The 72,089-nt window shown below is 38.9% G+C and overlaps 1 protein-coding gene across 1 annotated transcript; it reads right to left on the bottom strand.

The window, feature by feature from the left end:
- Window positions 1-38,085: 38,085 nt before the first annotated feature.
- On the bottom strand, window positions 38,086-71,855 carry CA13 (carbonic anhydrase 13). The gene is made up of 7 exons (XM_019453383.2): window positions 71,650-71,855; window positions 66,972-67,169; window positions 58,385-58,503; window positions 51,184-51,279; window positions 49,828-49,890; window positions 49,175-49,330; window positions 38,086-38,689 (listed from the first exon to the last, which is right to left on the bottom strand). Exons 1-7 carry the CDS (start codon window positions 71,684-71,686, stop codon window positions 38,570-38,572), a joined length of 789 nt encoding a protein of 262 aa, XP_019308928.1. The 5' UTR covers window positions 71,687-71,855; the 3' UTR covers window positions 38,086-38,569.
- Between the last annotated feature and the right edge of the window lie 234 nt (window positions 71,856-72,089).

Genomic DNA, 72,089 nt, shown 5'->3' with positions numbered 1-72,089 from the left:
TCAAGCCCAGTGTGGTGCTCTGTGCCGACAGTGTGGAGCCTCCTTGGGTTTCTCTCTCTCCCTCTCTCTCTTTCCCTCTCCCCCTGTCTCAAAATAAATAAATATTTCTTACAACAAGAAAAGAGAAGAGAAGAGAAGAGAAGAGAAGAGAAGAGAAGAGAAGAACAGAACGAGGTGCAGAGTCCATATTCAATAACAACTTCACAATTCTGTTCACGAAGGGGCATGATTCTCCTGAATATTCTCAGCATCGTACTTCCCCGTCTCCACACATTCAGAAGAGTAGCATGGCATTCTGGGTCTCCTTAAAAAGAAAAAAGAGAGTTCTAAATTCTTCTTAGAGAAGACCAGCAAGATACGATTCTACAAGGTACAAATGCTGTTGGGAAGAGTAGAAGTGGAGATGGTTCAGCAATGACAAATATTGTGAGATTTATAGGAAAAAAAAGTTGCCTCCAGTTTAGATAATAAACAAGAGCAGAAAAAACGTAAAGCGCCCATTTAAAAGCAGTCCCCAAAGCACTTTACCTGAAAAAAGCTCTTCAATCATTTTCCAGTTTAGTGGGATGAAGATATTCTTTTCTTGCACACTTTCAACTTGAATAAAGAACCTAACTTCTGTCTGTGTGTAGTTTTAATTTTTTTTAATGCTTATTTATTTTTGAGAGACAGAGAGAGACAGAGCTTGGGTGGGGGAGGGGCAGAGAGCAAGGGAGACACAGAATCTGAAGCAGGCTCCAGGCTCTGAGCTGTCAGCACAGAGCCTGACTCGGGGCTGGAACTCAGAAACCTCAAGATCACGACCTGAGCTGACGTCAGATGCTTCACTGACTGAGCCATCCAGGCGCCCCTGTAGTTTCAATTTTTAAACACCTTTCCCAATCTGTGACCTGATGTTTTTAGATCTGTTATAATTCCCTTCAGGACCTTGTTAGTGGAAGCCTCTGGAAAAACAGACTTAGAGACCAAACACCTGCTCAACCCAATATTTTTCAAGAGACATTTCAGAAGTAACTTCAAAAATCAATTTCAAAAACTTACATTTCACTCTATGGTGTAACATTTTGAAAATTCAGTTTTAACATTTTATTTAGATCTTAAAAATGAACATATAGATGAACTAAGAGATATTGGGCTCAGGCCTTGCGGCTCTTCATTATTGACAGCATAAATGGTATAATTAGATCATCTGGTCCTGCCAGTCTCCGTGACGCCTATAGACTGTGCAAGCCAAGTATGTGAAGTGTCAGTGTGGAAAGAGGCGATTTGGACATTTTATGAACAAAGCAACTGAAAGATTATACTCTGCTGAAATTAACTCTGAGTGAATGCCTTTGTGGTGCATTAATGTCACCACAGCATTGTTTGCTCACTTCCTGAACAAATAAGCCATCCATATGAAAAGATTTTGTCGGCAAGAGCTAAATTCTTATCTAGCAAAGTTTTTAAAAGCTGATAGTAATCACACTGAGCTCTGAATTTGGGTGGGCAAGCCTTATTGAATGCTCTGGCGTGGAAACCCTGCCCTGATAATCCCTGAGCTAAAAAAAAGATGCAGAACACAAAAGGCATCCCGACAGCGGGAACTGGCAACACTCTCCTTTTCTGTGACCAAACCAGGAAGATTCGTCATTGCTGAACCATCTCCACTTTTACTCTCCCCATCAGCATTTGCTGCCTTGTAGAATCGCATCTTGCTGGTCTTCTCTAAGAATTTAGAACTCTTTTTTTTTTTTTTTTGAAGGAGACCCAGAATGCCATGCTACTCTTCTGAATATGTGGAGACGGGGAGGTATGATGCTGTGGATGGTGCAGGAGAATCATGCCCCTTCGTGAACAGAATTGTGAATTTGCCACCCTCTGGCATTTTCCAGAATGTGTGGGTGGGGGGTGGGGGGTTGTAACACAGGTTTATTGAATAAAACCTGTAAAATACAAACAATCCTAATGAATGAACAAAACTTATCTGTAATCTTACTACCCAAAGACCACTATTGTGGCATGAATCTTCCAGATAGATAAACCTAGGAGGGGGGGATCGATAGATGATACTACAAATTGAGACTTTATTATTTTGTGATTTGCTTGTTTTGACTGTCAATAATTTATGAACATTCTTTCATGTCAATTAATACATTTCTACAATATTTAATAGCAAAATAGTAAGTGGGTGAGCCAAATTTATTTAATAAAGCCCTCACACTTAAATATTTGTTGTCAATACATTTTTGACAGGCAAAACTTGTGGTGATCATTTGGCACAAAATGTACAATGGGTATTTGTACACTGCTTTGATTTTTTTTCTTGGTATAAATTTACAGATTATGGAAGGGTATGCATATCTTCAAGCTTCTGGTATAGAACTTCCTCTAAAGGCAGACCTGGTGTCACAGGCACGATGAAGAGTGCCCTTGCTCATCCATATGGGATCACCTTTACCATTGTTCGGGGATAATCAACCAAATGGCGGGTCTAATATTTTGATAAATATGGGACCTAATAGTTTAATAAAAAGAGTTTCCAGGGGCACCTGGATGGCTTAGTCAGTTAAGTGTCTGACTTCAGCTCAGGTCATGTCTCACAGTTCGTGGATTTAAGCCCTGCATCAGGCTCTGTGCTGACAGCTCAGAGCCTGGAGCCTGCTTAGGATTCTGTATCTCCCTCTCTCTCTCTCTGCCCTCCCCCATTCATGCACTCTCTCTCTCTCTCTCTCTCATAAATAAATAAACATTAAAAATTTTTTTTAAAAAAAGAGAGTCTCCTTAGAAAAAAATAACACAAGGCTTTTGCTTTCTTTTGAGGGAAATTTTGGCTTTCCCAAATCCCACAGACTAACCCTACCAAACACAGCAGCCACTGGGCCACTGGGCCAATGTACTTGTGTCTGATCACCTTTTGGCAGTTGAAGGAGGCTTGAGGAAATGGGTTCCCTGTCTTTAACAGGTTTCAAGAGCTACCTCCCTGTCCTAGGGGGAACCGGGGTAGCGTGATCATCCTTCCTCAAGTGGGATGTAAGGAACCCAGTCCATCCTCTCTCTTTCTACAGTGAAGCATCAAGTCCACAGACATGACAACTTTGAAACCTGGACCTTCCAGTTATGGCTTCTATTCACAGAGTGTACCTAGTTTGCTTGCCATTTCCTTTAGCACCTTTCCCTGAATTCACCCTTGTTATCTCTCTCCCACATAATTTTTATAATCCTTTATAAACTCTATGTTTCCTCTGTGTACTCCTTTCTTGCGCTCTTTTACATCCCACACTTACTTCCCTATTGCACTAAATTCCTCCATCTATTGTTTATTCTCTGTCCAAGCCTCCTCTGAGATGACCTGGCTCCTTTTTCTTTCTTTTCTTTTTCCTTTATGTTCATTTTTATTAATTTAATTGACAGAGAGAGAGAGAGCATAAGCAAGGGAGGGGCAGAGAGAGAGTGAGGGAGAGAGAATCTCAAGCAGGCTTCGCGCTGTCAACACCAAGCCCAAAATGGGGCTCGAACTCACAAACTGTGAGATCATGACCTGTGCTGAAGTCAAGAGTCGGTCACTTAACCAACTAAGCCACCCAGGCACCCTTGACCTGGTTCTTTCTAAGAAAGGGCAAGAGCTAGAACACTCGTGTTCTAGCTTGGAGTAACTTGAAGAGCGGTAGTAAACACCTAAAAATGATTTAATACATACAAAACGGAGGGAAATTAAAACTAAGGGCTAGAAAGGATTCAACTTTTAATCCTTTTAAGTTTATTTATCTTTTTGTTTGTTTTGTGTTTTTGTTGCTGTTGTTTTTTTAAGTAGGCTCCACACTCAGGACCCTGAGATCAAGACCCAAGCTGAGATCAAGAGTCAGGCACTCAACCGACCAAGCTACTCAGGTGCCCCAAGTCTAAAAGTTTATTTATAGAAACCACAAAGAGATTACACATCCCATCTCCCAGGATGATATTGGTGAGGAATGGAGAAATTGGAACTACTGAACGTTGCCAGTGGGAACGTAACATGCTGTAGCCACTATGGAAACCAGTTTGTCATCCCTCAAAAAGTTAAACCTAAAACTACCATAGATTCCAACAACTCCACCACTAGGTAATATACCCAGAAAACTGAAAGAAGAGACTCAGCAGATAACTGCATGCCAATGTTTATTGCAACATTAGTCACAACAACCAAAAGGTGGGGATAACCCAAGTATCCATCAACAAATAGGTAGGTAAGCAAAATGTGGTATATGCATGTAGTGAAATACTGTTCAGCCATACCAGGGAATGAAGTTCTGATGCAGGCTGCAAGGTGGATAAACCTTGAGAACATTATGCCAAGTACACAAATCAGACACAAAAGGAAACATATTGTATGACTTCACTATAGGAAATATCTAAATTAGACAAATTCTTAAAAACAGAAAGTAGATTAGAGGTTACCAGCCAGTGAGAGGAGGGAGGAATGGGGAGTTATTGCTTAATGGTTGCAGAGTTTCTATTTGGGGTGATGAAAATGTTTTGGAAATAGACAGTGGTGATGGTTGCATAACATTGTAAATGCAATTAATGCCACTGAATTGTACACTTAAAGATGGTTTGAAATTTTATCACAATTTTTTAAAAAGCAATAATGTAATATGCCCAAAGCCATTGCATTGTACACTTTAAATGGGTGAATTGTATGGTATGTGAATTATGTCTCAATAAAACTGTTCTTTTAACTTCTTTTATAAAAATTCTCCCTCTCTGCATCTGAATTACTTTAGTTTAAGAAGTCACAAGTAGGCGCCTGGGTGGCTCAGTTGGTTGAGTGACAGACTTCAGCTCAGGTCATGATCTCAAGGTTTGTGAGTTCGAACCCTGCGTCGGGCTCTGTGCTGAGCCTGGAGCCTGCTTCAGATTCTGTGTCTCCCTCTCTCTCTTCCCTTCCCCCACTCATTGTCTGTCTCAGAAATAAATAAGCATTTAAAAAAATTTTAAAAAAATCCTTTGAAGAGGAAGTCACAAGTAAATTTGAAACATATTAGATATTTTTTGGAATTACGTTTCAGGGGTTTCTTTTCCTTTGTCCGAGGTGCAGTTCCTGGTAGTATAGAAAAATGCCTTACCTGCACTGTGCTATATATATGTTGACTATATTTATTTACAAGAGTCCACATTCCTGTATGTAGCTGCTAAACTTACGTGATTTGAATAAAACAATAGTTGATTCTAATGGTCTCCATCAGAGCTGGGCTTTCTGCTGTGAAAAGGGTAAAAGCCACTATCAATGAAGCCAAGTGGAAATCAGCTATGTAGCAGCCAAGATAACAGCGGATCTTTCCTTTTTAAAATATATTCAGAAACAGTTTAGAAAAAATAATATATATCCAGTGTTGCTCTATTAGCAGAAAACAAAACCCTACTTTTGGAGAAAATCTTTATTGTGTTTCAATACTCAAGCATATGGCATAAGACCAGGAAAGAGCATGACTCTGTCTTACAGTACAAAACCTCTGTTTTGAGGATGAGTGAGAAGCTACAAGCTACAAGGAGGTCCTTCTTCCTTCATCTATTGGATGGATCATTTAACGTCTGACTTCTAGTTTCTCTTAACTTCCTACCCACGGTTTTTCTTAGGTAAAATAGGAATAAAGAAACCAGGATAGTTGTGAAGATCAAATGAAATGTTTTCTAAAGTGTTCCATAAATCTTAGTTCTCAGCAACGAACTAGGAACATCACATGAGATTCAGCTCATGAGAATTTGTATGATCTTTTCCAGATTTCCTAGGCAGGAGCTTAAGATTTTATTTTCTCTTTATTCCAACAAAACCATTAATTCCCTCCAACTGAGCCACCCCACTGAATGGGAACTACGTGCCAGAAGGTGGCTGCCATAGAGAGCTGCAACGAGCTGTTCACTGCATCCTTCTATGAGTCAGACTCGACTCTTCTTGTCAGACATTCATAATTATTGTCACAATGCATTCCTGTATTAGTTTCCTATTGCTTCCGTAACAAACTACCACACACTTAGTGGCTTAACACAACTCAAATGTATTGTCTTACAGTTCTCCAGGTCAGAAACTCTACGTGGTTCTCATGGGCTAAAATCAAATTAGAAGCAGGGTGAGTTCCTTTTTTGGCAGTTCTAGGAGTGAATCTGTTTCTTTAACTTTTCCAGCTTCCAGAGGCCACCTGCATTCCTTGGCTCATGGCCCCTTTTCTCCATCTTTACAGCTCACAGACATAAAAGTGGCCAACAGGTATATGAAAAGGTGTTAATCTTTAGGGAAACGCAAGTCAAAACTGCAATGAGATAACACCTCGCATGTGTTAGGATGACTATTATAAAAAAGGCAAGAAGTAAGCAACTGTTGATGAGGGTACAGAGAAAAGGGCATTTTCATGCACTGTTGATGGGAATGTATATTGGTGCAGCTAATAGAACTTTCCTCCCAAAAATTAAAAATAGAACTACCATATGATTCAGCAATCCCACTCCTAGGTATATATATCCAAAGGAAATTAAATCAGTGTCTCAGACATCATATTTTTTAAGAAGTTGTGTTAAACTTTGGGAAAGCTGGTAAGGGAGAGAAAAAAAAGACAATGCATTAAAGTAGTTGAAAATAATGCCATAGAAGGATTGTTAATTGATAAATATTATTACACTGCAAAGAGCTTATCATTGCTTTGCCAAATAAAATCTTCTTTTTTAGAATTATTTTTTCAGAGATAGGGAGAGAGAGCACAAGCAAGGGAGAAGAGCAGAGGGACAGAGAATCTTAAGCAGGCTCTATGCTCAGTGCGGATCCCGACATGGGGCTCCAACTCAGAACTGTGAGATCATGACCTGAGCCAAAATTAAGAGTCAGACACTCAACTGACTGAGCCACCCAGGTGCCCCAATAAAATCCTCTTAATAAATTCTGTCATTGCTTTGCTAAAAATCTTAACAAACTCTTCTCTTTTTTTTTTTAATTTTTTTTAATGTTTATTTATTTTTGAGACAGAGACAGACAGAGCATGAGCAGGGGAGGGGCAGAGAGAGAGGGAGACACAGAATCTGAAGCAGGCTCCAGGCTCTGAGCTGTCAGCACAGAGCCCGATGCGGGGCTTGAACTCACGAACTGCGAGATCATGACCTGAGCTGAAGTCGGACACTTAACCGACTGAGCCTCCCAGGCACCCCAACAAACTCCTCTTAATAAACATCCTATATCTAGAAGTTGTACATTTCCACAACTGGAGCTCATACTCACTCCCATGCCCCATGGGAAGCACACCTCCTCCTCCAGTAAAACTGACACTAATTTCCATGGTAACTTCAGGAGCACACACCTTACAGGCTATATCATGATATGATAAATCCACTACTGTATTATCTTCCATAATCTTCAAAAAGACTCATTTCTAAGAGATAAGTAAATAAAACTAATAAAACAGGTAAGAAAATTATAAAATGTCTTTAGGATCCCTTACTATTCTAGAACATCAGCTCAGATGCCATGCCGGTATTAACTGAGCCATTTGCTGGAAAGATAGGCTTCCAAAATAGGATCTGGTTGATAGGGCCCATTCTAGTTTCACTTTTTTAAAAAGTTTATTTACTTATTTTGAAAAAGAGTGAGAGAGTGTGTGAACAGGGGAGAGGCAGAGAGAGAGGGAGAGAGAATCCCAAGCAGCCTCCCACTGTCAGTGTGGAGCCCCACCCAGAGCTCTATCCCATGATCCATGAGATCACGACCTGAGCTGAAATCAAGAGCCAGACGCTTAACTGATCAAGCCACCCAGGAGCCCCTATTTTCATTTGGTTTTTTGAATGATTAGATGTCCTCCTGTTTGGAGGCAAGGGCTGAATGACTTTACCTCTTGGTGTCCCTGTCAGTCCTGTGATCCTACGCGGCTGGATTTTCCTCCTTGTCTAGTGGAAGAACAATCGTTGTCTCTGCACAAGTCCTTTTATAGTAACCCCTGACCTTTACAAATGCCAGTTCACTATCTCAGGTTGTCCCCTTTATATGTCATGGTTCATTAATAACTGGGACTCCTTGTCTCACTTGGCCAGACGAGAGGAAGACTACATAGCAAATCCTCACTCCAAGTTTGTGTCACAGGCTTACACTGAAATTAAAGATTGATGCAAGACTCTCTTCTGGTTATGTTATTAAACTCTTTATCTTCTCACTTTCTAGAAGGCTGAGGGTATTTGTGGAGACACCATTGCTCTGCTGCTTGTGCTATGGATTCCGGGAAGGGCAGAGTCCCAGCAGGTTCTGGTGGTGAAGGAAGTAGCCTCTCTCTCTGTATTTCTAATGCCACAGCTCGTCTCCCCAGAAGTATGGTCCACCGTGGAGGGGGAGGGGAAGCTGCCTGTGGCAGAAAAGGAAGAATCTAAACTCCCGGTACAGCCAGCAGAAACACCCAGGATTGCACCTTTGCTGGCAAAGATCAGAATTACTCTTAAATATATCTTTTCCGAATAGTACAGACCAGAAATTAGATATAATTATATAGTTTTGCTACTCATACTCTTAAAATGCCACTATCCACTGTAATATCATAGAGGAAAACACATCCATATTAAGAATGTTTTTTATTTTACAAAATAAATAAATGAATATAATTCTTGCTTATTTGCCTATCTCCCTTAGAAGACTGTGGGCCTCTTCAGATCAGAAACAGTGTCTTCTTCAGTGGGTACCATTGCATACCACAATGGCTGGCACATAGTAGGGACTCAGTAAAAGATGGTTGAATAAACAAATAATATATATTGGTAACCAATCATTACTTACTTTTTTATTGATTTACCAGTGACTATAACCTATTTATAAATAGATGAATTTGTTCAGAAATATTAAAAAAGCATCTATTATGTTTCTGACACTCTGTTAGTTCTGGGGATAAAAACATGAAACAGAGGGATGTCTGGGTGACTCAGTCGGTTAAGCATCCAGCTCTTGACTTCAGCTCAGGTCATGATCTCACAGTCTGTGAGTTTGAGCCCCACATCAGGCTCTGCACTGGCAATGCAGAGCCTGCTTGGGATTCTCTCTCTCTCCCTCTCTCTCTGCCCCTCCCCAGCTCATGTGCTCTCTCTCTCTCTCAAATAAATAAAATAAACTTTAAAAAAGACATGAAATAGATACATTAAAAAAGTAAGTCCTAGAGATCCAATGCACAGTATAGTGAGTATAACAAACAATATTGCTTCATAATTATAAAACTTACAAAGAGAGTAGATCTTAATTACCCCCACCATAAAAAAGAAATGACAATTATGTAAAATGATAGATGTGCAAATTATCACTACACTGGCAATCATATCACAATATTTAAAGGTATCAAACTAACATGTTTTACATCCTAAATTTACACAATGTTGTATATCAAATATATTTTAATAAAATTACTTGGAAATTTTTTAAAAACCATGAAATACAGCTGCAGTCTGCTAGTTGTGAAAGAGACAAATACAAAGAACTGTATTATAAGGTGAACAGTATTATGAACAAAGTACATCAGAGCAGAGCTCTACATCGGAACCCAGCAAAGAGAGATTGGTCAAAGAAGGATTCAGAGAGTAGGCTACATTTGTGCTGGCTATTAAAGGACAAAGAAATAGAGCAAGGAATTTAATGGGAAAGAAGAAAGGGTGAACAAGAACAGAGCTTGCTTAGAGGATGGCAAGGATGTCTGGAGAGACGAGAACACAGTGGGGCCAGCCAGTAAATGGCAAGAAGTGGGGCCGGAAAGGGGGTGGAGGCCAAGAGCACAAGTTCTTGAATGCAGGAACTCTTGATTGCCTGGGCTCTACTCTGTCGGCAGTGTAAACCCCATCAAGGTATATGGCCAGAAAAGAACATCACCAGCTCTATCTTGGAGAGATGATTTGTACAGTGGTAAGACAGTTGGACTGAAGGCAGGAAAGCTGGGGGGTATGGCCTGAACTAGGACAGTGGGTATGAGGAAGTGCTCCAGCTTCCAAACACCGTCATACTGCACACACAATTTCTAGGTTCGTGGATTTGAGTGTGAATGTGTGAGGTCCGGTAGTCTGTGGCCTCATTAATCCAATCTGTCCTGTCAAACTTAAAATGAACTTTTCTAAAAGTTGCAAAAAAGCAAACACATGACTTTTAATAGTTAAAGTCCTGGCATCTCTTTGGACACATACTTAAGAAAGTTTTCGTCCTTGTTTGCTCCAACCTTAATGTTGGCATCTGCGTGACACCGTAAACTGAATCTCTCTGCTTTATGAGAAGAGAGATTAGCATCATAGGGCAGAGTGTGACATTCTTCAACCATTTGCCACCACTCTGAAATGAGTAATGTCATGTGGAGGTGAGAACATGGCACCCTTGCTCTTAGTCATCTCTGCTGAGCTTGGAGCAGAAATGCCACTTGGAGTGTTTATGTATTTGACCCAGGAAAATAAATGCGTGCTTAGGATGGAAAGCAAACTTTACCCTTCATATTACAAAATACATTGTAAATTACTGCAAATCTGTGATTTACAAGCATGGAATTACACCCAGTTTATCTGATTCCTTCAATTTTCTGCCACATTATTCAATTTATAAAAAGTAAAACCGATTAGGGGCGCCTGGGTGGCTCAGTCGGCTAAGCGCCTGACTTCGGCTCGGGTCATGATCTCGTGGTTCATGAGTTCGAGCCCCGCGTCTGGCTCTGTGCGGACAGCTCAGAGCCTTGAGCCTGCTTCGGATTCTGTGTCTCCCCCTCTCTTCCCTTCCCTTTCTCTCTCTCTCAAAAATAAATAAGCATTAAAAAATTTTTTTTAAGGTAAAACAAATTATCAAAACTTTATAAGACCCAGATGCACTAAAGATTCTTTTTTTTTAATCCCTAAAAGGCAAAATAGTCAACAGTTGTTATTGGTGTGGAAATGAGAACATGAGTGATTTCTTTTCTTTATTTTCCTTGTCTTTAATAAATGGTATTTCAAAGATACTCTTTGCATGTGTTAAACACATTACATTTTCCCAATAGAGCCTTGTGAATGAGCAGCACCAATTACATTCTGCCCTATCTGACTTTCAGAGGTAAGACTTCTTCCGGGGAAGTCACTTCGCCAAGTCAGGGTCCCTCAAGATTCCAGGAGAACCAAGATCTCCCACCTTTCCTGCGGTCCCTACATAACCCTTTGTAAATGGCACATTCTTCTACTTCAGTAGAAAGGAACTCAGAGAAACACAGTTTCCTCAGGGAGCTGACTTCGGTGCTGCCAATACAGCTCGGCCATATTTAACTTAACTTGCAGTTTGTTTCAGGTTTGGTTTTTGTTGTTGTTGTTTTGTTTTTCCAAAGCTGTTACTTTCGGTTTGTGGGCAAAGGGCAAGGGTGCTCACGCACCCTTGGCACCGCAAAGTGCCTTCCACAGGGCATCTTGGTAATGCTGCGTAAAATGCTTATAAACGTCCATGTGCTTTCAGCCTTCACCAACTCCAGGAAATACAAGAAAACAAAAGAGGGGAAACTACAAAGACGTCTGTTCGTATCAAGAGGAAAATAACAAGTCATGGAGATAACCTAAGTGTTCAACAATAGAGGAATTAAAAACTCTGATGTAGTTTATGATATTTAAACTTTGTTTAGACAAGACAGTGAGACCCTGTCATCGTTGAAACATTACTCATAAGCTATAAATGTGTCAGTGGATTTAAAATATTTTCAAGAGGTTAGAGTGGGAGAGAGCCAAAGCATTAGAGACTGTTAAAAACTGAGAACAAACTGAGGGTTGATGGGGGGTGGGAGGGAGGGCAGGGTGGGTGATGGGTATTGAGGAGGGCACCTTTTGGGATGAGCACTGGGTGTTGTATGGAAACCAATTTGACAGTAAATCTCATATATTAAAATAAATAAATAAATAAATAAATAAATATACAATTCTTTTAAAAAAAAAATAAATAAAATAAAAAAAAATAAAAAAATAAAAAAAAAGGAAAAAAAAAATAAATAAAATATTTTCAAGAGCAACCACTTCAGGTGAGGCGGGAAAAAGGGGTAGGACTGAGTCGTGCTCGTTTGTGCCCTGACCCCCTATACGCTGCAAAGTGGCCCCAAACCACCTCTGAGAAATTCACAGGGCACCGTGAGACAATGTGAAAGCTACTGTGGCATCATTTCTGTTGTCACTAAAAGTAAGAGTGCAGCCATACAAACAAAATGAGACCGTGTGTGTAAGGTGAGGTTAAATGGGAAGAGTGGAACACGGGCATACCACACACACATACATGCACACAACTGTATCAGTGTGTAATTAAGAAGATTGGAAAGATGGTGGAGACATGAACATAATTGGCCTTATCTCTCCAGGCTGTTTTACAAACTTACATCTCTACTTAGTAGAAACGTGTTTTATCAAAGTCATGATTAGCACTAATGCTTTAGGCAATTAACCTGGCCTTTCTCAGCATTCCCATCTGTAAAATGGGAATAATTACAGTATTTGTGCTGTGGGGTTACTGTGAGCCTCAGATGAGTTGTGTACAGGGCTCAGAACAGTGCCTTAACAAATTTTAGCTGTCATTAGGAATATTATCATTCCACACACCCAGTTGTAAACGTTTTTGACGTAAAGAGAGAAAAATTCAGATTTAGCCACCTGCCCATCTCCTTGATCTTTTTCTCAGTCCAGTAAACACCCACTACACTGGCTATAGAGGCTGTCCTGAGCTAAGACTCTCTGCAGCTGTAGAAAAATCCTAGAAAACAGTGGCTAGGAGTGCATGTAGGCCCCCATACCCCTACTTCCTAAATACTTGATAAAAACAGCACTTTGCTTTTCAAACCTGTAATGTGATTAACAAAATCATCACACCAGAAGTGCCATTCTTCTCACATATATACGGAATTCAGAAATTTTTACTTTAGGCTGTATATTTTCATTTAATCTGATGTTCTATATGTGCACAAATCAGAGAAGGTACTTTTAAAAAGGCCCCAAAATTTAAGTTCATTGATCAAATCTTGAATGGGAAGGAAAGATCCATATCTGTCCGGATGTTACCTGTCATCTAAATACAGGGACCATAGGAAGCTGTTTGCTAACATCCCCTCCCCACCTCCTCAACCAAGCCTCCCATTTCTGAGGGAGGTGTTTCAGACTTCCATCAAAGTAGCAACTTCTTAAATACAGAAATAGCATTTAGTTTTGTCTTAACTTCAATCGGTTAATCAGCAAACCCTACTGGGTTCCTTGCTATCTAAACACGTTTATTAAAGCTTTACAAGTTTTCTAAAGCTGACTCACTTTTAACTCGATATTTAAAGAAATGCTTTCAGGCTGATGTTTTCAAGAAGCAATCTCCCAATCCCCCAAGCTTTTTTTTTTTTCCTTTAGAACTTTTTAAAATTTCCATTTGGAAAGTACTATTCGTCAGCGACATCTAGTGTCTGGAGTCTAAAAGGAATTTGGAACTACTAGATTGTTCTTACTTGTATCTCCTTCATTGACAGACCGTGTTCATTCAAATAATACATTTATTGAGTATGCCAAGACCTGTTGTAATTCCTTCAAGTGCCTCATCTCACCTAAGATGCACAAAACATTTTATGTCGATACTAATCTGTGTGTGTGTGTGTGTGTGTGTGTGTGTGTGTGTGTGTGTGTGTGAATTAGAAAAGTAAGACATGGAGAAGTGAAGACACTTCCCCTTACTCACAAGCCATTGCACTTCATCCTCCTTTTTCCTGATCAGAATCAGGACTTCCGGAGGTGCCTGGGTGGCTCAGTTGGTTAAGCATCCGACTTCGGCTCAGGTCATGATCTCACAGTTTGCGGGTTCAAGCCCAGTGTCAGGCTCTGTGCTGACAGCTCAGAGCCTGGAGTCTGCTTCAGAGTCCTCTCTCTGGACTGGAGTCCTCTGGAGTCCTCTCTCTCTGCCCCTCTTCCATTCACATTCTGTCTCTCCCTTTCTCTCAAAAATAAATAAATGTTAAAAACATTTAAAAAAAACCCAGAATCAGTACTTCCTTCAGGGACACTGCCCTTAACCTCTAAAAATATGCCAGAAAAGAGGGCTCAGATTTGGCCTTGATGATTCAGTTGTGAGAGGGTAGGACCAGAAATCCCAAAGGCTTCTCAAAAAGAGAAAGATGTACCTTTGAGAAAAGATAAAGAAAAAAATTACTTTTTTCTTATATGAGAAAGCAGTAACCTGATTTCTCTAGAATCCTAAAGCTAGAAAAATCCCATTCATGCTCTCATAACTTCTTTTTTGAATAAAATATGTTTTTGAATTCCCCTCATTGTAGGAATGGCCTCTGAGGAGGGGAGGTGTGGGGGTGGCAGATGGTCATATAGGGGATCTAAGGGAAGAAAGCCAGACTGAGCAAGTCAGTAGATTGCCCGAAGCCAGAAGCTCAGTCTTCACTCAACAGAAAATGAAGATTGAAGAAAGAATACCAGTGGGTCTCCTAACCCCACCACGAGTCTCAACAAGAATGAGACATGCTGAAGAGGACAGGATGGTGAAAATGACACAGAGATGTTTGTAAGTAAGTCTCTGATAACAAAGCTTTTAATAAATAAGTCCTCGATATCTGCTGATAGATCTTAAGCATTGCTTGAAGACCTCAATCAAGTTCATCCCTTTTGCAAAGAAAGACAACAGTCACAGATGAGACTCAATGGCATTTGAAAACATAGGAAAGGATGGCATATTTATAGAAGTGAAGAGCAACCCAGTATCAAAGCAGCCTTGACTTCAGGAAATTTACATGCAAACTTGCTTCCACCTTGGGCCACTTCCTCTGATTTTGTGCTTAATAGAGGTAGACGGGGCGCCTGGGAGACTTAGTTAAGAGTCCAACTCTTGGTTTCAGCTGAAGTCACGATCTCGTGGTTTGTGAGTTCAAGCCCCACATTGGGCTCCGTGCTGACAGTGCAGAGCCTGCTTGACATTCTCTCTCTCTTCCTCTCTCTCTGAACCTCCCCCGCTCACTGTCTCTGTCTCTTTCTGAAAAATAAATAAACTTAAAAAAAAAAAAAGGTAGGAAACACAGAGTAGGCACAAAAATGTTTACTATTAATGAATACTTCCTGAGCCTTCTCTCCCCTGGCAGGGGCACAAACAGAGCCCAGTGGAATCTGTATGGTGCCCAGAGGATTAAGCAATACCCTGAGCTGGTGTCAAAGATGCTCCCAGAGGGCATGGTGGCTAGGAGATGCACCTGGGGGAGGAGAGAAAAGAGAGGACAGAACACAATAGAAGAAAGGACACTATAAGCTAACCTGACTTATCCATGAACACCAATGAGACACTCCCTGGAAGAACTTAGAAGTAAAGGATAAGTGGGAGCCTTTGGAAGGGACTGGAATCTGGCACCAGCAGAGGAAGTAAAGAATGATAATGTGCTAGAGGCCGATGGTGTCTGGTCTGGCACTGGCCAGTCCACTCCCCAGAAGGCAAATCAGCTTTTCTTTTCCAACAACACCACCTGGTGGTTAACAGAAGGAATAACCCTCTGCTTTTTAACCCCTTCCTTTTTCGCCCTTTAGGGAGATTATGCTCACATAAATTTTTCTTCCTAAAGTTTCTTTAATGCCTATTAAAATAGTCTTTCTTCCTCTACATTTTCTCCCTTTCAAACACCGTTCACTGGGAGAACATCGTTCTCCTCATCATCCTCTCCCGTGCTGCTTTTCTCTTAGTGTGTGTCTCACTCAGCAGTGTTTTGGAAGATAACAGTGTCCAGGGCAAAGTGACGCCTGAGTTGGGAAATATGGCATCTATTAAATTGTGAGTAAGGGTCTTTGAGTCAATCAACTACTAGACAGTAAATTTAAACCTTTGAACACTGCATGAAAACTTTTAGAAGACTTTCAAAGTACTAAAGCACTATCGAAAGAAGTTTTCTTAAGAAACAGTGCACACTGGGGCACCTGGGTGGCTCAGTCGGTTAAGCGTCCAACTTCAGCTCAGGTCACCATCTCGTGGTCTGTGAGTTCGAGCCCCGTGTCGGGCTCTGGGCTGATGGCTCAGAGCCTGGAACCTGCTTCAGATTCTGTGTCTCCCTCTCTCTCTGCCCCTCCCCCATTCCTGTTCTGTCTCTCTCTGTCTCAAAAATAAATAAACGTTAAAAAAAATTTTTTTTAAAAAAAGAAACAGTGCACACTGTATCTAGTACCAAAGCTGACATAGAATTCTAGACCCAATCTTCTATGAAAGCACAAAACTAATCCAGAAAATTAGAGATTATAGTGTGAATCTTTATGTTATCTTATTTCTTTTTCTTAGTGAGGTATAATTGACATAACATTGTGTAAGTTCAAGGTGTGCAAGCATTGATTTGATACATTTATATATTGCAGTATGATTCCCACCTCAGGTTTGCTAGCACCTTCCTCACATTACATAATTATCATTCCTTTTTACTGCGGTAAGAACAGTTAAGGTCTAATTTTTTTAGCAACTTTGAAGTATATAATACAGTATTGTTGACTATAATCACTAAACTGTATTAGATTTCCAGAATTTATTCATCTTCTAGTTGCAAGTTTGTATCAGCTCTGTTATTTTAAATCTGCATGAAAATATATTCATTTGTTCATTGAATAAATATTTATTGATGTCTAGCATGTGCCAATCACTATTTGGATGCCAGAAACACTAGCTAACAAAATAAAAACCCTGCTCTTAGGAAAATTACATTCTAGGAGGAAAGACAGACAGATGACATTAGAAATAAATAGTATTATGTTAGGTTAAGTGCTACGAAAAAAAAACAGTCAAGCAAAGTAAGGAGAAAGAGAGTGTGGTCAGGGAAAGTCTCTTTCAGGAGGTGACATTTGAATGAATAAGGGAGGATCTGTGGGAAGATCCAGGGAAGGGCATTCCAGGTGAAGAGAAGGTCAGATGTAAAGGCTTGAAAAGGCCTGTTGGAAAAGTGAGTGTGTCTGCACCAGAGGGCAGTGGGTGGGATAGTAGGAGAGAATGGGACAAAGGCAGCCAGCACAGATTACACAAAGTCCTGTAAGCCACGTGGCTTTTATCCTGAGTGAGAGGAAGTTCCTGAAGCATGGAGCTCAAGCGAATGAAGCACTTTGACCTACTTTTTTCAAAGATGCACTCTGGCTGCTGTGTGAAGACTGTAGGAAGCAAGACTGGAGCCAGGAGACCAGTTGGGAGCCATAGTTTAAGCACAGAGCCCATAGGACTTGCTGACAGATTCACGTGGTTTAAGATAAAGAGGGGTGAGAGATGAATGTGTTTTAAGTAGCTGGTGGTGCCATTTACTGAGATGAGAGAACTGGGAGGAGGAGGTGTCGCAGGGAAGAAACTGGGATGGCGAGTGGAATCAAGGGACCTGTTTGGACATGTTAGTTGTGAGAGGTCTATCAGGAATCCCATGGAGCTGTCTTCTAGGCAGTTGGATATATGAGTTAGAATTTCAGGGGGAAGGTTGTGGCTGGAGATGCAAATACAGGTATCATCAGTATACCTAAATGTTGGTTAAAATCATGGAACTAGAAAAAAAATCACCCAGAAAAGAGTGAAATAAAGAGAGAACAAACTAGAAAAAAAAAACAAAAAACAAAAAACACCTGGAGAGGACAAAAGAAACCAGGAGATTTGTCTCAGAAGTGAAGAGGGGGCACCTGGGTGGCTCAGTCGGTTAAGTGGCCGACTTGAGCTCATGTCATGATCTCACAGTTTGTGGGTTCAAGTCCCACGTGAGACCCTATGCTGACAGCTCAGAACCTACAGCCTGCTTCAGATTCTGTTTCCCTCTCTCTGTGTCCCTCCCCTGCTCACGATCTGTCTCTCTCTGTCTTTCAAAAAATGAATAAAAAGGCTAAAAAAAAAAAAAAAGTGAAGAGTTAAAAAAAAAGAAAGAAAAAAAGAAAAGTGAAGAGATAGAAATGTACATACACATACATGTATGTATAGTTGTGGGTGTGTATTATAGGTGTGAGTGTGTGTATATATCTATATGTGTATGTACCTATGTGTAGGTGGGTGTATCCAGTGTATTTATGTCTAGTAAATAACTAAACTCATAATTGAGTACTTAGTATTTCTCTCTGATTCCATGCCAAGATTAAAGAAGAGTAAAGGAAGGTGACAGAGAAGAACTTATGACTTAGTTGAATATTCACATGTAAGCTAACCTAAATGAAGTTATTACAGAGCAATAGCATGTGATTAAATTTTGCCAAGCCATTTAAAAGATAGTACCTGACCTGGTTATAAGTTGACACATTTACAATAAACATTAATCAATTATAGAGACTAATTAGAGAATCAATCTGTTGTTGAACATCCACCATTAATAGATGTATTTGAGATAGTTCCTTTATTAAAAATATTTGAATGGAATATGCCCTCATAACATTCTCAATCTTACTGCTTTCTAACAAAGATGCATTTTCATTATATATGACAAGGAGTTTTTGCTTGGATAGGAATGAAGTGTATCCTCATAATAAAGAAAAAAAAAATAGAGCTCTCTGTTTCCTTTCTTCCTTAATATTGGTCAGAAAGCCAGATCTGGCTTTGTGTTTTCTTAATAGACTCCTTTAAGTAAAGGAATAATTGGAGCTCAGATTTCAAACTCCTGTGATGAGTGAGCAAACTCAGCTTCAAGTATGCCTCTGTGTAGCTGCAAAGCACAACAGTACCTTCCATTGTTCAAGGAAGGAGCACTTCAAGCTTGTGTTTGTCTAGGCTCCGATTTCTAAAGGGAAAAACACAGAAAGTATATCAACTACACAGCAAATAATAGGAGCAAACAGATGTGGGTTTAGGAATTGTTGTTTCATTACTTGATCTCAGGATGTCTGAGTGACACGTGAAGAAACCCAACACAGAATAGTCCCTATGCCCAGAGAAAAGGACACTGTTAGGTTAATGATATTCGAGAGACCCCTTGGGATCAGGGCTCCAGGAGTTTCATGGGTCTCCAAGATTTTCATTATATAACAACCCTGAAAATTGTCTTCAAAAGTTTTTATAACTGCAAGACCTCTACTTGGTCATGGATTTGTGATCAGTCTGACTCATATTTATCACAGCCAATGCCTGCCATTTGTATCCCTGACTTTATTCTTTTGCTTTTCATCCCAGCTGGCTGAAAAAACACTGTATCTCCTTTATCAAAAGATAAGTTTCCCTAAAAGAAAATTCCCATGAAAATAAACAAGATGAAACAAAGAAACAGACTATGCTATTATTATTTTTTAAGATTACACAAGGTGACCCCTTCTTATTTTTAACTCTATCCTTTAACAACTCTACGGGTAAAAGGAACACAGCAAACATCACATGTATTACTGACATCCTTCTGTATTCCCCTCTCCTCATACGCATACATTGTACCTACTGCCTTCAGTGTGCACACATTATTTACTCTTTACAGTATCTCATGAATCCACAGCATCCCATTTTCCATGAGCCTGTGGCCTCCCTCTAGGTCGTATAACATAAAGCTGGCTGAGTCATTCACCTCTGCACCGGCATTTGGCTGGAAGTGAAGTCAACAGTTGACTGTACCCATCCTTCCTTTCCTCTTCAAGGTTTCCTCTACAAAGGTGGGATCTCCAAGCCAACTGGTGTGAAGAGTTTATACACTCAGCAGAAAAGGCATTATTTTAGGTATGCTGTCTCATTTTCTTTATATTCTTTTTTATCCATTCTGCAAGTAATTTAAATAATTCCATTTTCAGTCCTTGGGGAGATTTAGAGACTTTCCCAATAAAAACTTGCGAATAAGAAAAGTAAGTTTAAAATTCTATACATCAGCTAAATAGCTCTAAGAATTGGGCTTTATAATCTGTACATTATTGGATAAGAACAGACATTTAAAGACTATCCTTAAACGGTAAATGGCCCTCAGATCTGAAACTCTTACTTAGTGAATGTTGACATGTTAAAAGAAAGGATGTGCTAACTAGGGAAGAGGTTGATTTGTCACAAAACAATAGAAAATGAAAACCATAGAGGTACATAATAAGAGTTTATCCAAATATGATCCAATGTTGAGAAAACATTAACCAACAGAGCAAGTATTTTAGTTCTTCTGGCAAAATTATCCATATTTTGGAAATAATGCTGGGAGATACAGCCAACAAAATTCTATTATTATGGTCTCACTTTGAAAATCACCCCTTTTAGTGAGCTGGATATTTTAAATTATTCCAGGTCTACTGATGTAAAACATTTACTTCTTCTATTTGTCTTCTTTGTCCTGAATTCCATACTCACTGAGAAAACTTCTGATTTGGTTTCCTATGCATGGTTACCTTCCTAGTGGAACTCAGTAAATATTCTTTGAATGCATGGTCATGCTGATCTGAGCATTCCAGATGATATCAGATGCATGCTACTGTTTATAAATTAATAACTTGACGTTTGTGTTTTCTGTATCAAACTTGTGGCCTCACTTACGAGTCTGCATTTAAAAAAGGAATTCATTGCAGTGACAAAGTAAGCTTCTAACCTTGCAGAGATGAGGGCTTGGCTCTATACCTGGAGAACTTATTAAGGTATATCAACTTAGGACACTCCTTAGGAAGGAGCCATCTGGCCACACCCTTCTGCACTGACCTAGCAAGAAAGCCGAATTGTAACTAATCTGCCAAGATAGATTATTGCTCTTTTCCCAGAGAAGAAGCAAGAACTGGAAGGCCGGTAACTCTCTCAGGTAGGAGAGGAGGGATCAAGGGAAAGGGAAGGTCGATAAAAGTAAAAGATGAGACTGGGAAAGGATATGGCAAAGAAACCTGGAGTTCATGGTCAGAACCATTCTGTAATACACAATAAGAAGACAAAAGACTGGGAAGAAATTTTTTAAAACTGAGTGCTTAGAGCAGGAGAAGTGGCAATCTGCTAAGAGCAAAAGGGGGTGAGAAATTTCTGTTGGCACAAACCAGGGAACTACAGGCCAGGACTTCAAAGCATCTACAACAAGTAGTTTGGACTTGAATTCAAGGAGTTACCCCAAACTTAGAGGAAATTATATTGTTCCTTCGGCACCTAAATAGGAATTAGTGCAAATTGCTTGACCTTAGATTTGATGTTGCAAAGTGAATAGTAAATCTAGAAGGACCTGAACTAGAGTGGTTAATCCTATGCAAATAATGTGAGACTATGTGACCAGAATTTACCTTCTTACATCTGGGTAATATGGATGCATGTCCGTACCTAGTTCTATTACAGTATTAATAGAACTTAATTACTGTTCACTAGACCTGATCACAACTTATTTACTTATTTCTTTATTTATTTAAAAAAAATTTTGTTTCTATCACAACTCTTTGATAACAGATCTCTGCTGAGAAGAATGAAGGGTGGGACACTGAATCATGACAGGGTCCGCGGGAAACACTCTTAGTCCTTTTGGTCTCAGGACCTTTTACTCTTGAAAGTTACTGAAGGATTTGGAAACAAAAGCTAGGAAGGGAAGCATCACAGGCAGCACCTGCTCTCCTTCCGAGTCACAGACCTCTGCTGAGACGGGCAGCGTAGAGCCAGTGAGCTGCCCTGGGGAAGCAGGCAGAGAAAGGGGAAACAGAGGAAAGAAATGATTATTTCAAGGAGGGAGGAGCCAAGATGGCAGAACAGCATGGAAGTTTTCTGTGTCTCGAGTCCATGAAATACAGCCAGACCAACACTATACCATCCTACACACCTAGAAAACTGATTGGAGGATTAACACAACAATCTGCACAACCTGAACCACAGAATTCAGCAGGTATGCGGCGCAGAGAGGTGAATTTGGGCAGCCAGAAGCCGCAAAAGGTAGGGAAACACTTTTGCGGGTGGAGAGAGGACGGAGACTGGGGAGGGGGGGAGAATACGGGAAGAGCACCCCTCCCCAAAAGCAGCTGGAGAGAAAGTGAAAAATTGGAAACAGCCGCAGGGACTAAACTAAAAAGGGAGAAAGGAGAAAGGAAAGGATTTAAATTCCATTAAGACTAAACAAGGGGAGCACAAAGGCTGCAACTCCACAGCTCGATACCTGTCGGTGCTCTGGTGGGAACGGCGAATCCCCAGGAGCAGAGTGGGGTCTGGGAGGTTCTTGGGCCACACGGGGAAAAGCAGTTCCACTGCTGGAAGGACATTTGGTAGAGACTGTTGAAGCCACCTGGTCCCAGCCCAAAAGGCGGCCACATTCGCTGGTGCTGGAACAAGGTCCTTTAAGGGTGAAGCCTGGTGCCGGATGTGTGTTGTGATTTCAATAATCCCTGAAACGCTGCTATGACACTGTCTCTGGGGCGGGCTAGCACCTGGCCGCAGTCTTGGGGCACCGGCAGCAGTGGGGTGCAGCAAGTGTTTGTGGGTGCAGCCGACATTCAGCCATTGCTCATTTGGTCATTGCTCTGTGAGACCCACTCGCAGAGGCGAGGAACCGGTCAAAGCCACAGTCCTTCAGAAGTAAGGGGCCAGGGAAAACAGCCGCATCTCAGACAAAACTCAGGAGAGGGCTACTGCCTGGGGCCTGGTCACGGAGATGAAAAAGCAGGGAGTGGACAAAAGCTGAAGGTGGACAGGTGTGCAATTGCTGATCTGGGAGAACAGACTGGGTAGCTGGCTAGCGCCATTCACACCAATCCTGCACATGCGCATACACACCTACAAGCCCTGCAACAATCCACCCCAGTAGGCTAGCAGCGCCATCTAGTGGAGAGCGGAGCTGTTACACTGAGCCCCGCCCAACTGGGCCAACTTTGCTCTTCAAGAACACAAGTCTCACTGTCAGCTTAATTTATGGACTATAAAGAGCTACATAGACTGACTTCTAGGGGAAAACGAAGCAATTTCAGTCCTACTTCAATCTGTTAGCAGGTTCATTAATTCAATTTTCTTTCTTTTTTGTTCTTTTTTCTTTTTTATAATTCTTTTCTTTTTCTTGAATACAGAAAGAAAAAATTCATTTTTATTTTCCATTTTTATTAAAAATATTTTTCTTTAATTTTTATTAATGTATTTTTTAATTTGTGTAAATTTTTTCAAATCCTATTTCACTTCCATCATTTTATTTTAGTCTACGTAAGTGTATTCACCTTTTCAAATTTTCAAACAATCGCCTTTTTTTCTTTTTCATTTCTTTTCTTTTTCTTGAATGCAGAAAGAGAAAAACTTCATTTTTACCTTCAATTTCCCTTAAAAATATTTTTATTTAATTTTTTCACTATATGTTTTGCTTTTATGTAAATTTTTTCAAATTCTATTTTACTTCCATCATTTTATTTTAGTCTACTACAGTGTGTTCACTTTTTCAAATTTTCAAACGATTTCCTTTATTCCTTTTTTCTTTTTTCTTTTTTCTCTTTTTTCTTTTTCATTTCTTTTCTTTTTCTTGAACACATAAAAAGAAAAAAATTCATTTTTATTTTTAATTTTTACCAAAAATATTTTTCTTTAATTTTTTCTACTATATTCTTTACTTCTGTGAATATTTTTTCAAATTCTATTTTACCTCCATCATCTCATTTTAGTCTACTTCAGTGTATTCATTTTTTCAAATTCTCAAGCGATTTCCTTTTTTTTTTCCTTCCCCCCCCTTTTTTTTCTCTAATCTGTCAAACCACTATCAACACCCAGACCAAAACACACCTAGGATCTAGCATCATCTATTCGATTTGTGTTTACGTGTGTGTGTGTGTGTGTGTGTGTGTTTAACTTTTAATTTTAATATTTTTTAATTGTAATTTTTTTCATTTCAATTTTTCTACCACATTAATTCCTGTTCTCCCTTCAAAATGACAAAATGAAGGAATTCACCCCAAAAGAAGGAGCACGAAGAAACGACAGCCAGGGATTTAACCAACACAGATACAAGCAAGATGTCTGAACCAGAATTTAGAATCACGATAATACGAATACTAGCTGGAGTCAAAAATAGATTAGAATCCCTTTCTGCAGAGATAAAAGAAGTAAAAAATAGCCAGAATGAAATTAAAAATGCTTAAATGAGCTGCAATCATGGATGGATGGAGCGGCGGCAAGGATGGACGAGGCAGAACAGAGAATCAGCAATATAGAGGACAAACTTATAGAGAATAATGAAGCAGAAAAAAAGAGGGAGATTAAGGCAAAAGAGCACAATTTAAGAATTAGAGAAATCAGTGACTCATTAAAAAGGAACAACATCAGAATCATAGGGGTCCCAAAAGAGGAAGAGAGAGAAATAGAGGTAGAAGGGTTATGTGAGCAAATCATAGCAGAAAACTTTCCTAACCTGGGGAAAGACACAGACATCAAAATGCAGGAAGCACAGAGGACCCCCATTAAATTCAACAAAAACTGACCATCAACACGGCATATCATAGTCAAATTCACAAAATACTCAGGCAAGGAGACAATCATGAAAGCAGCTAGGGAAAAAAAGTCCCTAACATACAAGGGAAGACAGATCAAGTTTGCAACAGACCTATCCACAGAAACTTGGCAGGCGAGAAGGGAGTGGCAGGATATATTCAGTGTGCTGAATCAGAAAAATATGCAGCCAAGAATTATTTGTCCAGCAAGGCTGTCATTCAAAATAGAAGGAGAGATAAAAAGTTTCCCAAACTAAAATTAAAGGAGTTTGTGACCACTAAACCAGCCCTCCAAGAAATTTTAAGGGGGACTCTCTGAGGGGAGAAAAGATGAAAAATTTATATATATATATAGATAGATAGATAGATAGATAGATAGATATAGATATAGATATAATATAAATATATCTATATCTATATCTATATCTATATCTATATCTATATCTATATATATCAAAAGCAACAAAGATTAGAAAGGACCAGAGAACATGACCAGAAACTCCAACTCTACAAGCATCATAATGGCAATAAATTCATATCTTTCAGTACTCACTCTAAACGTCAATGGACTCAATGCTCCAATCAAAAGACATAGGGTAATGGAATGGATAAAAAAACAAGATCCATCTATATGCTGTTTACAAGAGACCCACTTTAGACCTAAAGACACATTCAGATTGAAAATAAGGGGATGGAGAACCATCTATCGTGCTAATGGTCAACAAAAGAAAGCAGAGTAGCCATACTTATATCAGACAATCTACACTTTAAAATAAAGACTGTGTCAAGAGATGCAGAAGGGCATTATATCATAATCAAGGGGTCTATCCACCAAGAAGACCTAACAATTATAAACATTTATGCACCAAACGTGAGAGCACCCAAATATATACATCAATTAATCACAAACATAAAGAAACTCATCAGTAGTAATACCATAATAGTAGAAGACTTCAACACCCCACTCACAGCAATGGACAGATCATCTAATCAAAAAATCATCAAGGAAACAATGGCTTTGAATGACACACTGGACCAGATGGACTTAACAGATATATTCAGAACATTTCATCCTAAAGCAGCACAATATACATTCTTCTCCAGTGCACATGGAACGTTCTCCAGAATAGACCATATACTGGGACACAAATCAGCCCTAAGTAAGTACAAAAAGATCGAGATCATACCATGCATATTTTCAGACCACAACTCTATGAAACTCGAAATCAACCACAAGAAAAAATTTGGAAAGGAAACAAATACTTGGAGACTGAAGAACATCCTACTAAAGAATGAATGGGCCAACCAAGCAGTTAAAGAGGAAATTAAAAAGTATATGGAAGTCAATGAAAATGATAACACCACAACCCAAAACCTCTGGTCATAAGAGGAAAGGCCTTCCTAAAGAAGGAAGAAAGATCTCAGATACACAACCTAACCTTATGCCTCAAGGAGCTGGCAAAAGAACAGCAAATAAAACCCAAAACCTAGAAGACAGGAAATAATAAAGATTAGAGCAGAAATCAATGCTATCAAAACCAAAAAAAACAAAACAAAACAAAACAAAAAAAACCAGTAGAACAGATCGATGAAACCAGAAGCTGGTTCTTTGAAAGAATTAACAAAATTTATAAACCACTAGCCAGTTTGATCAAAAAGAAAAAGGAAAGGACCCAAATAAATAAAATCAAGAATGAAAGAGGAGAGATCACAACCAACACAACAGAAATAAAAACAATAATAAGAGAATATTATGAGCAATTATATGCCAATAAAATGGGTACTCTGGAAGAAATGGACATATTCCTAGAAACATATACACTACCAAAACTGAAACAGGAAGAAATAGAAAATTTGAACAGACCCATAACCAGTAAGGAAATCGAATTAGTAATCAAAAATGTGCCAAAAAACAAGAGTCCAGAGCCAGATGGCTTTCCAGGGGAATTATACCAAACATTTAAGGAAGAGTTAACACCTATTCTCTTGAAACCTATTCTCTTGTTTCTCTTGAAACACCTATTCTCTGTTCCAAAAAATAGAAATGGAAGGAAAACTTCCAAATTCTTTCTATGAAGCCAGCATTACCTTGATTCCAAAAGCAGACAGAGACCCCACTAAAAAGAATTATAGACCAATTTCCCTGATGAACATGGATGCAAAAATCCTTAACAAGATATTAGCCAACCAGATCCAACAATACATTAAAAAAATTATTCACCACAACCAAGTGGGATTTATACCTGGGATGCAGGGCTGGTTCAATATCCGCAAAACAATTAACGTGATTCATCACATCAATAAAAGAAAGGACAAGAACCATAGGATCCTCTCAATAGATGCAGAGAAAGCATTTGACAAAATACAGCATCCTTTCTTGATAAAAACCCTCAAGAAAGTAGGGATAGAAGGAGCATACCTCGAGATCATAAAAGTCATATATGAATGACCCAACACTAATATCATCCTCAATGGGGAAACACTGAGAGCTTTCCCCCTAAGGTCAGGAACAACACAGGGATGTCTACTCTCACCACTGTTATTCAACATAGTATTGGAAGTCTTAGCCCCTACAATCAGACAACACAAAGAAATAAAAGGCATCCAAATTGGCCAGGAGGAGGTCAAACTTTCACTCTTCGCAGATGACATGATACTCTATATGGAAAACCCAAAAGATTCCACCAAAACACTACTAGAGTTGATTCGTGAATTCAGCAAAGTTACAGGATATAAAATAAATGCACAGAAATCGGTTGCATTCCTATACAACAACAATGAAGCAACAGAAAGAGAAATCAAGGAATTGATCCCAGTTACAGTTGCACCAAAAACCGTAAAATACCTAGGAATAAATCTAACGAAAGAGGTGAAAATTCTATACGCTGAAAACTATAGAAAGCTTATGAAAGAAATTGAAGAAGACACAAAAAAAATGGAGAAAGATTCCATGCTCCTGGATAGGAAGAAGAGATACTGTTAAAATGTCAATACTACCCAAAGCAATCTACATATTCAATGCAATCCCTATCAAAGTAACACCATCATTCTTCACAGAGCTAGAACAAACAATCCTAAAATTTGTATGGAACGAGAAAAGACCCCAAATAGCCAAAACAATCTTGAAAAAGAAAACCAAAGCAGAAGGCATCACAATTCCAGACTTCAAGCTATACTACAAAGCTGTAATCATCAAGATAGTATGGTTCCGGCACAAGAACAGACACTCAGATCAATGGAACAGAGTAGACAACCCAGAAATGGACCCACAAATATACAGCCAACTAATCTTTGACAAAGCAGGAAAGAATATCCAATGGAATAAAGACAGTCTCTTCAGCAAGTGGTGCTGGGAAAAAATGGACAGTGACATGCAGAAGAATGAACCTGGACCACTTTCTTACACCATACACAAAAATAAACTCAAAATGGATGAAAGACCTCAATGTAAGACAGGAAGCCATAAAAATCCTCAAGGAGAAAGCAGGCAAAAACCTCTTTGATCTTGGCCACAGCAACTTCTTACTCAACACATCTCTGGAGGCAAGGGAAACAAAAGCAAGAATGAACTACTGGGACCTCATCAAAATAAAAAGCTTCTGCACAGTGAAGGAAACAATCAGCAAAACTAAAAGGCAACTGACCGAATGGGAGAAGATATTTGCAAATGACATATCAGATAAAGGGTTAGTATCCAAAATCTATAAAGAATTTATCAAACTCAACACCCAAAAAATAAATAACCCAGTGAAGAAATGGGCAAAAGACATGAATAGACACTTCTCTAAAGAAGACATCCAGATGGCCAACCGACACGTGAAAAAATGCTCAACATCACTCATCATCAGGAAAATACAAATCAAAACCACAATGAGATACCACCTTACACCTGTCAGAATGGCTAACATAAACAACTCAGGCAACAACAGATGTTGGTGAGGATGCAGAGAAAGAGGATCTCTTTGCGTTGTTGGTGGCAATGCAAGCTGGTGCAGCCACTCTCGAAAACAGTATGGAGGTTCCTCAAAAAACTAAAAATAGAACTACCCTAGGACCCAGCAATTCTACTACTAGGCATTTATCCACGGGATACAGGTGTGCTGTTTCAAAGGGACACATGCACCCCCATGTTTATAGCAGCACTTTCAACAATAGCCAAAGTATGGAAAGAGCCCAAATGTCCATCGATGGATGAATGGATAAAGAAAATGAGGTACACGTAAACAATGGAGTATTACTTGGCAATCAAAAAGAATGAAATCTTGCCATTTGCAACGATGTGGATGGAACTGGAGGGTATTAAGCTAAGTGAAATTAGTCAGTCAGAGAAAGACAAAAATCCTATGACTTCACTCATATGAGGACTTTAAGAGACAAAACAGATGAACATAAGGGAAGGGAAAGAAAAATAATATAAAAACAGGGAGGGGGAAAAAACAGAAGAGACTCATAAATATGGAGAACAAACTGAGGGTTACAGGAGGGGTTGTGGGAGGGGGGATGGGCTAAATGGGTAAGGGGCACTAAGGAATCTACTCCTGAAATCATTGTTGCACTATATGCTAATTTGGATGTAAAGTTTAAAAAATAAAAAAAAATAGAAACAAACAAGAAAAGTTACTGAAGACCTCAAAGAGCTTTTGTTAATGTGGGTTATATCTGCTGTTATTCACTGTACTAGAAATTACAACTGAGAAAATATTAAGCATTTATGTATCAGTTCATCTAAAGATAATGGACTTATATAGTAAATAAGTGAACATGACAAATTTTATGAAAATAATATTTTATAAAACAAAAAATGTAGTAAGTGGCACTTACATTTTTGTAAATCTCTAATATCTGGCTAACTAGAAGACAAGTTGATTCTTTTGTCTGTTTCTACATTTAATCTGTCATTTTAGGCTCTTTTGTTTGAACTGCTTGTAGGAAATCCAGCTTCACACAGACACATAGGTAGAAAATAGAGGAGTACATTAGTAGCCTTTTTGGATAATTGTGGATATTCTTCTTTAGTAATACACCAAAACTTAACAATTGGCGTTTTCTTAAAAGTTACATATAAATAAACTCTATGAATAAACTTTTCATACTTTGTCGCGCTAAAATTTATTGGTCTATCTTGCATTGTGAATAGATATTTTATCTGTGCATGCATTTGTAACATCACGCACCTTTTGTTTAGAAAGTATTGCTTCACCGAGTTATGCATATCTTCAAAATGTTGGCACAATTCATTAGATGATATCACAAAAATCACATTTAAAAAAATTACCACTGGTCTAATCAAAAATGTCTTTAAGCATTGAGAAGTTGGCATGCTCGCCTAGGCAGATGTAAGTTTTCCAAAATCCTAATTTTCTCTTTAGAGTTCTAATTTTATCTTTGCCAACAAACGCTTTTAGTTGTTTTTCTTGAAATGAAAAGCTCACTTTGCTCATTTCCAGGAAAATATTTGCCGATTACCCAAGTCTGACTATCCAGTTTGTCAGTTGCTCTTTTATGTAAAAATGATGCTCAATGAAAAAAGTGCAGGACACTTGGCTGGCTCGCTTGGTAGCATGTGTGATTCTTGATCTCAGGGTTGTGAGTTCAAGCCCCACATGGAGTGTAGGGTTTACTTAAAAAAAAAGAAAAAGAAAAAGTGTCTAGTTCAGTTTGCAACTCAAATCATTGCACAATGCTTTCCCTAAAGAAAACTACCATACTTCTATATGCAGGTGAAGTTCTGGCAAATTTCCCATTATGTCACACCAAGTTAAACGAATGTGTACTTGGGAGTTGAGATTAATAGTTAAGCTCAAACTAATTTTCAATAATATGAATCCAATTAACCTTAACAACAAGGACTTTCTTAAGAGAAATTGGCATTTTAAAACGATGCATGCAAGAAAAAAATGACTATTAACACCATTTATTGCCACAGCCTTGATTTATGCTAAGAAATCAGCAATTTTATCCATCATCACTTTACACCATCAGTGCAAATACCAAAGCAGTTGAAAAAGGCAAATAATACCTTTGACTTCACTGACCCCCTACAAGTATCTCTGGGGCCCCAGATATCTGCAAACCACTTTGAGCCATGGTCCATTGTCCATGGCATAGGTTGTGGAAGAAAATTTCATAGTTGTCCAGATGATGGCAGCAGAAGGTTTTAGTCAGAGGTTTTAGGAGGACCTTGGCCCTAACAAGGAAGGGCTTCCGGTGGTTGGAGACCATCCTAGGGAAAGGGTGTGTGCATTTAATCACAAAGAAACAACTACAATCTAAACCTCCACCCTCATTTATCTTGAATTAATTTCACAATTGATTACCATTTCCCTAAGGGGAGAAATTGCTTGAGATTTTAGGTCAGTAACCTGTGGACACTTGTTATTTCATTGAAGAAGAGTGGATTTCAAAACGTGTTAATTTTACACGTAATCAGAGCATTTATTACTCATTCATGTGTTCATTTGTTAATGCTTTCCAAAAATACTTCCTAAAGCCACCTGTAAAGACAAAGGCACTGAGAATAGTAGGTATGATCAATCACTAGACCAGTCCATAGAAGACTAAGAGAGATGCGGATGAAAGCTAACAGAGACCTCTCTGCCTCCTTGGAACAAGAGAGAAGCCAGCGAGAGACAGACCACAGTGATCAGAAACCAACATCAACATATGAGCCCTGCATGGAACACCAACTGAATTGCATCAACAAATAGCCCTTTTCTGCTGACATTACCAGGTTTGCCAATTCCAGTTTAGGTACCCATCCTTCCTCATCCCTGTGAAAAAGTATTGACTTAACATTGTATCAAAGCACTGGCAGAAAAAAAAACAAAAAACAAAAAACAAAAAACAAAAAAACTTTTAAAAATCTTGTGCCCCGGGGGCTCCTGGGTGGTTCAGTCGGTTGAACATACAACTTTGTCTCAAGTCATTACCTCATGGTTTATGGTTTTGAGCTCCACATATGGCTCTGTGCTGACAGCTCAGAGCCTGGAACCTGATTCAGATTCTGTGTCTCCCTCTCTCTCTGTCCCTCCCCTGCTCATGCTGTTCTTTATCTCAAAAAAATAAACATTAAAAAAAAAAAAATCTTGTGCCCTTACTGAAATGCTGACCTTGCTTTTGGCTTGAGAAACTTCATTCTCTTTTAGGTGGCTGATGGTGAGTTCTGGAAGGTATCAATTAGCTCATGAGTTTTATTCTCTTCAGATCACTCTTCAGCCACTCTTTCAGTTACAGAGTAGACATTTATTGCTTTTGTCTCCCTTCCTCAGGTACTAGCCCCCAGTTTCCTTTTGCGGTAGCCAGCCCTCCTCTGTTCTTAGTCTGTGCAGCTTGGGAAGGCTGGTTCCACCTGCTTCTCCAAAGGGATGTTCTATCTGCTGGCCATGATGATAAGGATGGACATGTGACGCAACTGAGGCAAATGAGTGAAAGACAGACATTTTTTGAAGTTTTTGAAGAAAGAAGCTCTCCTTTACCATTGGTGTGGCTTACAGGAGGTGGTTTAGGTATAGAGGTGCAGGCTTCTACCCTTCCATTATGAAGGGAGAGTCTGACTGATAACAAAGCCCACAGAGGTGGAGACAGCCAAGAAGTAGGAACACTGAGGGCTGATTGTAGCCTGTGGCTTCACATTATTGCTTTATCCGTGTTGTGTTGGAGTTCCTATTGCTCTCAAGCAAAAGAGTCCTCACTGATCCATTTCCCTACCCCCTAGCACCAAATACAAATCTACATTAGAGAACCAGAAAATCCAATTTTCAAAATATCACACTTGCAAATCTTTGTGCCTCTATTAATTTATCTGGAATTAATTTTTGCATCTTTTCCATGTTTCCTTAACACTCTATAGATAGCTGAAATTAAAATACTTAATAACATTTCATATGTTGCAATTTGTTTTTATACTTGTCTTAGATTTTGAGCTAAGAAAAGCAACCATATCTTAATCATCTTTATATCTCTAGTACCTAACATAACATTTAGCACATATCAGACGTCTGACAAATTGTGCTCAAATTAAATTTCCAGAATTGGAGTGTTTAGCAAAGTTCTTCCATCTTTGGAGACTTCCAGCCCAATATCACAGTCATTTGATGAGCTTAATAGAGATCCCAGTCCTCGGTCCCTGGCTGGTTTTAAGTCTGTTTCTCCTTGGATCCATTCCTGGATCTTTCCACTGATCTGCTCTGTATGACAGAAGGGATGATTTCTCATATTTCCACATTATCTGGCATCTGACTAGGTTAGGACAGAATAAAAGGAGAACCCAGAGTATGTCTCCCCCTCTCTCTATCTCAAACCAGGTCTCAATAGTGGCTGACTCCAAAAACTAACCAGATCCTGCTCGTCAAGTCTACTCTAGTTTCAACTTCACCTGGGTGGCCATGGTGCCTGGGCTCCAGGAATATTGCCTCCTTTAAGGAAGGTGATCTCTAGGTTGCCTCACTGTTCTGTTTAGTTTTTCAACATCTTTTCTCACTTGTATAATCAAATCCAAGCATTGGTTCCTCTGATCTCATTGAGACACAAACCCAGAGTTTTTGCAACTCTAACTTGAGTATAGCTAAGATCAACTGACCAGTCCCTCCACTTAGAGGAGCTGAAAACAGATTCATTAGGAAAGTTTAAAATTTTTTAATGTTTACTTATTTATTTTGAGAGAGAGAGAGAGCATGAGCAGGGAAGGGGCAGAGAGAGGGAGAGAATCCCAAGAAGGCTCCACACCCAGCACAGAGCCCGACGTGGGGCTCTATCCTATGAACCCTGAGATCATTGACCTGAGCCAAAATCAAGGGTCAGATGCTCAACCTACTGAGTCTCCAAGGCACCCCTAATTAAGGAAGTGAAAATACCCACTTTCTTTCACCAGATGATTTACACTGGTAGGAATATTGAAGACCTTCAGGCAAGAAGACTTTCCTTAGCCCATAACAGGAGGTAGGGGATCTCTGCTTGTTATTAATTCCTCTTTAGGAAGGTACAGGTGAGTTTGAGCCACAACAGAAAAATCTGCAAGTAATTCAATTCGATAAACATTTTTAAGTCAAAGTTTAACTCACATAAAATTTACTCAGTCAAGTTAATGAAATACCCAAATTTCTGAGTTAGTGTATGGCAGCATAAATTTAATTTTTGTTACAAAAATTCAACATTTGATGTTTCCACTATTAACAAGCTATGCTGTAAAAAGAGCAAACACATCAAATCTTAATTCAACAGGTCACGTTGCATAAACTTCTTGTAAACTTCTGAGGCATCTTCTAACAAAGCCTCATCACTAGTTCCTCCACAGTTAATTGGAAATTGTTTCTGTTCATCTATTTCGTAGATATGCCCATCTACGTGAACTAATGCAATAAAGCACGAACTAATGCATTCTGTTCATTGCTATACATCAGTCCTTGGTGTGAGGTGTCAGGGTACAGGTAAGAATGAGACATGTAGGCAACACTGTGACGTGGTTCAAATTCACCTTGATTATGTGAACACTCAGATCATTTGCTCTCTGGTACCATGTTCACATTCCTTCCATCAAAGACGTTATTCCCACCAAAACCCACCATGCAAAGATCAGTTACCTTGAAGTAGAAATGACTGGTGGCAACTTAAACAATTATCCACTGAGAGGAGTTTGCATTTCAATGGGTATTGAAATCTTAATATAAAAAAATTAATCTTCTTCAGAATTTGAAACAGGAGCAAGTTGGGGTAGTTATTCATGGGCCGGGATGGCTTCCCACCCTCCATAATGAGACCACTATTCCTTGGCCTACATTTTCTGCAGTCCCACTCCAAAGGTATTAAAAGGCTTTTACAAAATATTCTACTCCATTGTCACTTATGATGAAATGTGTATAGGTAAAGCTACATTTTCAATAACCTTGTGTTAGAAATAAAGGACTTCCCTATGAACAGCCCAGTGAGTATTTCAAAATATGGTCTTCTCTTCTCCCTTCCCTTCCTTTCCCTTCCCTTTAGGGGTCCAGGCAGCCCAGCACAGGACATCACAGCCCAAGCTGAGTGAGAAGGGCATCCATGCAATGTGGGGGTGAGAGGCTGCAGGTGGTGATGGAATACGGTTACATACAGAAGAATTGGTCAAATAAATAAATGTGTTGAGGATAATGGAAGCCTGGTTTCTTACTTTTGGAAAAGAGAATTACAAATACGGAAATGGAGAACTAGAATGAAACTTGCAGTCGGACAGAAATTGGACATATGAGTGTGAAATCATGTTTCCTAACACAGATAAATATAGAAATGCCAGTGTTGAAGCCGTATATACACATGATGTATGTGTGCATGTATGAACATGTGTGTGTACACATTCCCAACTTCTGTCCATGGAGAGGACCTAGAAGTAGTGACATTCCAATAGCAGTGAGATCATCTAGTACCCAGACTGGTTTTCTCAATACTAGCAGGGTCCCTTTGGAGAAATGGTAGATCCTAGGACTGGGAAAGGGAAAGAATGAGATGAGCCAGGCATGTCAAACTGCTGTCAGAAAGTAAGCAAACAGGGACATGTCAAAAGGACACAGAAGTCATCTTGAAGGTGCTCCCACTGGGTAAATCAAGAAAAATTTGGGGGCAGCTGGGTGGCTCAGTCAGTCGGGCATCTGACTTCAGCTCAGGTCACGATCTCACAGTCTGTGAATTGGAGCCCCATGTCAGGCTCTGTGCTGACAGCTCGGAGCCCGGAGCCTGCTTCAGATTCTGTGTCTCCCTCTCTCTCTGCCCCTCCCCTGCTCATGTTCTGTCTCCCTCTCTCTCTCAAAAATAAATATGAAATTGGGAATGCAAGCTGGTGCAGCCACTCTGGAAAACAGTATGGAAGCTCCTCAAAAAACTAAAAATAGAACTACCCTATGGCCCAGCAGTTGCACTACTAGGCATTTATCCATGGGATACAGGTGTGCTGTTTGGAAGGGACACATACACCCCCATGTTTATAGCAGCACTATCAACAATAGCCAAAGTATGGAAAGAGCCCAAATGTCCATCGATGGATAAATGGATAAAGAAAATGAGGTACACATATACAATGGAGTATTACTCGGCAATCAAAAAGAATGAAATCTTGCCATTTGCAACGACGTGGATGGAACTGGAGAGTATTATGCTAAGTGAAATTAGTCAGAGAAAGACAAAAATCCTATGACTTCACTCATATGAGGACTTTAAGAGACAAAACAGATGCACATAAGGGAAGGGAAAGAAAAATAATATAAAAACAGGGAGGGGGACAAAACAGAAGAGACTCATAAATATGGAAAACAAACTGAGGGTTACTGGAGGGGTTGTGGGAGGGGGGATGGGCTAAATGGGTAAGGGGCACTAAGGAATCTACTCCTAAAATCATTGTTGCACTATATGCTAACTAATTTGGATGTAAATTTTAAAAAATAAAAAATAAAACAAGTTAATAAAAATAAATAAATAAATACACATTAAAAAGATTTTTAAAAAGAAAAATTTGTAAATGAGAATAAAAAAATAAGGTATTAGTGATAATATAATAGTAATAATGATAATAAGTAACTGAATAAATTAGGAATTGCTAAGTCCTTAATAAAGTAAATTAATTAATATTTATGTGGTCTCAAAACACATCCTCACACAAATATGTTAATTACAAAGGGTAAACAACGTTGCAGTGGAGAAACCTAACAGACACTGTCTTAAGTGATGAAAGTGAATATTCTCCATAAGAGAAAAAAATCACAATTGGTTGCCTGATAGGATGAAACGAGAAGAGCACAGCATCCAACACTGCTTTTCTGATATTCCTGCCAACGATGCATAACCTGTATCTAATCGTAGGAAACCTTGAACAAACCCAAATTGGGGGACATTCTATAAAATAACTGGCTTATAATCATCAAAAGTGTCAAGGTCATAAAACCAAGAAAAGACTGAAGGATCGTTTCCAACTGAAGAAAACTTGACAACTAAATGAACAAGTTTTTCTCAAATAGATTAGGGGGTAATAATAAAGCAATATTAATTTCATGGTTGTTTTAGCCATGTTGCAACCATGTAGGACAATGTCCTCACTTGTAGAAAATATAAATTAAAATCTGTAGCAAGATAGAGAAGCAGGTTGGCAGCTTACTCTCAAATAATTCAGAAAACAATGTACTGTGTTTGCATTTTTTCTGTGAGTTTGAGATTATCTTCTAAATAAGAAATGTAAAAATCGAATCTCATTCTGTGTCTTGCATATACAAGTCCCTAATACAGTTCAAAGTTTGTCTCATTTTCTTTATTGTGGTTGGATTCAACTTAAATTAAAATGCAAAGTGCTTAATAAACATAAATCCAATACACGTATGGGAAACAAAAGAGATCTATATTAGTATTTACAACTCTTTAATCTTGTTAAGAGATCAACAACTTCAACACACACTTAGACCTTTTCACAATCTTCAAGATAATCAGTGCTGTGTAGACTTTTTTAGTCTACTAAAGTCCAATTTGTAACATAGAACCGATGCAATACTGTAGCAGAAACCATAAATTACAAATAACTCTCATGCAAAAGCAGTTACACTCCCCATGATACACCCCTTCAAACAGAACATTACTTTTTCTGAGGAAACAGACTTCTTTCTCTGACTAGGATACTTTACAACATGTCCTTCCAAACTAAAGAAACACTTTACCATTCAACACTGGTATTTTTAAAGCCATTAAAACATCTGGTGACACAGGTAGATTTAATAATCATGCCTTTAAAAGGAAACCATTTTTAAGAGATAGCTTACATTTTACTTGTTACATTAACTTATAATGTATTTAATCCCAAGCAGCAAGATAATTACCAAAGATATCAAATAAAACATTTTAAAACATTCAGTTCGTTAAATATTTACTAGATGGCAAGCTCCTGTGAAGGGTAAGCTAGATGGGGGAAAACAAAAATGACCAATATCCACATTAGTCTTCAGGAGATTATCTTCTGCAACCAAGTACAGCATTATTACACAACTTACTGATTCTCAGTGATCCTATCAAGAAGACTACTGCAGAATAATTTGAATTATGAAAATCTACATCTGGAGGAGAAGCGGTGTGTGACACAAATTAATAAAATCAAGGAAACTCAGCTAAACTTCTCTCGAGGACAGAAGCGTACCATGTGTTCAAGTCTTAATGTGATTAATGCTTAGTGTCGCTCCATTTGTACCAGAGAGAGTAAAAGGACTTCCACCATCCTCCTTCACCAAAAACAAACAAAAATATATGAGAGACGATAGATTAAAATGAATATCAGAAGCCAATTTACAAAATTACTTATGAGATTGAGGGACATGTATCAAAGGGGAGATGGGCTTTGCCAAGGAAATGGGTTGCAGGGTTTGTAGACTCATGGCACATTCATACGAGGCCCGGGTAAATGTTTTTCACCAGTTGACACAACACTAACCTTCACGGGACTGTTTGCTGCTCTGTTGCCAAAACATAGGAGGAAAGCGGGGGACCCATCCATCATACCCTTGGGGCACTCCACCTGTGTGGTACCCTGCAATCTGTTAGTCTCAAACCATGTCAATACATTGGGCAAGCACTGTATCTAATCAATTATTAACCAGTTTATCATTAACATTACTGCATGACTGTGATATAGGGCAAAACTCATTAAAGTTTAAACAGTCATTTATATCCAGAGGAATTCCTTGCCAAAATGGTATTGGTTCATTTTGAGCTGTGAAATAGACAGAGTGAGGAGTTATATCCCCACCCCCACCCCACCCCCACCCGCCGAGCACTCATATTGTTCATTCTATTAAAGGTACCATGCGATGAGCATCGACAACATAATCAAAACAAAAATTCACTTTAAAAGGAAGTATTATCGACTTTTTATGAATTGGAATGATAACAAGACAGCAAGCTGACTCATTTGTGTAGAAAAAGATATCACAATCTTATCATTCTGGAAAAGAATTTAAATTTTTCACCAAACATCACTGAGAGATATGACTGATTCAATCTCTAGGGCAAGGGGAAGATCTTAATACATTCTGAGATTTGTGATGCCTGCCATGTTTTCACACAGGTTGAAGTAGATGCACTTCATGGGTTTTAACACACATCAAACAATGTTTACTGTTTGGATACCCATGAGGGAAAATCTGAGACAGATGAGTTAAGTTATTAGTTTGATTAAAGAGATCTGATCTTTGTGGTACTGAAGCTGACAGCAGCCATATGGTACCTGTAAACCAGAATCCTGGGAAAGAACTGTTACTAGGGATTTTTGTGTTTTGTTTTTTTCTGCACCGACTTGTTTGGGGTGGTCGACTGGTGACAACTTTTAATGGAAAGAGGCTCTCACTTTTCGGCCCTTCAGAGGCTGTGGCGGACGGTGATTGCTCAACAGAAAAGCTGCTGCTTCGCCCTCCGCGGTACAGAGGAGAGTGCGGAATGTGGCCAGCTGTTGAAAACAAGAGAAGAGTTCGTTTCAGCATAGAAAGTCACACCTGCGGGGACACCTAGGTGGCTTGGTCAGTTAAGTGTCTGACTCTGGATTTCGGCTCAGGTCATGATCTCACAGTTGTAAGATAGAGCCCCATGTCAGGCCAGCTTGGAATTCTCTCTCCCCTCTCTCTCTGCCTCCCGTCTGCTGATGTTCTCTCTCTCACTCTCTCTCTCTCTCTCTCTCTCAAAATTAATAATAAATAAACATTAAAAAAAAGTCATATATAACCTTTCCCTTACCAGGAACCAAAATACTGCAGTAAAAGTGTTCTAAATTATGAGTCATATATATAATAAAACAATACTTCTACTAAGTTCTCACCACTATACAAATACCTATGGGTTCAAAAACTTAAGTACATAAGCATTCTTTATCTGGAGATGAAAGTAATATGAGGAAACAACATCTAGAATGTGGTTCAAAGAGTCCATATCTAGGAATCAGAGAATGTCACCTACCAAGTCAGAGGAGGACAGTGGAAAGGTCACTGCACTGGCTTTCAAGGCTAGGTCCCAGTTCTGGGCCTGGTACAGACCAGTTGTGTGACCTTGAGCTCTAGCCTTCAGTTACTTCATCTATAAAGTAATGCATTGGATTATATTCCTTCAATAGCTGTCTTCCAACTCTTGGAATTACAATGAACGCTTATCAGTATTCCAGCACAACATGGCCTCAGTTTGCACAAGAACCTTGTGGTCCTCATCCTATGGAATTTTGATCTTTTAAGTACTGTTTTCCTGAAACAATTATTTTGCCCTCACCATACTTGAGCCTTGGAAACAACAACCATGGTAAACATCTAGTACCCTTCAACCTCTGATAATGTTTAAATACAATTTAACTGGGATAGGCATATTTCTCATCAAAAGAACTTAATTTTTCTTATTACAAAAAAATGTTTACTTATCTTACAAACTTCATACAATATACAAGCATCAAGAGGAAGACAGAAGTTACTAGTAATCACAAGACATAATCACAGTTAACATTATGGAGTATATCCTTCCAGATGTTTTTCTTTATATAAACACATGAGCACACATGCACATACACACAACATGTTTTATTACAAAAATAGGCTCAACTGCCATGCTCTTTTGAAACTTTATTTTTTTAATTAATATATATCTTAGATATCTTGCCTGTCAATAAACATAAATCTATGTCACTATTTTTTTAAGTTTATTTATTTATTTTGAGAGACACAGAGACAGTGTGAGTAGGGGTGAGGCAGAGAGAGAAAATCCCAAGCAGGCTCTGCACTGTCAGCACAGAGCGTGATGTGGGGCTTGAACTCATGAGACAATGAGATCATGGCCTGAGCAGAAACCGAGAGTCAGACACTTAACCAACTGAGCCACCCAGGCACCCCTATGTCACTACTTTTAATTGCTGAAAAGTTTTCTATTATAAGCATGATTTATAAATTATTCACCAATTCCTTGGTAATTTAATATTTTTTATCAAGATTTAGCACTGGTCTACAGTAGTAAAATGAAGACTGCTAACTGAATAATTCTACTGTCACAAAAATATTCACCTAAAATACATCGTCAATTAACACAAGTAAGTTTTGGGTGTTTGTTTTGCTGCTCTGCTTCAGCAAAGACTAATTATTACATTATTGAGAATGAAAGCCTCCATTGTCTAAGCCGAGTTAGTCACCTAATCGCAGAGGCAAGTAGATTCAGACTAGGATACATCTATTAAGTTTCTGTCATCATCGTTTAACTGAAGCCTAAAAGGATGTGGGCCTACATGGCAGAGAAGTAGGGGGATCCGTACTTCCCACATCTCTAACTGAAGCCTAAAATATTTCTTGCACAGCCCTGGCCGGGATGGGAGGCAGAGGTGACAGAGGTGCTCCACAATAAGCAGGCAACAGTTTGTAACCACAGTCCACGGAGATAAGTTCATGCATCATATACAAGCAGCCAGGTCTCTCCACAAATGATACTTTGAGGTGTCTTTTATTATTTGTTTTTTTTAAGATTTTATTTTTTAAGTAATCTCTACAACCAACGTGGGGCTCAAACCCACCACCCTGAGATCAAGAGTCATATGCTCCACTGACCAAGCCAGCCAGGTGCCCGAGGTGTATTTTAAGAGGTATAGATATGGGCAAGACAAATATTTACAACTTAACTATTACTCATATTTCATTAGACCAAATTATAGCTAAAGCCAGATGAGACTCGAATAATTGTCTGGTGAAGTCAAGCAGCAGAGGAAAATAAAATCTAAACTCTGGAGCCATAGGGAAGACACCCAGGCTTTTCCCCAGACCATGCGGATCAGGTTTGTCTGGAGTGACCTCTCCAGGTGGCTGTGCAGGAATCCGGAATCTGGAATCAGGGCACCCACTTGCTGGCCTTGGCCAACATGACTTGCCTCCCAGTGAAACTGCTGATTCCTCTGAAAACCTGGGCTTTATTTATCTCGCCCATCCTCCTTATAACTCCTCTGCAAGTTGATCATGGCTCCCTACCTCTGCAACACCTTGACCTCATGGTGTAAAACTGGAATTTACTCTAGATCTTTCTCTGAACCTATCCTGATGTCTCACCAAACCCCTGACCTTTTTGGCTCTGGATTTCCCTCCCAGTCGCTTTGCCCAGCTAGGTAGACCTACATCTGCCAGTGTCTGCTCAGATTTGCTTTTCTTGACTCTGCACAAGAAAATGCACATCCTTGGCTGGCCCCTACCAGTCTCCTCACTTTCCGGACCCCAGGCTTCTTGCAGACAGAGAATCGGCCACTCTGTCACTAAGGCTCATAGCATCTATGGGGGTCCTAGCAGCAGTCTCCACAGATCAGCCTGATGTCTGAGGTAGGTATGACCTGTTTTGCTATTTTTCTTGGCTCTAATACTCAAATTTTAATTTCCTTATATAGCAAGCCCAGCAAGCAGAAATACTCTCTTTTAATGTTTTGTAAATAACTTTGTTTATGTCACTCCAGTGCTCAAATGTCTAATGGCACTCCACTGCCTGCCAAAGCTGGATAATAATGAAAATAAAATCTCTTACAGAACATGGTAGGCCAGGTAATATGCTAAGTGCTTTACATACATATCTCATTTAATCAATGATATACTATTATCCCCACTTTATTTTTTTTTTAATTTTTTTTTTAACGTTTATTTGTTTTTGAGACAGAGAGAGACAGAGCATGAATAGGGGAGGGTCAGAGAGAGGGAGGCACAGAATCTGAAACAGGCTCCAGGCTCTGAGCTGTCAGCACAGAGCCCGACGCGGGGCTCGAACTCACGGACCGCGAGATCGTGACCTGAGCCGAAGTCGGACGCTTAACCCACTGAGCCACCCAGGCGCCCCCATTATCCCCACTTTAAAGATGAGGAACTTGAGGAACAGCTAGGAAGTTTCAATAAATAAGCTGTCTGGCAGATAAGTCATATACTCACTAACCACTACTGCATCTCTTTTTTCCCCCTATTTTCCCCTAATGTCTTTTCGTTAAGTTTTTATTATGGAAACTTTCCGACATACACAAAAGTAGAAAGGGCAGCATAATAAACCACCACAAACCCATCACCCAGCTTCAACAACCATTAACACAGCCAATTTCATTTCACCCATATTCTCATTCATTCTCTTTCCACCTCCCATCCTGCCCAAACTGGATAAGATTGAAGCAGATTCTGAACATCATATCGTTTCAGGTGTAAATATTTCAAAATATAATTCTAAAATATGTAATATTTCTACCTCTAATAAGACCCCCAAAACAAACTTATTAGCCTGGCTTCTGAATCACCGGGTTCTAACTGACTAGATTATCTCCGATTATGACCACACACAGGTTCTGCTCTAAGCCAGTTTTATGAAGGGTGGCTCCAGAGCACCTGAATGAAAAGACTTTGGGGTGATTCATAAAACTTCAGGTTGCTGAACTCTACCCCAGACCTTCTGAATCAGAAATTCTGACAAGGCCCAAGGGTCAACGTTTTGGTAAGCTTCCCCAGGTAACTGTTGTATACCCTAAAGCTTGAGAACTTCAGGTACAAAGTTGCCCACATATCTTTTGTACTTCCTTTACTTGCCTTATTTATGGTGTTCCATCTTGAAATTGCTCCCTTTCCTTTACTACTTCAAACCAGCCACCACATTTTCCCTAGACCAGATGTCAGCTCTTTCATGAAGTCTTTTCCTGATTTTTCCAATAAAATAGTCTCTCCTTTTTTAAACGTCTTTACACTTTATATCTCTTACATACCAAGCACAGCCATTGTGATATCCTTTCTTAGGCATTTATTTTATCTTGTCTATCAGATTACAAACTACTTGAGGATAAGGGACATTTTTAACACTTCTTTGTAATTTTGTGTATTATGCCCTACAAGAATTAGCAATTAATAAACGATTCTAGAATTGACTTGTACTGTCTCCTATAATTTAGAACTTTAATTTCAAAGCTAACTATACACACTTTTATATCAAGTCAAAATCAATGTTCAACCGAATGGATTCTTTCCCCATTTCACATTTAGCCTAAAGATGCAGAAGCTAAGAAAACTATTCCTAGATCATTATCATTAATTACAAAATATAACATTTTACTATTTAAAAAGGATGTTAGAACTTTGCTTCCAGATATACTGGACTGCAGACAACCTCCCTGTGGAAAACAACGCTAAAACCCAGATGTAATACAAAAAGCAACTAGTCACAGGTACTGGAGAGTGAACAGAAGCAGAGGGACTCAGGTGGGGAGTTTATCCTCACTTGAAGGAGAGATGGGAGCTCTATAAGTGAGTTCCAATTTCCAGTTTTTCACCTGGAGCTGAGAAGAGTCTGCAAGGTGCACACAGTGCAATGGAGCACACTGGTGTTACAAGGATAGAGGCAGAGAGGGTCATCAACTCTACACCCAAGAACCACACATGGCTGTACTGAGACCAGAGCTGCTGCATGAGAACGAAAACCTGAAGTTCAAGCCCTATCAAAAAAATTACCTGCTAGCACAGAGGAAAAAGTGCTCATCAGAGAAAAGTAACTGAATCCAGAATGTCCACAACTTAATGTTCGTCACATCTAGAATACAATAAAAAATTACTTAACATGCCAAGAGGCAAGAAAATGGAACACCTTCTCCAAAAAAGCAACTCCATTGCTTATGGAGTGACATAAGCAAAGTTATTTACAACATCAACAGAGTCACACCCAAGATGAACCAAATTAGGAATTTACAAGAATTTTTTTTAACTTTTAAGTTTTTTGTTAATGTTTATTTATTTTTGAGAGAGAGAGAGAGAGAGTGTGTGAGCAGGCGAGGGGCAGAGAGAGAGGGAGACACAGAATCTGAAGCAGGCTTTGAGCTGTCAGCACAGAGCCCAATGTGGGGATCGAACTCACAAACCACGAGATCATGAGCTGAGCTAAAGTTGGACGCTTAACCAACTTGAGCCACCCAGGGGCCCCTGAATTTACAAGGATTTTTAAATGAGTATTTTAACTACCTGAGGGTCATATGTTAAACAAAGCATCATTTTAATGCTTGAGAAATCTTAGGAGAGTAGTGGTAAGTCTCAGAAGAAAAATAGATATAATAAAAGAGAACCAAATAAAATTTTAGAACTAAAATATAGAATTGCTAAAACAAAAAAATTAACTAGATAGACTTAATAGTCAAATTGACATGACAGAGGAAAGAGCAAATGAACTTGAATATAGATAAGTAGAAATTATCCCTGGTGAAGAACAGAGATTAAAAAATTACTTAAAAAAAATAGAACCTTGGGGATGTGTTAGATGATATTAAAAGGTTAAAGTATGCATAATTGAAATATCAGAAGGAAAGGAATGAGAAAATGGGGTGCAGGATACATAAAAGTTCAACTCATAAGTCATCAAAAACTTAAACGTAAGAGCTACAACTATTAAAGCATGAAAAAAATATTTGGAGGCATATAGTTAGATTTAAGAAATCTTAAACAGGTCATCAAAAGCACAAATTATAAGGAATAAGTTGATAAAAATGAATTACATCAAGATTAAGAACTTTTGCTCTTCAAAAGACATAGTTTTAAAAATGGGGGGGGGGGCAAGCAACAAACTGGGAGAAAACTTTGCAGAACATGTATTTTAAAAAGGGCTTTATCCTGATTATATAAAGAACTTTTGCAATTCAATAATGAAAAGACAAAACCCAATTCAAAAAGGAAAAGATGATTTGAACAGGTATTTCACCAAAAAAAGCTATACGTAGTCAATAAACGTATGAAAAATGCTCAACATTACTAGTCATCAGATGAATGCAAATTAGAAATCACATATAACCTCTAGAATGGCTCAAGTTAAAAAGACTGACAACACTAACTGCTGACAAGGATGTGGAAGAGCTAGAAATCTCATATATTGCTGGTGAGAATGGAAGATGGAACAGCCACATTAAAAAACAAGATGGCAGGTGTGCCTGGGTGGCTCAGCTAATTAGGTGTCTGATTCGGCTCAGGTCATGATCTCACAGTCTGTGAGTTCAAGCCCCACATAGGGCTCTGTGCTGACAGCTTAGAGCCTAGAGCCTGCTTCAAATTCTGTGTCTCCCTCTCTCTCTCTCTCTCAAAAATAAAATAAAAACATTTAAAAAAATTTTTTTAAACAATATGGCAGTACCTTAGAGAATTAAACATGAATTTACCACATGATCTAGTAAATCTAGTGTTAGGAACTGCCACAAAACGTGAAAACATGTGTCCACAAAAAAATATATGACAATTATTCCTAACACCCAAATATGGATAGCTATTATTCATAATAGCCCCAAACTGGAAGCAACCCAAATGTCCATCAATTGGTAAATAGATTTTAAAATAATGTGGTATACTCTTATGTGGATCCTGAGAAACTTAACAGAAACCCATGGGGGAGGGGAAGGAAAAAAAAAAAAAGAAAAAAAAGAGGTTAGAGTGGGAGAGAGAGCCAAAGCATAAGAGACTCTTAAAAACTGAGAACAAACTGAGGGTTGATGGGGGGTGGGAGGGAGGGGAGGGTAGGTGATAGGCATTGAAGAGGGCATCTGTTGGGATGAGCACTGTTGTATGGAAACTAATTTGACAATAAATATCATATAATAAAAAAAATAAACTGATAAAAAAATAAAATAATGTGGTATATCCATATCATAGAATATTACTCAGTAAGAGTCAGTGAATCTTAAAAACATTATGCTAAGTAGAAACACAAAAATCTATGTAACTGTATGATTCCATTTAAATAAAATTCTAGAAAAGGCAGAATCCTAGTAACAGCATCTCAAAGACTGCCCAGAGCCATGGTTGAGTAAGGAGGTAGAGCGCAAGGGAATTTTCGGGCCAAGTGATCTGTTTCATATCTTGATCTAGTGGTTGCTGCACAGTAATATACAATAACAAAATCAACTGCACACTAAAATTCATGAATTTTATTGTATGAAAAGATCATAACAAATAAGAGAGATTTTTAAAAAAAAAAAAAGAGCAAAGAATTAAAACCAAGTATTCTGTACACTGAATTCAGTAGATGAGTAAGACAATTTAGATAATTTAGGATAACCCTAAGAAACTTGGCAGAAAAGTTAGCTTAGCCTTCCAAAGAGAATGATGGATCTGTTATCAAAACTATCTGAAAACAGCATATCTGTTTACTGGCCTGGCAGTTAAATCAAGCATTTCAATAAGTGACTCTGGGGACAAAAATGGGCTTGAATCAAATAAAAGAAAATGAAAACTGTCTGATTTGCCTTTTTGGTCAAACAGTGACTTGGCAAGAAATAGCAGGAGAAAAACCTAGAAAAAAAAATTGGCACTAACTCACTAAAAAAAGAATTTAATCTTCATGGCTAGTGACATTATATGGTAGAATTGGAAAATAAATAAAACAATGTGCCTCAGGGACTTCAAAAATAAACAGCTGCCGAAGTTGAGATTAAAAATTATCGTTTGGAAAGTAACTCTCAAGTGGTATACACAAAAGACATATTCATTTTACTTTATAGGAAACAGATAACTGAATAATCATCTCAACTCTCTCAGGCTTTGGATTTTTTTTAAATAACATTTAGAACAGTTCTGAATTTACAGAATTATTAAAAAGATTGTACGAGTAGTTCTCATATACCTCATACTCAATTTCCCCCATTATTAATATTTTACATTACATGGTACATTTTTTACAATTGGTGAACCGATATTAATATGTTACCATTAACTGCGGTCCATCCTTTATTAAGATTTCCTTTGTTTTTACCTAATACCTTTTTATGTTCCAGGATCTCACCAGGAAACAGAATTACACTTGGTAGTCATATTTCCTTCAGCATTCTTGATGACAATTTCTCAGATTTACCTTGCTTTTGATAACCTTGACAGTTTTGAGGAGCACTAACCTGCTGTTTTGTAGAATGTCCCTCATTTGGGCTTTCTCTGATGTTTTTCTCATGGTTAGACTGGGATTGGACTTTTAAAATATCTTTTGCTTCATTCTTTAACTCTTAAAATCACCATAATGTCATATTATAAAAATTTAGATTATTACCCAGATAATCACGTCCATCTGTTTAGAAAATGTCTGAAAGTACTCCTACTATAGATTTAAGTGAATGTAAGTAGATCACAGTGAATTATCATTCATACTAAAGCTCTAAAATATAGCTATTATTTTATATATTCTACCATATAAATACCCCATTAATACGTAATATTAATTAATTGAGACCTAAATAAGATACAGCAGTGTATCCACACCTAGTCACAATTCCTAACTTTACAGTGAGTCATTTTTTTTAATGTTTATTTATTTATTTTGAGAGAGAGAGAGAGCACAAGCATGAGAGCAGGGGAGGAACAGACAGAGAGATAGAGAATCTCAACAAGGCTCCACATTCAGTGTGGAACCCAGGGCAGGACTTGATCTCATGTGAGATCATGACCTGAGCAGAAATCAAGAGTCAGACACTCAACCAACTGAGGCACCCAAGTGCCCCTACAGCGAGTCATTTTGTTTAGGTTAGTCTTATGCATTTTAAGGAACTAAATTATATTTTTTAACATATTCTCTTCCAAATGGCAGGTGGATTTTAAAAAGTTATTTTCCAAGTGGCTTTAAGAAATAAAAATATCCTTAAAACATGAGGAAGAACATGAGCTCCTATTATTACTACCTTTCTATTATAATTTATCAATTCCTACTGTTAACTTGTTCAAATTTAACAAAGGAATGTAAAAGTAAACAGTTTAACACATGAAGGAAAGAAAAATGTATTCCATTACAGGCCACTGAATCAGTGACAGGTCATTTTTCTTATGACACAATGCACCTTATTCATGATTGGAAAAAGTCGCAGGAATTTCCATGTCAGTCAAACTCTGGACTTCAATCCCAACTTTTACAAAACGTTTTAATTAGTATGTTCCAGAGTATTATTTGGCTTTAATCCTAAAGACAAGGCCAACAGAAGTTGGATGTGTTCAACATGCCAAGGAGAAATGTTGTCTGACATGACCTTGGAAAAGGTGAACCAGCTCTAGTCTTTGATTGGGGGAAAAAAATAAACAGCTAGGAAGGTGGGCTAGCCCAAAATAGAAGTGCTTTATCAGCTGCAAAAATTATTAGACTATGTTCTTATTCAGATTTTGCAGCAAGTAATTCAAGTAGGAAAACAAAAAGAAAATAAAACCCACTAAGCACAGCATCCCAGAAGATATAGCATCCACTTGTCAGATTGGTTAGTCACACAGATTGTAGATCTGAGCAGAGTTTCTAGGCCCAAAGACATCTTGAGCCTGCAGACTGCTTGGCTTATCGTGGGGGCTCAATATGTTTTTCAGAAAAACAAGTGAGGAAATGTCTTCACTAAAACAGCACGGGTGCAAATGCTCAAATAGCGCCTTAGCAAATGCTCAAAGTCCCTTAAGCAGCCCCACAAAAGTTCTGTCAACAAAAGCCTAAAGATCCATTGTTGTTCTCACTGCTTACTTTCTGAATGTCAAATTTGTAGGAGGAGCAGGTCTAGGGACTGAGGTCAAAAAGGAGAAAGTCCCCTTGATGAGCACTGGGTGTCGTATGGAAACCAATTTGACAATAAGTTTCATATTAAAAAAAAAAGAGTAGCCTCTCTTCTGATTTGCTCATTTATATCCTAGCCTGTTTATATCTGAGACCAAAAAAGAAAACACTTATAGCCTTTAAAGCCACCACACTTTCCTCAGTGTCTGTATGCACATGGCATTTCTAACAACTGGGAGAGAAATCATCTAATCATAGAAAGTCAAATAAGAAAGGGACACAAGTTTTACCTGGTCCAACCACCTATCTGATTAATGAAGGGAAAACACAGGCTTCATAATGCAGCTGAAATTAAGGGCAGGGTTTTTATTTTTTAAAAAAGTTTCAGTCCCGTTTCCTCTAGTAAATCAGAATCAACCTTGAAGCAGTGACATACCTGTTGAGAGCTGATATTTATAGGTTGTTTTAAAACGATCCATGTGACGCTCTCAAGAAGAGGTGGGACCGTAAGGGAACCAGGGTATGTCCAGTAGTCCCAGGACGGAGGAAGCAGAGATAATGGGTCAAAATTCGTGAATCGAGTTTGTTTACCCTAGTGGAGAAAAAAGAATTCCTACAAATTACAATGGGATAGCTTTACACAGACCTCAAAAAAACACACATCCCATGAAATACGATTTTACTGGAATTCTTTAACTCATGGAATTATTTAGTATCTGCCTTTGTATCTTTAAAAAAAGTATCTGCCTTAATCTAAAAATTTTACATGAAGCAGCACATTACCTAAATTTATTTAAGAAGCACAAGATTTGTTTGAAATGTGCTGCAACTAAATGCTTATTGTGCAAAACTCCAATATGAGAAACTAAGTATGCATAGATTTATTAGTAATGGTTGTAGATAATTTAAGACCCCTTCATAATTTTCAAAACACACTTGGCAATAGATTAATTCTGCTCTATTGGTCAAGTGTGTTCCAAACCTGCTTCAAAGCAGATAACATATCCAATGTGCAAAGTCTAAGTTATTAAAAGAAGGTAAGAGAATTCAGGAGAGAACAAGTCATTAGCAAACAGTATTTTATTTTACCTTTTCTTTAATGGAATCCAAAATGTCAGTAATCTTTTGCAGTTGAGAATTGTGTTCACCAATCTGAAAGCATGAAATTTCAAAAGAAATGGTTACTGTTAACAGAACAGGTCTGATTCACTCCATGCCAGTCACTTTTTTTTTAACCCTTTTTTTGAAAAACCTTTGCCAACCCAGAACAAACGGTAATTGTTCTATAATGAATCTGTCTTTTACCTGCTGGCTTTAGCATGCCAGAGAATGTGAATAACAAGATAATGTTACAGGGCTCCTTGGCTGAATTATAAGTTTGATTCTAAAATGAGTAGTAACAGCTACATATTCTTTAGCTTTATGAAGGCTTAATGTACAGGTTAACTTAAGAGAAAACTTGCTTAGGAAACTCTAACATAATACTTGCCCAATTCAACCAGAAGTGACCTTCAGACCCTACATCTAAACAGACTCTTGTGACATCAAAGTATTAAAAGAAAACATCTCCCATTCTCAACCTAAAATGATTTGAGGTCCTGAACCAAAACGATATATTGTCATGAGTAGAAATCATCAGAAAAATAGATGTAACTCTTTTCATTGTTAGGGATGTCCTGAATCGACCTGAAGGTTTTATATCCTTCAGAATGAAAGTATAATCTCTTGCTTCACTTGGACTCCACTGCCACCAGCAGACTTGGTGGCCAAAGGGAGGGAGCCGCTGCCATTCATGCCTCCCTCCCTTCTGCCCTGGGCTTCCCCCAGTCCCAGCCCCAACGAGTTACATCACACACAGAGTCGGTGGCAAAGCAGAAGTGCACGCCCTGCAAGAATGTGGTGCAGTGGGAGCCCAACCCACCCACGGGTATTATAACAATGATACTTGCCTAATCCCATGTGAATATTAGACAAAGGAAACTACAACAAAATTTTTAAAAAATTGGCCAGTGTGTCTGAGACAACAAACCATTGTGGTAAAACTAGTGTTTCAAGAATCAGGAACTTGAACTTGACTGTCTGTCATCTCTAAAGACTGTGCAATCAGGAAGAGCCTACAATAAAGCCTACAATAAAGATCTTCTTCTCAGAATGTTAGTGTTATTCCTGCTACTATTATTGTTGTTGCTGCTGCTGCTGTTTCTACCCACATAAAAATGATCAATGGACAATAAGAGGAAACAGAAGACAAATCTCCTAAGGTAGTTGTGGGCTATTAGATGAATCATAAATTAATACATAAATTTTTAACATTAATTGCAAAAGGAAAACATTAAAGTTAGAATGAGTTTACTATTAAAAGTGGTAGACTATCTTCTCCATGACTGAAACTCTTTATCCAACATGACTGATTAATTATTTAAGATGAAATCAGTGTATTCTCACCTGTAAAAATACTCCCAAAACAGCTAGTCCATCTGGCTCATGAGCTGCCTCAACAAAGCTGGGATATTTGTCTGAATTCCAATGAACAACATGGAGCTGAAAGGGAGGTATGCAACATAATTCAAATGTTTTATTGTAAAACATCCTTAAAAACATAAATGAAAATAGAATATTTATATAGATGTTCTGGTGCTGTGCACTCATGTATATAACGTATTCTTCACAAGAATCTTGGACAGAATCTTATTTGTTTTCATCCAAAAACCAGAGACAAAAACCATGGCCACTTAGTCTGTGGTGCACTATCAGAAGTTCTACATCACTATTTAGAATGCTCTGGACTATCCTGCCAAGGAACAATCTCCAGCCATTGCTCCTGAGTGACTTAAGGCTCCCCCACAGCCTTCCAAGGGTGGGATTGCAACAGAGCCACCTTAGGTCAGGTCCCAGCTGGTGGCAGAGTCCACTAAATGAGCTTAGGCTCACAGGATGGCGGAGAAGTCCACTGAGGTCTGCAGTGACTGAGTCCTGCTGCTAAGGACAGTGCCAATTGTTCCTGAAACTGCCCAGTCAGCTGTTCATCACTGTACTCTAAGACTTTTTATGGCTTGAAAGTGCAAACTTGGGGCGCCTGGGTGGCTCAGTCGGTTAAGCGTCCGACTTCAGCTCAGGTCACGATCTCGCGGTCCGCGAGTTCAAGCCCCGCGTTGGGCTCTGGGCTGATGGCTCAGAGCCTGGAGCCTGCTTCAGATTCTGTGTCTCCCTCTCTCTCTGCCCCTCCCCCATTCATGCTGTGTCTCTCTCTGTCTCAAAAATAAATAAACGTTAAAAAAAATTAAAAAAAAAGTGCAAACTTTCCTTAACACAACTATTTTAAGCAATATTCACACATTTATTACCATCTATAAATATGTTCAGATCCTTTGCTGACAGCAACTTTTAATGGGGACAAAGAGGCTTTGTCTAGGAACAGGAACTAGGAACCAGAGGTGTCTGAGGATGAAAATGAGAGGCAGGTGGTGCTACTGAGGTGGGGGAAAGGAAAGATGGGGAGAGGGAAGGAGTCGGAAGACTTGGAACTCTAGAAAATAGGTTACACCTACTTCACAACTCGGACCTCATGCAAAATCCAAAGGTGTTCTAAATGTTCTGCCATTGTAAACAGTGCAGTATCCCTATCACACAAACAACTGTGGAAGACTGTAGAATAACAATACGGCAGAAAACCACTCTGGGAAGATCTTCATTCCTGATTAAGGGGAAGAACAATCTAAACTAAGATAGATGCTAAAGGGCAATGTGCCACACTCACATGATTCAGCCAAGATCACGAGTAGACCATGTGGTCTAACAACCCCTATATGAGGGACTGACTTCAGATAAAATCTCCTTTAAATAAATCCTTTTGGCAACTCAGGAAGGAAACACATATAAAGGGTTTCATGCACAAATAACCTTTCTAGCTAACTCTTACAGAGAGGATTTAGTATGTTCAAAGACATGTTTTTAATCCCATGCTTTAACTATAACTTCACATCTTACAGGCAACTAATATGGGGGATTTCTGAATAAATAAGAATTATCATAAATAGCCACAAAACTATAAAATAGTACACCATCCACAAATAATCAAGGACAACTGTGGGATATCCAGACAGAAAATACAAAAGTGGGTCCCACCCTGTGACCCAGCAATTGCACAAAGGATAAAAAAAATACAGATTCAAAGGGGGTATGTGCACCCCAATGTTTAGAGCAGCATTATCAACAATAGCCAAACTATGGAGAGACCCCAAATATCCATAGACTGATGAATAGATAAAGAAGATGTGGTACACATATACAATGGAATATTACTCAGCCATCAAAAAAGAATGAGATCTTGCCATTTGCAAGGACATGGATGGAGCCAAAATGTATTACACTAAACAGGATAAGTCAAACAGAAAAAGACAAATACCATATGATTTCATTCATATGTGGAGTCTAAGGAACAAAACAGATGAACATATGGAAAGGTGGGGGTCAGGGAATAGAAGAGAGAGAAACAAACCACAAGAGACTCTTAAAGACAGAACAAACTGAGGGTTCATAGAGGGAGGTGGGTGGGGGACGGGCTAGATGGGTGATGGGCATTAAGGAGGACACTTGTGATGAGCACTGGGTATCGTATGTAAGTGATGAATCACTGAATATTACTCCTGAAACCGGTATTGCACTGTACGTTAACTAAATAAAATTTAAATGAAAAAAAAAGTGGAGGGGCACCTGGATGGCTCAGTCAGTTAAGCATCCGACTTCAGCTCAGGTCATGATCTCACGGTTCATGAGTTTGAGCCTCACATTGGGCTCCCTGCTGTCAGCGCAGAGCCCGCTTTGAATCCTCTGTCTGCCCCGCCCTTGCTCTCTCTCTCTCTCTCAAAATAAATGAACATTAAAAAAAAAAAAAAGTGGATTCGGGTGGTGCCATGTTCCAAGTTGGTGTGAGATAGTTGGAGGAGGAACAAAACCTGAAAACACTAAATGATGAAACAAAATTCATTTGGCTCACATGAGATAGATGACATTCCACTGGAAGGGAGGGGCTGAAAAGAACATTAAGGTTGTTTAAAATGGCTCTGTGCCAATCCATCAGCTCACTTAGTAAGAGATGACACCAAAGAGATAGAAAGATGTGAAAGGACTTCTTTAGGTTCACAACCACAATTGACTAGAAAATGAACATGTAACTAAAGAGAAATGAATCTATATATCCTTCTGCTTGTTAAAAAACAGCAAATGTTTAGGATATTCTGGGAAACTAGAGCAACAAAACTCTTTTTAAACAAGTCTTTCTCCCACACACCTTGCCTAACTGGCAGCAATACCTTCAGAGAAACTGTTATCACTTGTATTAGCATTTGTATTTGAATCAAAACTCAAACAAATAGCAAACTCACATTTCCTGACTAACAACAACAGCCACGGTGATTGAAGTCATAGTCATGACAACAATGGAAATGAGAAGATTCTTCCCTGTTGGAAAATAATTCCTAAATAATAGTATTATTCAACTTTGGCATTTTTAACTGCATACTACTGATATGTCAATTACGCTTAGCATGCCCAAGATTGCCATTAATGTTAAAATCATAGTTTTACTATCAACTACATATTTAATATGCTTACTATATAATCTGCACAAACTGGAATCAGATGAAGTTCTAAATATGGAGTGGATCAGGGGCGCTTGGGTGGCTCAGTCGGTTGAGCGTCCGACTTCGGCTCAGGTCATGATCTCACAGTCCGTGGGTTCGAGCCCCGCGTCAGGCTCTGTGTTGACAGCTCAGAGTCCAGAGCCTGCTTCAGATTCTGTGTCTCCCTCTCTCTCTGCCCATCCCCCCACTCATGCTCTGTCTCTCTGTGTATCAAAAATAAATAAACATTTAAAAAATTTTAAATATGGAGTGGATTATTAGTCTACTTTGTATAGATGCCTAACCCTTGGGATATGGTTTTTCATGATATAGATCACTTTAATCTCTCTATAACAGTTAGAAAATCATCAGAGTAGACCTCAAGTTAAGTTTTTATATGGTACATTTTAAATGGTTTTCCTTTCCTTTCTTTTCTTCTTTTTATTCTGTAAGAGGGTACAACTCAATGACAGTCACGAAATTAGGTACAAATGTAGCTGGAAAAACTAATTAACACTTTAGACTCCTATCTACAGCTCAGCACAAAGGGACTCTTTTGAACCTGAAACTAAAAGTAAGTGACTCCCAAATGCCTCCAGCGCCAGCTTGGACCTCTTCCCTAAAGTCCACACTTGCATCCAACAGCCCTCTTGAATGTGAGCCAAGGATATCTATCTAACAGACACCTCAAACTTAACATGTGCAAAACAGAAAGTTAACTTCTCTCTGCAATCTGCTTCTCCCTGGACTTGCCCATCTTAGTAAATGGCAGAACCATCCTGTTTGTTCAAGCCAAAATCTTAGGAGTGTTTCTAGACCCCTCTTTTTTTTCTCCCTTCAATCTTGTCACCCTTTTCATTTCCAAGTCCCACTGACTTCACTTCGCAAACACATCATGGACTCATCTAGCTCTCTTCATCTCCACCACACCCATACCCCAAACCATCATTGCTCATTTGCACTATCTCCATAAGCTTCAAATTTGTCTCCCTGTTTCAACCTTAGTCCAACCTCTTCTCCACATAGCAGCTGGTTCTCTTTTATAAAATATAAAGTAGAACATGACATTCCCCTGCTCAAGACCTTCCATCATCTTTGTCTCGATACATTAAGGATAAATCCCAAATTTCTTACCATGCCCCACAAAGCCTGACAAGGCATGGTCCTTGCCTGCTTCTCCAGGACACGGCCTATAACTTCTCCCTCGTTAATTCCAATCCCAGAAGCCAAAGGCTTTTGCTTCTTAAACATGCCAGCCTTACTCCTGCCTGGGGTCATCTGTCTTTGCTGTGCCCACTTGCTGAGAAGCTCTTTAGATTTTCTCATAGTGACTCTTAGACATTCAGTTTCAATTCACATAAATCACAAAGAAACATTTCCTAACTATTCAGTAACACTACCAGCTCCCATGGTATGTTCCTATCAAAGAACTTATCACGTACCATTTATTAATGTTTATCATCTACCTCTAACATCCCCCCAACTCTGAGGTCTGACCCAGACTTCCTCATTTTCCATCAGCATTCCTGTCTCAAACCAGAAAACATGACCCCCTCCTCCTTTCCCCTTCAAACCAAATTAATCAACAAATCCCACTGAAGGGGGATACTTCCAGTCTATACTTCTAGCCAGCACTCCAGTTAACTATACTCTCATCGATTTACCTGGAACTCCCCCCAAAAATCTCACTGATTCCTCTTATCCATCCCTGCTTCAACCCAATTTATTTTCAAATGGTACCTAGAATGTTTTTTTAAATGCAAATATGATCACTGTCCAGTTCAAAGCTAGTCAGTGGCTTCCCACTGCACAGAGAATGAAGTGCACAATCCTTACCATGACTTACCTTACTAAGTGCAGGCCCTCCAGCCCTTCCAACCCTACCTGGGGCAGCTCTCCTCCCTGTTCATGCACCAATCCAACTAGCCACTTTGTTCTTCAAATACGGGATGCACTTCCCACCCCAAGTCCTCATACATGATCCCGTGCAGGACCACTGCTGTCTCTCTCCTTTGCCTGGCTCACTGCTGCTCATCCTTTGGTTGGGGCTGAAGGGCTCTTTGCAGGGAAGTGTTCCCTGTTCTATCCCTACTTCCTTCCAGCATTCCCTTCAGGATGAGCACAAGTCAGCTAGGCAAACATGGGGGACATAGTAGGGTCACAATGAATTCTTAAAGAGTGAATGAATTCATGAACAAATGAACAAAATAAGAAATAGTCTTAAACATATATTAAAGAAAATATGAAATTCCAGTCAAAGCTTTATCTCCTTCAAGAAGGAAAGTCTACAAAGATGTTTCTTGCTCTGCAAGTCAGGACTCCGAGCTTCTGGAAAATTTCAGGATATGGGTGCCCTTTTCAAGAAACAACTTGCCAGCTCAGATAAGATCTCTCTGAGAGTACGCATTCAAGTTTATGAAACTAGAAAGTAAAACCATAAAGCAATGTGACTAATTTTTCTTAGTTGTTTAGGAATATTACAAAGCAGTAGTAACCCAAGGCCAGCTCAATCACCACAAAGCCTTTAAGATTTAGAACAATGTGTTAAATTTAGAACACAAAATGTGAGAAAGCAACATGAAAACTGTTCAGCAGATGATATAAACTGAGGCACCACACAGATTCAGAAGTCCCACTTCCTACATTCTTGGCTTCTTTTCTCCACTGATATGGAACACTTTGGATATACATTTTATTTCCCCATCCTGAAAACAGAGCAGGTCCCACACCTTAAGCACTTGGCCTCAGACAAAAGTGTTTTAAGTTGACAAAATGGACACTTTGGTTGATAGACTCAAAGAATAGATGTACCTGTGAATGGAAGAGTAAAACTGGAAAAAAGTTCTGTTGGTTGGATTTCTCTGAACAGCAGAATTATAAAGGAGTATCCATACTCCACAGCTCAGTAACCATGAGAAAATGAAGAACTTTACTGGCCTGGTAACACTGCTCTGTCTCACCTAGATGGCTCACAAGCCAAATTATTTTCACATAAACAGCTTTGGTTGAGTCATACAATAATTCACTTTCACCTCATGAAAAAGTTGGGTGTTAGCAATATTTAACAGTATAAAAACTTGAAGTATATTATGCTTTGTCATTGAACAGAGGATTAGAAAAAGTAGAGTGTTATTAACAAATATAATTATAAAGAAGTGACTTCCCAATTTAAAAAAAAATCAATGATGGATGCCTGGGCAGCTCAGTCAGTTAAGTGGCCAACTTCGGCTCAGGTCATGATCTCGCGGTTCGTGAGTTCGAGCCCCGCGTCAGGCCCTGTGCTAACAGCTCAGAGCCTGGAGCCTGCTTCAGATTCTGTGTCTCCCTCTCTTTCTGCCTGTCCCCCACTCACATTCTGTCTCTGTCTCTCAAAAAGTGAATAAACATTAAAAATTTTTTTAAAGAGTCAATGAATGCTTTATTGTGTTATGCTTTACCAATGACCTTAATAATTAACAGATTCCATTCTATACCTGTAATTATAGATGTAATGTAGAGTTTAGGAGAATTTGTGTCTTTGTTTTTTCTTCCCTACAAGAAACTCCGCCATTCACTATTACCTCTACAAAATATGATATTAGTATGTATCTCTGTCTGGACCAAATACGTACACAGTTGGGCCCCAATCAAATGTCTCTTTCTCTGCCTTCTCAGTCGACTTTCGGGAAGCACAATAGATAGTATAGAAAGATTTGTAATTTGGTATCAGACAAACTTGAATTTAAATCCATCTTACCCACCCCCTAATTGGATAAGTTACTTAATCTCTCTAAATCTGCAGTTTACTCATTTCTAGAATGAGCACAATAACCCTAAGCTCTCAGAGTTGGTATAAGACTCAGAAGAGCCACACTGATCGCTCTCATATTGATAAACTCTCATGTTGATTGAATAAAGCAATTTCAGACACCGAGAAACCTAACTGACTCAGGATCAATTTGGAGTCAAGAGAGTTGCCCTCTGCGTTCCTTAAATTCCATCACCTAGGAAAACACTGAATCATGAATCTATGTCTGTTGGCTTACCTCTGCAGCGTATCTCACTCCATCCACCACATGTTCAGAGCCGTGATCATCAGCAGACCCCCAATGCAGGTGAAACTGCCGCAGCCTGTAGTTTCCAGTGAGAGGACCCCCACGCAGAACTAAAATGGCGATGCATTTTCAATTGTGAGCAAGAAAACCATCTTTACACATGCTGCTACAACCCACATCATCTCCCTGAACACACGCAGGTCCTCCAAGGAAGTGTTTACAAATGTGTCATTCAGTTTGTGGACAGGAACACAACTTTTAGGTATATGAGGAGTGCGTACAAACATTTTAAAAGGTTGGAGAGTCTACAAAACAGATTTTTATGGAATATCTGGGAAATCACAGCAGACAGTGGTTGGAAAGTAGAAGAAATTAGGAGTTCTTAAAGGTAAGGAATTGGTCTGTTTATTGGAGAATGTCAGCCTCTCTGAATAAGGATGTGATTATGTAAAAAGGGCCACCTTGAACTTGGTAGAGCAGTCCAGCATTATGATTAAAGAATAGTGTCCTGCACTGAGAAGACCTGGGCTCATGCTCTTACTGGTGATCTTGCATGAACTCTAACTTCAAAGCACCAGCTTTCATGTCTGTAACCTCAAGAGAGTAATGCTCCCTCCTCCTAATGCTGTTTTGAAACTAGAAGAAAAGTTGAATACAAAGGACTTAACACTGCCTGGCACACAGTGAGCATGCTGGACATGTTAGCTATTATTACTATTTTATTGTGTTAGGATTACTACAAAAACTGGCCAAGTAAGCATATCTTCTGTACTTAAATTCTATCTTCCCAGGGAAACCTGGAATACAGTGCAAAATTAACTCTTTTCTGACAACAGAATCATATCTTAAGTATATAGAAAATCTTCTTAATATAAAACATAGCTCTAACCTGTCTCCTCCTAATTAATCTTTATTGGGCATGTTTATGGGGGGATAAGACAGCATTGGATATTGAATATACCATACACATTACTAATCTCCCATCAACATCCAGTAGAATTAAGTGTTAGATTATGAGGTGCAGTCTTAATAACAGTTTGATTTAAATGACCTTCCTCTTCAAAGATTTCAGATAGGTAGACAGATAGAGATAAAGAGAGAGAGAGAAATCTCAAAATTTGTCAGGAATGATCCATCTTATATATGAATCAAAAGATGTTAATGGGGTTCCTGGCTAGCTCAGTCAGCAGAGCATGTGACTCTTGATCTCAGGGTCATGAGTTTAAGTTCCACATTGGGCATGGAGTCTACTTAAAAAAGAAGCAAGGGGCGCCTGGATGGCTCATTTGGTTGAGCATCTGACTTCGGTTCAGGTCTAATCTCATATTCTGTGAGTTCAAGCCCTGCATTGGGCTCTGTGCTGACAGGTCAGAGCCTGGAGCCTGCTTCAGATCCTGTGTCTCCCTCTCTCTCTGCCCCACCCCTGCTTGCTCTCTGTCGCTCAAAAATGAATAAACGTTAAAAAATTTAAAAAAAAAAGAAGCAAAAGATGTTAAGAAGTATCACATGCAGTAAGGATGCCTAAGGCACACGCCTCTTTGAGCTCTTTTGTGGGAGAAAAATGATCCAGATGGCTGCCTCTATTAACCAGTACAATTGAACTCATTTCTTCCTTACTCAGTTTGACTCAGTGAAGTTGAACATCAATGATTAAGAGTTACCGTGGTTGGAATCAGCAAACCTGGGAATGGTCCCAGCTCAGCAACTGAATTATGTGATCTTTCAAGATTCACTTAAGTCTCTATGGGCTTTAGCTTTCTCATGCATACTTGTGTTCATCTGTCCATCTGTCTGTCTATTTTTAATTAGGAGATAGGACTGGAAGCTTTTTGGCTTATACAATTATCAAAATTACCAAGGGAAAAGATTGAGCATATGCAATTCATTTTGTGGGTTGTTTTTTTTTTTTTTTTTTGGAAGATTGAATGGTAGGAACTTCCCTACCATTAGATTTATTTGGTAAATAAATCTAATTTACCAAATTAAATTTACCAAAAAAATTTATTTGGTAGATTTATTTGGATCCAGATTTTTTTTTAAATAACCAAAGATGGCTATTTCCAAAACCCTCTGAAAAGTTAAAGAGAAGAACCATTTACATCAGACTCTAAGGCTTGCTCTTCTGTTACACCGTTATAAGCAGAGTAATGTTAGGGTTTTGAGTCTCCCACTGGACAGTGTTCATGAGGGCAGAGGCTCTGTCCAACTGGATCACTGCTGTACCCATCATCTAGCATGGAACCTATCACAGAGGAGATGTATGATAAATATTCGATGAATGAATGAATAAAACATTTGATTTGTCTTTAAACAAACATTTTCAAAGATCATTCACAGATAAATTAATTTAAAAGGCAAATTTCCCTAAGTGACTCCATACAGCATGGTTACAGTGGCATTCCAAATGAAAAGAAATCAACAATTCTATTGTCCTTTCTTTTCTTGCAGCAGTAGCATAAAACCTGAGCTGAAACATAAAGTCATTCCTTCACAGATAAAAGGCAGATTACAGAGCTTGAGTAATCAATGTGGAATTAACTTTGGGAGAAGATGCAAATAAGCTGGCTCAGGAGAAAGAAAATGATACCAAAAAACACACATTGTTAGGGAAACATCCAAGAATAATGGCTGATCTCTGGAAAGCCTGCTCAGAATCCAGGGTTTAAAGCCAGATTAGCATAGCTCTGCTAGTTAAGCAACAAAGATTGCCTTACACTCTACATATGTGGACTCCACACGTGAGTGTTTCAATTAAAATATCCAAACTGGGGGCTCCTGGGTGGCTCAGTTGGTTACGTGTCCAACTCTTAATTTCGGCTCAGGTCATGATCTCATGGTTCGTGAGTTTGAGCTCCATGTCCAACTCTGAGCCGACATCATGGAGCCTGCTTGGGATTCTCTCTCTCCATCTCTCAATAAATAATGAATAAATGTTAAAAATAAAATAAAATAAAATAAAATAAAATAATAAAATAAAATATCCAAACTGGGACCATGATCAGCAACTGTCTGTGTGTGAAGAAAACATTCTCTTAGAACAGAGCTCTTCTGAAGAAAGCTTCCCACAGGATGGGGAAAAGTAAGTCAAAATATCCAGGTTAATTTATCACTGACTTTGAGATACTCTATAATAAAATAACATAACTATAGTATAAAATGAACAATGGCAACAAAAATTATTTTTAGGGGGAATGAGTTAGTGTTTTCAAGCATCAAATCATTCACCTTCCTCTGTAACCCAGATGAGTAACTAAATATTATTGTCTCCATCTTATATCCGAAAACAGTAATTGTTTCTCCCAAATCATACGTGGTATACATATATAGTCCACTTATCATTTCATTCAGAATTTTTTAAAAATCTATTCCAAATAAAACACTCATATAAGAGGTCCACAGAGAGTAAGCAATCAGAGTTAAGTGCCATTAAAATTTGGGAACTTTTTAATATCTTAATAAAAGAATCCTTGTCATTTGTTATATGCTGCAAAGACCAACAATGTTGTGAAACTAGAATGTATATGTTACTCCATTGAGTTTGGCTTTTTTAAATTGTTGGTAACTTCTTCTTTTCTGAAACCACACTATAGCCAATGGCCTTAAATGGTAACCAAGGCTTGCAACAAAATCAGAAAGAAAATAATTTAAAAATTAACACACTTGTCTATGCATGCATTTACTGTCTATCCCACCAGGATACAAACTCTTCTAAGGCAGAATCTGTCTTGTTCTCTTGTATCTCTAGTGCTTAAGACAGTGTCTGCACCAATAAATATTAAAAACATAAAACAAGAGACCTCACCTGTAGAAGCACATCTCTGTAAACTTCAGTTTATAAGATGGCTACTGAGTAAGTGACCTGGGAACCACTAGAGAACATGTTCTTATGAATCTAATGAAAGTCATAGACTAATCACTATGTGGTAAACAGTTCTCTGAAGCAAAGCTAAATGAATAGCACATGTATTTTGCTTGGACCCTAGGAAAAGAGGAACCAAAGGGCACAAATCTGCCAGGATTATACTGTGAGAGAGAGAGAGAGACCAAAGCCATAAATGCTTCCAGTCAGTGGGGCCTGAATTCTTTATGGAGCCAGGAAAGTCTTCGTTAAGTCTGGCCTCTTTTGCTCTGAGCATATGCACACCAGGTCACTCTCTGCTTATTCATTCAACAATTCTGAATACCTTGCTATCGGCTAGCAACTATGTTCAATACTAAGTATGGGATGATGAGTAAGGTCATCCTTATCCTCAAGGGACTTAGGCCTAATGAAGGAAACATCATTATGATAGTTTTGTAATGTATACATTGTCACAAATTACCAATTCAGTTTCCTGGAGATCTTGGTTCTTGGAGGAATCACACAACTAAGGCATCCTGCTCCCATTATCTTTTTATGTTTTTTCTCTTTTCTAATGTATAATTTCAGATCTTGTGAATTTGGTTGATTTCAGGCAGTTACCTAGAACCAGATAACTAGAACTAAATAACTAGAGCGTAACTAAGAAACTGACAATTTCTAGAGGTGAAAATTAAAGAATAAGCATTGAGTCCATTATGTCACTGGTTTTCCTACAAGGCCTTTCTCAGTAAGAAACTAGCTTCCTTCCTTTTGACATCTTTAAAAGATTTCAGCACAACATATCTTATACATGGAAAGGATACAGGCCTGTTATTTACTATGTCTTATTATTATCATTTTGTTATTAATAGTTATTAAGTACTTACTACATTCCAAGAATTTTCATTTATTAAAATGTAACAATCACTACAACAGCCTTTAATGATTAAACATTCAGGGGCGCCTGAGTGGCATGGCTCAGTCAGTTAAGTCTCTGACTTCAGCTCAGGTCATGATCTCACGGTTCATGAGTTCGAGCCTGGTCAGGATCTGAGCTAACAGCTTGGAGGCTGGAATCTGCTTCAGATTCTGTGTTTCCCTCTCTCTCTGCCCCTCTCCTGCTCACGTTCTGTCTGTCTCTCTCTCTCTCTCTCAAAAATAAAAAAACTTTAATAATAATAATAAGAATTAAACATTCAAGCAATGAATAATCCACTAATGTTTAAACTAGTTAGATGTCAGGGGCACCGGGGTGGCTCAGTTGGTTAAGGGTCAGGCTTTTGGTTTTGGTTCAGGTCATGATCTCACGGTTTTGTGGGTTTGAGCCCCGCATCAGGCTCTGTGCCAGCAGCGTGGTGCCTGCTTGGGATTCTCTCTCTGTCTCCCTCTCTCTCTGTCCCTCTTTGACTCGCGCTGTCTCTGTCTCTCTCAAAATAAATAAATAAACTTAAAAATAATTATAATTTAAATTACTTAGGTGTCAAATGGTAAATATTAATTAATTTCTGGCAGTTTGTAATTTTACTGGGACTTTACATAGGCTAATGAGTGCTATACCATAATGCTGTATCAATTTTCTTTTTTATTTTATTTTATTTTATTTACTTATTTTTTATTGAGAGAGTACAAGCACTGGGAAGGGGCAGAGAGAGAGAATCTCAAGCAGGCTCCATGTTCAGTGCGGAGCCTGACGCGAGGTTCGATACCAGGACTGTGAGATCATGACCTGAGCTGAATCTCTTGATTTCACTTACCTACGGGGCCACCTACTCACCCCGCCATATCAATTTTCTTTTTTTTTTTTTTTTCAACGTTTTTTATTTATTTTTGGGACAGAGAGAGACAGAGCATGAACGGGGGAGGGGCAGAGAGAGAGGGAGACACAGAATCGGAAACAGGCTCCAGGCTCCGAGCCATCAGCCCAGAGCCTGACGCGGGGCTCAAACTCACAGACCGTGAGATCGTGACCTGGCTGAAGTCGGACGCTTAACCGACTGCACCACCCAGGCGCCCCCATATCAATTTTCTATCCTCCAAGAAACATCACACCAAAAAAATGTTTTTAACTCAAACACACATTTATTGAGTACCTACTGTGTGCAAGGCACTATGCTAGACACAGGAGTCAGACAGAGCTGTTGCCCACAGGGAGCATTCAGCTGAATGGGAAGAGAACCAGCTAGCAGTTACAATGCAGTGTGGGGAGCTCTGGATGGGACAAGCGGGGATGTTACAGGAGGAGTTGTGGGGCCAGTCAGGTGAGATTCCCAGAGAGGTGAGATCCTGTCTGAGTACACAGACCAGTAGCTAGGGTGAGAATGCCCTTGTCTTTCTCTACCAGATTACTATTTACCCTCTGCTATGGCCAAGAGGAATTCTTCCCCCAAAATATCATCACTTCCTACCCCCTCTTTAAAGGACTATTAAATTCTAAAGGGTGGCTCGCCAGAAGTTAACCACGGGGAATGCAACTGCCCAGCCAAAGAAGTCCTACAAGGACCGTGAGGACAATTTCATGCCTGTGGTTTCTCTCTCTCCTTTTTTTTTTTTTTTAAGTTCATTTATTTATTTTGAACAGGGGAGGGCAGAGAGAGAGGAAGAGAGAGAATCCTAAGCAAGCTCCACACTGTCAGTGCTGGGCTGTACGCAGGGCTCAAACCCATGAACTGTGAGATCATGACCTGAGCTGAAATCAAGAGTCAGAGGCTTAACCAACGGAGGCACCCAGGTGCCTCTGCCCTCTTACTGGTGGGATTCAGAGTTAATTTTGGTCAAGAATGGCTTCTTTACAAAATAGAAACTGTTTTATTCAAATTAAAGTGGTTTGCTATAGAAAGTTTGTGTTTCTTATAGTTTACCAAAGAAAAAGAAAAATCAACAACAATTTAACTATAGTGGTTTCTACTTTTTAACTGATTAATACCCAGAGTCACCACAAAACATTCTCTTTTTATTTATCTTGAGAAAAAAGAATGAGAATCATGACCCATATTTATGTAGTTTCTGTCTCAGAGGGGTACAAAGTACTTTACAGACATTTCCAATTAACTCTGGTAATTTCATTGTGATCTAGATAGGAACTAGACCTTCACATATGGGAGAAGGCACACACTACCAATCACAGACAAAGTGTCAAATCTGGAAACATAAGCTGATTCCCCCAGATTAACTCAAAGTAGAAGGAAAACGAGAGGAAGAGAGAAAGAGACAGGCAGAGAGAGGAAGACAGAAGGAAGAGGGAGAAAAAAGGGAGAGGGAGAGAGAGGAAACCTAGATCATCATCAAGCAGATTAGAGTAGGAATTTTCTATGACTAAGGCTGCCTACATTTATAAACTAAAAACTTAAAGTTTTAGGTGATGTAAATTTAATCATTTCTTATTGTAACAGCAGGAGTGGTTAGCCTCAAATTTTTATGTTTAAGACATAAACAGTATCAAACTACAATTATGGGTGGTAAAGCCCTTATACTCAGAAGCCATGGACTATTTATAATGTACCCATTGCATCAACCATATCTATTAATACAGAAGCATTAAACTGAGGGCTTAAAGGAAAGACAATTGAATGTAGTATATAAAAAGTGAGGTCTGGGGGCTCCTGGGTGGCTCAGTCGGTTAAGCGTCCAACTCTTGATTTCAGCTCAGTCATGATCTCATAGTTCGTGGGTTTGAGCCCATGTTTGAGCCCACTGTTAGAACTCTGCACTAACAGTGCAGAGTCTGTATGGGATTCTCTCTCCCTCTCTCTCCCCTCCCCCACTCTCTCTCTTTCTTTCTCTCTCAAAATAAATAATTTTTTTTTAAAGTGAGGTCCTTCCTCCCCATGAAAGTTAAAAATAGCATGTTAATCCTTTTCTGTATATTTTTTACAGTGCTCTGATGAAAATGTATCTTTTATGAATTTGACAAATATGAGAAAGAAATTTTATGAGCTTGTAATTTTTGCTAACAATACAGTACCACATAAATACAGGATATTATTATGAACCTATTCTGAGATTAATGAATAAGTGAAAATCTTTTTCCAATTTAGGATTTGCATAATTTAACTATATTTTTGGGGCGCCTGGGTGGCTCAGTCGGTTGGGTGTCTGACTTCGGCTCAGGTCATGATCTCACGGGTCATGGGTTCGAGCCCTACATCGGGCTTTATGATAACAGCTCGGAGCCTGGAGCCTGCTTCTGATTCTGTGTCTCCCTCCCTCCCTGCCCCTCCCCTGCTCATGCTGTCTCTGTCTCTCAAAAATAAATAAATGTAAAAAAATATATATAATTTAACTATATTTTTATTAACAGAGCAAATACAACATCATCCTAATATTAGACTAAAAGTGAAAGTAATTTGTCAGAAGCCTTAAGAATTATTCCAAAATTCAATTCTCTCTAATCTTCTCTCTCATCTTAACTTTAAATTGGATATCATCCATTCTTTGGGCAGTTGATATGCTTGAAGAAGGATTCAATGTCCATTTTAAGGAAATTTTCTTTTTCTACCTCATTTGGTTATCAAATTAACACATAAACTAAAGTTTTATTTGGTTGGTCCATGACTTATTCACAGCGTGAAAGACATTATCCCATGAAACAGTCAAACAAAACTTTTATTACAAGTTCTAGCAAAGTATTAATAAGGAACACACAATACATAGGTATTTTAAATATGAAAGATAAGAAATCACAGTGCAATCACCTCACACACACCCCCAACCAAAAAAAAAAAAAAAAAAAGAACCAACCTGATTTGTCTTCTGTGTCATCGAAGTCAACGCTGAAGGAATGGCCACTATTACTGATGATTTTGGCTGAGTTTGCATCATACTTGATACTCAGAGGTCGCAGGGAAGAGTCATATTTCACTTCTTTGGTTTTAATCTCAATTGGAGATTGCTGATCCCCATCAGCAATCGGGAAAAATTTATTCCAATGAATAGGACCTTAAATATATAGGACCAAAAGAAAAGGATTAAGTAAGTTACTTCATTCCCCAAACATTTGTTGAGTACAATGCACTGTGCTTGAGCTGAAGGAATAAAAAGGATGAATAAAATAAGATCTTCATCCTCACGACCTTTGCATCTAATTTTTTTTTTTTTTTTTACAAGGCTGGGTGCTTTTATTATAGGATGAAAACCTCCTGGTTTGCTTAACTCATTTGCAGCATTAAACTAACCCTTGCAACAAAAACCGTTTAAGGGTTAAAAAGTACTTTCCAAAGGTGCCTTTCCACCAAACTAAAAACAATAGCATAATTGATCATTGAAAACAATGAGATTTAGTCTCAGCTCCAAGAAAGATCTGTGGTAGCTCCAGAGGTCTCCAAGTTCTTAAGATGAAAGAACGAATGAAACTGAGAAAGCTGTGTAGCGAAAAAAGGGTGCAGTTCTTAAAAATGCTATCCCTGAGGTGCCTGGGTGGCTCAGTTGATTAAGCATCTGACTCTTGATTTTAGCTCAGGTCATGATTCCACGGTTCATAGGTTCGAGCCCTGCATCGGGCTCCATGTTGGCAGTGTGAAGCCTGCTTGGGATTCTCTCTCTCTGTCTCTCTCTCTGCCCCTCCCCTGCTCTCTCAAAATAAATAAATAAACTTTAAAAAAAAATGCTATCCCTACTTCTTTCTTCTATCACTCACTGGTATCTTCAGGTGTCACCCAGGCCTCAACTCAGCTACCTCCAATGTCCAACAGGCATACTAAGGAAATATGTAAATTTTTCACATAGTATAATCCAAATAAAATGGCGGCACCATGTCAGGAAATGTAATATTGCTGATTATCTTCAGCGGAGTCAGGTAACAATTTCTTTCTTTCTTTGAACATTTCTGAAGTTCTTTCTGTGGTTATTTTGCCAATGTTATATTTGAATTCCAACACAAGGGAAAATGGTCATCCTGATCCTCTATTCAAAAAAGTCAAAATTGGAACAAGTCCCCAAGTCAGACACACGTTTGGTAAATTGATATGAACCAATAAGCAGGCAATTCCCTTGTCTAGACTATTCATTTCTCTGGGAGACTTGATTCAAGTTCTGCCTCCCCAAATCAACAGCAAGACTGCAGCTTCAGGTAAATCTCTAAGTCATTTACAGGTGTGTGTAGTCACTTTACAGGTTAGAGGTTCTTATTGTCTACTATGCCTGCAATTTATACAGCTACCACCAAGTCAGCAGAGCACAGGGCTACTGACTAAGCTTTTCCCTACTTCACTAACTTGATTTCTCTAATATTCAAGTACTTATTAAAATGACACAGCCTGGGGGTGCCTGGGTGGCTCAACTAGTTGAGCATCCAACTCTCGATTTCTGCTCGGGCCATGATCTCACAGTTTGTGAGATGGAGCTTCATGCTCTGACAAGGTGGAGTCTGCTTGGGATTCTCTCTCTGTCTCTCTCTCTCTGTGGCCCACCCCTTGCATGCACGCTGTCACTCTCTCAAAATAAATAAATAAACATTAAAACAAATGTTACTGAGACAGCATGACAATTAAACATTTGTTACTGACAACAAATATTTTTAAAGATTTAGAATGAAACTTCAAGAAATACAAACATATCGCAATTATGAACAGCTTCAATCTCTAAATCTAACACTCCTTATTACTCTTAAATTTTGCAAAGGAGAAAGCTTAAGCTCTTTCCTTCACATGTGCATCAGTTACAAAAACTCAAAGCATGAATATACAACCATTCACATAACTTAAAAGCTCTTCTCTAGGGAATCTGACATTTTGGACTTCAAAACAACTTGAACATCAAAAGTCTTTGCCTACTTATTACAGAGAAGGCATTACATTTCCTGGTTTATTGAGTACTCTCATTTACCTTTCTAGTACTCTTTCTGTGTACAATCTAGTCCTTTCTTTAAGTGAAAAAAAGTTTTCTATTTCACTGCCACCAAGTATGAGTCAACCTAACCAGAATTAGATTTCAAATGTGTAATGCATGTATCATGAAATGTTGTTGTTGACTTTTTTCCAACTAGGAAAGAGTTTCTGTCTCCTCCTAATTCCTTTACTCTCCTATTTCCAGTCCTTTATAACAAGAATAATTTTGAGAAGCAGAGGCAAACCAAAATAAAACAAAAATAATAACACTTTGGGGTGCCTGGGTGGCTCAGTTGGTTAAGCGTCTGACTTCAGCATCAGGTTATGATCTCACTGTTTGTGAGTTTGAGCCCCGCATCATGCTCTGTGCTGACAGCTCAGAGCCTGAAGCCTGCTTCGGATTCTGTGTCTCCCTCTCTCTGTTCCTCCTCCACTCACGCTCTGTCTCTCTCTCTCTCTCAAAAATAAAGATTTTAAAAATAATAATAATAATGCTTTGCATAAATTACTCAATATTATTTATTAACCGCTATAGTCGGTTCATTTTCCTGCCTCTTAAACAAGCTCCTTTTTAATGAATGTTTCCAAAACATTCAACTTTAAACCCATTTAAACACAGTTGTTAAGTAGAAATAAATGGTGATTCTTCCACTGACTGAAGAACTTTTAAATATCTACAGATATGCAGTTTTCAGTAACTGTTACATTCCCTAAACTAAACCAATAAAACTACCACAGGTTAGTGGAAGAACTTTTAAGTATTTGGTGAAGGTGGAACCCCCTTCCAATGGCTCAACTCTTGGTGTTCCATTTTATTGTTGCTACTACACCTTGTTTAAATTTCCTTTTATCTGCTCATTCACTGCTTTTGCCAGCCTAAACAGAAAACAAGCAACTAAACTTGCCCGGTCAGGATACAACACATCTCCAGTAGCATTTTGCCACAGTTGATTTACTTACAGGCATAGTCCTCAGAAAGCTATTGCATCAAAAACCAGGAAATGGCCCTACAATTCTTAGCAGAAATACAAAATCACTCCTTAGTAATGGCTTTTCAAAGATAGATTTTTTACATTTCTGAAGATGAGTTTCACTGGGGCCAACATTTTCTAACAAATAAATGTATTAAAGAGTAATCAGTACTCATTGATTGAAAAGACGCTTCTTCTTCCTAACTATAGTGAGGGCACGGTTGACACCCAGTAACTATGAAATGACAAAAATTAAAATTATTCCAGCAGAGAGGGAAATTAAAAGAAATTTTTTGTGGGTTTTTTTCCCAAACATAAATTGGAAATTAGCAAAGTGTGAGATTATAATTACAGTCTCAGTCAAAAAGAAATTCGCCTAAATTATATGTTTTATTATTAAAGGTCTAAATTTCACCTGCTGCCATTTTAAACTGGCAAGTTAATCATAACCTCAAGAAGGCTGCAATTAGAAATGAAGCTGAAAAGCTTTCTTTGTGAAAGTTTCTTTGTGAAAGTAAACTTTCTCTAAAATTTGACTATATGGTACTATTCAATAATATGCACATTAATCCAAGGAAAGTATAATTATAATTATTATTATTATTCACAGATCTAATTTTTTTAATTATTTTTTTAAACTGTTTCATTTTTTTTTTAAGTTTATTTATTTTTGAGACAGAGAGAGACAGAGCATGAACAGGGGAGGGTCAGAGAGAGAGGGAGACACAGAATCCGAAGCAGGCTCCAGGCTCTGAGTAACAGATCTAATTTTGACACTGATTCACTGTAAGGCTTCTTGGTTCACTGTGCAGTTATTTCAAATAATGGTTATTTTGGTGATTTAGTATATAGAAGAAGACAAGTATACATATTATTACTGCTGCTCCCATCGATAAATCCATGTTTGCCAATATGATAAAATTTGAATAATCCTTTGCTAATCCTCTATCTATGCAAGGATGATTGTGGGAGAGGGAGAAAGAGTGAAGTGGCCCAAAGCATAACTTTATTTTTTTAGAAAGAACCTGAAACCTCCTAAAGCTAACAGTACCAGTCAACCAACTGCAAATTACCGTGGCAATATTTTATAGTAACAGCTATTAAGATATTTGCAGTATTTCATTTGCCAAGAAGGCAACTTCAATCTTCAGGATTGTGATTCAATTATTAAAATTTCTTAAGTATACCTTCAAATGTTTTCCATGATTTGTTTCCTGCGAATAATGAACTCAAAAAACTGAAAGCGAACTTGCCCTCGATTCATTAAAGTATGTCATCAGACTTCTAATCTCCGTGCCTTTAATTGATAAGTAGTTGTTACTAGGGAAAGCCCTCGGCTTTTCAAGTGAAAGTGAATGGACATATACGAAGATTTCGTGGTCTGGGGGAATCTTCACAGGGCTAACACATAACACACACCAACTTTCACCCTCACTATCACCCTCCAAAAGACGCTTTTCCTGTCTTCACAAGACTGAGCCCTCTCTTTACTTCCTGCATTCGGCTCAGGGGAAAGCTGCTCAATTTAAAGAGGAACCAAAAAGTTTCTCGCAAGTGCGAGATCAGCAGTGTGTGGTCTGTCCCCCACGGCCGCCCCCTGGAGCAAAGCCCTCCCTCGCTCACCGTTGTGTTCGCCGTATCCCCAGCTGAGCCGCGACATGGTCCCTCGAATGGGAGGCAGAGGAAGATGTGGCAGGACAGCGAGAGGAGGGACGGAGCCGGGCGGGCGCGCGAGTTGGCAAAGGCGGCGGCCAGCCTGGACGGGGTCCGCCCCGCGCCGCCTGGCAGCAGGGGTGCGCTACAACCCCGGGGCCAGGTCGCTCTCGGCTTCGTCCGCCAGGGGGCAGTGGCTTGCAGGAAGGCGCCCGCACATGTCTGGGCGACCTCGGGCGGCGGAGCTGAGCTAGGTCCTGGGGCGAGAGTCCCTTGCACTAACAGCTTGAACTCCAGAAAAGGAGAGTGGGTTTGATAGAGAGGCGGGGAGGACGGGAGGAAAGAGGGAAGAACGAGAGAAGAGTTTCCAGAGGAGATTTTCTGCCTCCTGAGAAGTAGTCACCCCCGAA

The sequence above is a fragment of the Panthera pardus genome, unplaced genomic scaffold, assembly GCF_024362965.1.
Source record: "Panthera pardus isolate Hobbes unplaced genomic scaffold, ASM2436296v1 HiC_scaffold_7, whole genome shotgun sequence".
In the NCBI taxonomy this organism is placed as follows: Eukaryota; Metazoa; Chordata; class Mammalia; order Carnivora; family Felidae; genus Panthera; species Panthera pardus.
This window is presented reverse-complemented; position numbering and strand designations above follow the sequence as displayed.

Bases quoted from the DNA above. Each gene is read 5' to 3' on its own strand.
- CA13 (XM_019453383.2), bottom strand. From the start codon at position 71,686: ATGTCGCGGCTCAGCTGGGGATACGGCGAACACAACG. The intron at 49,891-51,183 runs GTGAGAATACAC...TCATGCTTTCAG, and splicing joins TTTTGGGAGTATTTTTACAG to ATTGGTGAACACAATTCTCA. The intron at 38,690-49,174 runs GTATGTCACTGC...TGTTTTCAACAG, and splicing joins TAAATATCAGCTCTCAACAG to CTGGCCACATTCCGCACTCT.